Source organism: Capricornis sumatraensis, chromosome 4, assembly GCF_032405125.1.
Source record: "Capricornis sumatraensis isolate serow.1 chromosome 4, serow.2, whole genome shotgun sequence".
Classification (NCBI taxonomy): domain Eukaryota; kingdom Metazoa; phylum Chordata; class Mammalia; order Artiodactyla; family Bovidae; genus Capricornis; species Capricornis sumatraensis.
Window position 1 is genome coordinate 145,185,028 of NC_091072.1, and position 72,089 is coordinate 145,257,116.

A 72,089-nucleotide genomic window follows, 5' to 3' on the forward strand; every position below is an offset into this window, starting at 1 on the left:
ATTAAACACGAATGCACTCATTCCCATGGAGTCCCTGATCAATTTCTATCTCATTAAGTCAATAAAAAAGGTTTCCTTTATCTATTGAGACTACCCTGTATAGAGAAAAAGCCCTTGTGTAAATATCTGCTGTATCAGTCTTTGTCAGGATAAGAGAAAAATGACTATTATTCGTAACTCCATGGCTGGTTCTGTGCTGTGCCTTTCCTTATGCTGTTTGCAATTTCCAAAAGAATTGTGAAAAAATCAAGTTTCAACTTGGAAGAAAATACTTATAAATGTATTTCACACTTATGCTGGCTCATAGCACTATAATCCACCCTATTATCATAGCTAGAAGCCTGATCATTATCCTAGGATATTTTCTTTCACCTACCATATCCAAACAGCTACTCTTTTGGGAGGGTTTTTTAAATTAATTTTTAAAAATTGAAGTATACTTGATTTACAATGTTGTGTTAGTTTCAGGTGTACAGCAAAGTGACTCAATGATATATATATTCGTTTTCAGATTCTTTTCCCTTATAGGTTATTACAAAATATTGAGTAGAGTTCACTGTGCTATACAGCAGGTCTTTGTTGGTTATCTATTTCCTATATGAAAGTGAAAGTGAAGTCACTCAGCCGTGTCCAACTCTTTGGGACCCCATGGACTGTAGCCTACCAGGATCCTCCCTCCATGGGGTTCTCCAGGCAAGAGTACTGGAGTGGGTTGCAATTTTCCTTCTCCAGGGGATCTTCCCGACCCAGGTATCAAACCCCGACCCAGGTATCAAACCCCGGTCTCCCGCATTCCAGGCAGATGCTTTAACCTCTGAGCCACCAGGGAAGCCACCAGTTTTCTATATAGCAGTGTGCATATGTTAATCCCGGGCTTCCCAGGTGGCACTAGTGGTAAAGAATCCATCTGCCAATGCAGGAGACATAAGAGACACGAGTTCGATCCTTGGGTCAGGAAGATCCCCTGGAGGAGGACGTGGCAGTATTCTTGCCTGGAGAATCCCCATGAACAGAGAAGCCTGGCAGGCTACAGTCCATGGGGTTGAGAGTTGGACACAACTGAAGCGATTTAGCATGCATGCACGCATGCACATAGGTTAATCCCAAATTCCTAATTTATCCCTCCCCCTGACGTTCCCCTCCAATGGAATGCCGTTTGATCCTTATTTACTGTTTTGTAAATAAGTTAATTTGTATCATTTTTTTAGAGTTCACATATAAGTGCTATCATAATGGTATCTATCTTTCTGACTTACTTCTCTGAGTATGATAATCTCTAGGTCCATCCATTTTGCTGCACAAATAATCACTAGTTAAGTCTATCTCTTTAATATTTTTCAAACCAATTAACAGGTTTCCATATTAGCTGCTACTACTGAGGAACTAGTGGGTAATCAGGTTTTTCCACACTCCCCAAATATTCATACGAGGAAGAGTATTAAAAATCAAATTTTTGTATAAAAAAAGAAGCCAAGAATCTAAGCAACATATCAAAGATGGTACCCGGTAGGGATGGTCAAAATCTAGATTCAAACCCTTAATTACCTGACTCCAAAGCCCCAGATATTTCTTTGCTACATGATTTTCCAATGGACAGACATAAATATAATGTGGAAAGATATATACCAAAAAGCAATATTTAAGGAAGGAAAAATTTGAAGGAATTTTCATATGCTATTACTGGAATTTTTTTAGAGCATATATTATCAGACAAAAATAATAAATATCTCCATTTGGAAAGAACAGGAGTAGCATGTATGGGAATAAATAATTACCAGTAAAAATAACTTTTTTGAAACATGAAAATAGATCATGTATTTGTCTTATTACCTTTAGAGAGGCTAGAATCCTGGAACTCTGGGTTCTGAACCACAGATCAGACAAGGCCGCTTTGGGCAAAGCCACCAGATGCAGCGTTAAGCTCACTTGGAGGGTCACATCTCCCCCCAGGGGTCCACTACCTGTTCTGGGCTCACCAGCTGCCTGTTTTAGAACCTTGGGAAGTTTCTTTCTTATCATCAAATCTTCCAGGACAAGGAAATATTTTTCTAGACATGTCCCTCAATTGTGTGTGATCGATGTATGATGGTAAAGATGTACATAGATACGTCTGATGAACTGGGGGGAGGTCCTAAAAGGAGCTAACTGGAGACCATGAGAGGGTGTGGAAAAGGGAGAGCGTCCTCTGGTGGTCCAGTGGTTAAGACTTTGTACTTGCCATGTAAGGGATGTGGGTTCGATCCTTGGTCTGGGAACTAAGATTCTATGTGCTGTGTGATCAAAAAAAAAACTCTTCCTTTTTTGTTTTAATTAAGAAAAAATCAGAAAGCTTATCAGAGTAAAGGACACTCGTTTGCCAAGTGACTCATAGTGGTGAGCAGTGAAGGAAGCTCGCAAACATTCTTGGCCGAGTGTGATGAGGTATTGTAAGGGACGTACGAATTGCTGAGGACAAGGAGAAAAGAGATCTGCTGTTCAGAGTTTTAACTGAAAGCATTATCAATCTCCTTCATATTGTTTCAGCGTATCATCAGCAAGACTGGGGCGGGGGTCCAATAAGAAGTACTGGAGAAAACAGAAGCAAACCTTCTATTTTCAAATGTCCACGGAGGGAACTCCATTCAGTGTATCAGGTTTCTCCACTCTGATGTTGTTCTTTTCTCGCCTTTTCCATACTGTACTTTGGGGAAGGAGGTCAATGTCTACAGCTGTTGTAGCCACCCATCCGGGAAACAAACTCACTCACAAGCACAATGCAGAGAGTGGAGTGCAGTTTATTACACGGGGTCCAAGGCAGAGTCTCCTCTTAACCAAGGACCCTGACCAGTTTTTTTCTGAAAACCTTATATACCCTAAGTGTACAGTGCCCAAACCCACCTCCCCAAATTCCCTGAAACTAGTCTGAACAAAGGAAAAGAAAGATACAATCAAAGATAACTCGTGATTCATATGCCTTAGGCCTAGTTAATTAACAGTGGACAATTATCAGTAGGCCTGTGCTCATACCTGAATAAGCATAATAGAATTTATGGTTCTATTTGGTTACACAGACAATTAGGGTATTCTTTTTCGGCGACAGAGAGTCTAGGTACGAGCCCTAGGGCTCTTCCATCCGGGGGTCTGGTTTTCCAGTAACTCAAAGTCCACAGTCTGGCCCAAGATGGAGTCCTGCTTTCAAGATGGAGCCTGTTTTGTCTATTTCCTCCTTCACAGTCTCACTTAAGGAGTGGGGAATTATGCCTTCCCTCTGCACAAGGTTGAATATTCTCTCCTCTGAAGTGCACATTCACTGAGAACCTTAGTTTAGAATCTTTTTTGGAAACAGGGTCTTGGAAGACACAACTAGTATTAGGTAAGACCAGGCTTTTTTTTTTTTTTTTTCCCCCTCCCTATAGTGTTCATAGGGTGCTCGAGGCAAGAATACTGAAGTAGTTTGCCATTCCCTTCTCCAGTGGACTGCATTTTGTCAGAACTCTCCACCGTGAACCGTATGCCTTGGGGTGGCCCTTCTTCTACTTTCTGAAAGAGCTTGTGTGAGATTAGTATTATTTCTTCCTTAAATATCTGACAGAATTCATCATGGGAATCTTCTGGACCTGGAGATTTTTGTGGAGTAATTTTGCTAACTAATTTATTTGACACATGAAAGGTTAATCAGATTTTCTGTCACCTTACATCTGTTTTGATAATTTGTGCCTTTGAAGAACTTTTTTTTCCATTTCATCAAATGATTGAGTTTTGGTATAAAGGTATTCATACTAACTCTATATGTCCCTTCTGATGTCAGTAGGATAGCCCATTAAAAAATTTCCAATATTGGCAAATCGTGTTTCCTCTTTTTGTTTCTGTTCAGTCTTCTTATTGATTTATCAAGTTTATTACTCTTCAAAGAACTAATTTTGACTGAATTTGTTTCTCTAGCCTGTTTTCTATTCCAATGATTTCTGTTATTTTCTTACTTCTACTAACTTGGGGTTTGTTTGTCTCTGAGTTTTGTAAGGAAAAAGCAGCACTTCCCAGGTGGCCCAGTAGAAATATCAACAACCTCAGATATGCAGATGATACCATTCTAATGGAAGAAAGGGAAGAGGAACTAAAGAGCCTCTTGATGAGGGTGAAACAGGAGAGTGAAAAAGCTGGCTTGAAACTCAGACATTCAAAAAATTAAGATTCTGGCATCTGGTCCCATCACTTCAAGGCAAAGAGAAGGGGGTAAAGTGGAAGCAGTGATAGATTTTATTGTCTTGGGCTCCAAAATCACTGCAGCCATGAAATTAAAAGACGCTTGCTCCTTGGAGGAAAATCTATGACAAGCCTAGACAGAGTATTAAAAGCAGAGATATCACTTTGCCGACCAACGTCCGTGTAGTCAAAGCTGTGGTTTTTCCAGTGGTCATGTATGGATGTGAGAGTTGGACCATAAAGAGGGCAGAGCATCGAAGAATTGATGCTTTTGAATTGTGTTGCTGGAGAAGACTCTTGAGAGTCCTTTGCACTGCAAGGTGATCAAACCAGTCAATCCTAAAGGAAATCAACCCTGAATTTTCATTGGAAGAAGCTGAAGCTCCAACTGGCCACCTGGTGTGAAGACCTGACACACTGGAAAAGATCCTAATGCTGGGAAAGATTGAAGGCAAAAGGATAAGGGATGACAGAGGATGAGATGGCTAGATAGTATCACTGACTCAATGGACATAAATTTTATCAAATTCCCAGAGATAACAGAGGACAGAGGAGCCTGGCATGTTGCAGTTCATGGGGTCACAAAGAGTCAGACATGACTTCACCACTCAACAACAAAAAAGGAGAAAAAAGTATAATTGATTTAAGTCTTAAAAAAGAAAATTTCTATTTAAGTATTATTTAGAGCTATAAATTTCTCTCAAAGCACTGATTTAGCTGCATTTAACAATTTTTTATATATTGCATTCTTTAATCACCCATTTGGAAATACTTTCCAATTTTCTTTGTGATTTTTTCCTTTATTTTGATGTGAACCATTATTTAAAGTGTTTATTGAATTTATTAAAATATTGTTTCTGTTTTATGTTTTGGTTTTTTTGACCGCAAGGCATGTGGAACCTTAGCTCCTTCACCGGGAATCGAAGCTACACCCCTTGCATTGGAAGGCAAAGTATTAGCCAACAGCCCACCAGGGAAGCCCCATGACTTATTTTTTGACCAACAGATTACTTACTTATAAGTCTGTTCTAAGCACTTTGTGCTTTTTCAATCATAATGTCATTACTGATTTCTAATTCAATTCTATTGTGCTCAGAGAATATATTCTGTAAGAGCTGTGCTTTGAAATATCTCAAGACCTGTTTTACAGCCCAGTATATTGTTTATCTTGTTGACTACTCCATGTGCACTTGAAAATAATGTAATTCTTCAGTCATTGGGTGTAACAAAGTATAAATGCAGCCTGAGTGAAAGTGGCTGGTGATATTATTCAAATTGACTATATACTTGCTGGCTTTTTTGAATAGCTGCTCAATCTGTTACTGAGATGTGGTAGTTAAACTTGACATTTTTTTTTTTAACCAAACTGTGAGGTATATGGGATCTTAGTTCCCAAACCAGGGTTCTAACCTGTACACCTTGCATTGGGAGCATGGAGTCTTAACCACTGGACGTCTCAGGGAAGTCCCTAAACGTCTAATGTTCCACACTCATGTCATGAAGCCCCTTTTTTTTCTATCTGCCATTAAGCAAACCTTGGAGTATGTCTTCAGTGTATTCATGTATGTAAAGGTGCACCTATAATTTTATTTTCTATTTTTTTTTTTAACTGCTTCTTTTTTTTAATTTATGGCTGCACTGGGTCTTTGTTGCCGCACAGGCTTTTTCTAGTTGCAGGGAGTGGGGGTTGCTCTCTGGTTGGTGAATGGGCTTCTCACTGCGGTGGTTTCTCTTGTAGCGGAGCAGGGGTTCTAGGGCGCTCAGGCTTCAGTAGTTGCAGCAGATGAACTTATGTACCCCGTGGCATGTGGAATCTTCCTGAAACGGAGGTCAAACCTGTGTCCTATCCATTATCAGGCAGATTCTCAACCACTGGACCACCAGGGAAGTCCTATAATTTTAATCTAAAAGTTTTGAGTGCTGGTACCTAGGTCATTTCTGATAAGCATTTAATTTACATCCTATACTGTGTTGTTCTTAGTCACTCAGTCGTGTCCAACTCTTTTCAATCCCATGGACTGTAGCCTGCCAGGCTCCTCCATCCATGGAATTCTCCAGGCCAGAATACTGGAGTGGGTAACCGTTCCCTTCTCCAAGGGGTTGTCCCAACCCAGGGATCAAACTCAGGGTCTCCTGCCCTGCAAGCGGATTCTTTACCGGCTAAGTCACCAGGGAAGCACACCTCCTATATTGCAGTTCTCATAGGTGACAGTGTTTTATTTATACTTAGTTTCTGTGACTTTTGTACGAAGAAAACTGATGCATTCTTCGATGACTCTGGAGTCACACAGATGCTGAGATCAGTGGAGGTGTGGCTCCAGGGTTTGACCATGTGTGCATATGGTCAAACAGTACGGTGCCCTACATCCATCAGGTACCAGGGAAACTCCATAATTGATCCGTTTTCAGGCAGGGATCATACACTGACCCAGTCTGTCTGCTTACCTATCTTTATGTAGCTTCTTTGTTACTGTTGCTTATTTGGCCCCCAGAAAACTTTAGTCTACTCTTTTTGGATCTAGAATGGATCTACTTTGTATTAATATAATTAGCCCAAGGGTCAGGATGGGAGTCCACACCTACCTAGTTCATTGTAAACTATGTATTTTCCTTTCTGCCTAATTTGAAATTGGTATACCAGAAAAAAAATAATAAAATTGGTGAGTTTTTTTCTTGGTTTATTTTGGCAAGTTTTCCAACATGAGCTTTGATCAGGTAGAATGGAAACTATGCCGCTAAGCAAATACGTAGTATTTTAGGAAGAAAATGTACGTTAAGAGTAATTACAGGGACTTCTTTCATGGTCCAGTGGTTGAGAATCCACCTCCAGGGCAGGGGGCCTGGGTTCCATCCCTGGTCTGGGAAGATTCCACATGCCGTAGAGCAACTAAGCATGTTAGCCACAACTGAGTCTGCAAGTCTAAAACCTGTGCTCCAAAACAAGAGAAGCCACTGCAGTGAGAAACCCGTGCACCACAAGTAAAGAGGAGCCCCACCTGCCACAAATAGAGAAAGCTTGTGCTCAGCAACGATGACCTAGTGCAGCCAAAGATGAATTTTAAAAAAGTCTCCACCTCCATTCCAGGGAACATGGGTTCCATTCCTGACTGGGAATTAAGATCCTGAATGCCAGGCAGTGTGGGGGAAAAAAAAAAAAAAAAAGTCATTAGATGCTTCTTATTATCATGAGCATCCTGTGAACGGCAAGTTAATGAATTGTGGAGTGCAACCCACAGGAAATCCTCCTTGATCCCAGGAAGATTCCAGCAGCTCACCTTTAACACCTAGAGGGTTCGCTGCAGTCTTATTTTCAAGGACTCACTTCTATCCCAAGTTCTTCTTCAGAATAAGCACAGGCTGCAATAGGCTATTTTTCCTGTCTCTGTTCTCTAAAGGAAAAGGCCTAAATAATTGGCAAGCTCCTGCAGAGCAGGGCACCAAATAACAAAAAGATGAATGGACTGGACTTAAAAATTTAAAACTTTTATAGACTATCTTAACTGTTGTGGTCTAAATGTTTGTGTCCTTCCAACTCATATGTTGAAATCCTAATGACCAATGTGATGACATTAGTTTGTTGGGTCCTTTGGGAGCTGATTAGGACATGAGTGTTCACTAATGGGACTAGTGCATTTATTTAAAACAAACAAACAAACAAACCCACAGTACAACCTCTATGGAAAGCAATTTAGCCCAATTTACCAAAATTGTAAATATCCATATCCTTTGACCCATCAATCAACTCCATATTTAGCATATGTACTGGCATGTGTGTGACATGATACACTTACAGAGTTCTTTACTGCTGTACTTTTTGTTGAAATGGCAAAAAATGAGAAACATTTAAATGCCAATCCATGAGGGGGATGGTTGGATCCATTGTGGTATCCACACTATGATGGAGAACCTAAAAAGGAAGATTCTTCTTTAGTTATTAATATGGGGTAATGTCCAAGGCACATTGGGAAATGAGTAAAAGTAAGACATAGAAGAATGACTACCACATTAAAAGAAAACCCAAACAGGCAAGAAAGCTCTGAAAGCCATGAAAGAATACAAAAAGTTTGCAACCCCCAAGCCCCACCCCTACCCAAAAAAGAAGTCTGCAACATGGCCCTTGCCCTCACCGAACCAAACAGACCCCGGTTGGATTCCTGGGTCGGGAAGATCCCCTGGAGAAGGGATACTTAACCCACTCCAGTGTTCTGGCCTGGAGAATTCCATGGACACAGTCCATGGGGTCCCAAAGAGTCGGACATGACTCAGCGACTTTCATTTTCAATATGAAGCTGTATACCCATCAAACAACTCTAATTTCCCCCTACCCTCTTCCTGGTAACCAACACTCTGTTTCTGTGAATTTGACTGCTTTAGATACTTCATACAAATAGACTTACACAGTACTTGTCTCTTTGTGACTGGCTTATTTCACTTAATATCGTGGCCTCGAGGTTCATCCATGCATAAGGATATGCAGGATTTCTGCCCTTTTCCAGCCTGTATAATATTCCCTTGGGTGCATACTCTACATTGTGTTTATCCATTCACTCACTGCTGGACATTCGTGTCGCTTCCACTTCTTGGCTCAATCTCACAATAAAAACGAAGATTTAAAACATAGGACCCCTTTCTCACTTCAGGTTGATAAAGATTAAACTTTTCACAATAAAACGTTTTGGTGCTAAAAAAAAGAAAAAACCTGGCACCCTTACACCTTGTTGGGTATTTAACTTTAGTCCAGTTCTTAAGCACTTAACCGACAGGGTGCAATTCCTTTTAACAATTCATTCAATTTTTTAAAGGTGAGATCTGAATTTAATCTCTGAAAGCGATCCAATTTCGGTGACTCAGTCTATCAATTAAACCACAAAACCCTGAACAATCCAGAAAAGGTAGCTAAATTCTCTTCAGGATAAGAATGGCGGGAAGTACGGGCATTTGAAGGTCTGCTAGTTTCAGAGCATGGCCAGGACTTTAGCCAGAAAAGGCTGGAACTGAAGCGAACCGAATCCAACAGGTTTCCGAGCCGCCTGCGCCTGCGCAGTGAAGGCTCGCGGGAGGCCCCCAACCCCCCCACGGCGCGGCCAAAAGCCCCGCCTCCTGCAGGCTCCGCGCTTTGGTCCAGCGCAGCGCGGCCTTCGGTGACTGCGGCGCTGGGGAGGCGACGGACGCAGGCGTCGGGCAGCTCCTTGGGCTGGAGCGGAGGGAGCTGAGGGAGCAGGGCGGCCACTGCCGGAGGAGGAGAGACCCAGGACGGGACCCGCAGTTTCAGCGGTGCCGCCGCCACCGTGGCCTGGGATCATGGACACTGATGCTACTAGTGTCGTTGGTGCCGCCCTTTGGGAATCGGTATCCAAAAGGACGGCGCGGTAAAGACCCAGAGCGTAGAGCCAGAGCGAGTGGGCCGAGGCCTCACCTGCAGCCCCGCCCCGAACGTCATCCGGCGGCTCAGAGGCCCCGGGGCTCTGGGCGGCTCCCTCGATATCTCTCCTCTGTCTCACTTGCCCGGCTCTAGGGAAGACCATTCTGGCCCAGCCTCAGCCGGGACCACCCAGTTGAACCTTGGCCAAACTTCTGCAGTAAACACATTTGGGTCCCCCACCCCCACCCCCGAGTCCCCCACAAAGGCATGTTTCAACCTGAATTGCATCTGGAATCTGGTGGCTTTGGGAGCTGTGGAAGGAGGCGATTCTGTCCATCAAGGTACCGCTTCAGCCTGCCATCTAACATGAATCCTGCCAGTTACCAATCTACTGCCTCAGCTCCAAATTCATCCTTCAGGACCTGTCTTGTGATGCTCGGAATTCTCTATAAACCGTGGCGTGTTGAGCCAATGAAGTTTTTTCAGATGGTGCTAGGCGGATACTGTATAGGGAAGAGGGCTTCTGCCCGTGTCAGTGGCTATGCTGTCGCTTGAGTCGTGTCTGATTTTTCGCGACCCCATGGACTGTAGCCCGCCAGGCTCTTCTGTCCATGGAATTTCCTAGGCAAGAATACTAGAGTGGCTTGTCATATCCTCCTCCAGGGGATCTTCCTGACCCAGTGATTGAATCCAGGTCTCCTGGATCTCCTGCAGGGGGCTGCTGCTAAGCTGCTAAGTCACTTCAGTCGTGTCCGACTCTGTGCAACCCCATAGACAGCAGCCCACCAGGCTCCCCCGTCCCTGGGATTCTCCAGGCAAGAACACTGGAGTGGGTTGCCATTTCCTTCTCCAACGCGTGAAAGTGAAGTCGCTGAGTCGTGTCCGACCCTCAGCGACCCCATGGACTGCAGCCTTCCAGGCTCCTCCATCCATGGGGTTTTCCAGGCAAGAGTATTGGAGTAGGGTGCCACTGCCTTCTCTGCCTGCAGGGGGCAGGCAGGTTCTTTACCCGCTGAACCACCACAGATCAATAGGGTAGATGAGAGACCATCTGATGGTGTCCCAGTCCCAACCATGCAGGCAGGATGCAAGCTCCCTCAGCCATCTTACAGTAACCCCCACTCCACCCCAGCCCTACCCCCGGCCCTAAGCAATCAGTCTTCACCAGGCCCCAGTCCTCTCACCTGTTGTTGGCCTCAGGTCCTCTGAACACTCAGGTATCTAGCCACCAGCTGTGGAGAGTTTGTCTCCTACTTGCCTGGGGAATGCACACCAGCGCTGGCCTGGGCAATCCTCTGCTAGCAGGTAGATTGTGACTGCGCCTTTTCCAGTGAGCTCTGAACCTCAGCTTTGGGAGGTGGCCTCCCAAATGTGAACTTCCTTGGATACACTCCTTCAGCCCTGGGATACCATACTGAGTTCTCTTACATCCTTTTTTCATTTGTTGTCATAACTTTTTTTTTTTAATTCAACTTTCCCTGTTTAGGTCAATGTGTGGTTTCAGTCTTCATGTTTTTAAATTAACCAGTTTATTTATGGCTGTGTTGGGTCTTCATTGCTGCACAGGCTTTTGTCTAGTTGCAGCGAGTGGAGGCTATTCTCTAGTTGCAGTGCACAGGCTTCCCATTGAGGTGGCTTCCCTTGTTGCAGAGCACAGGCTCGGTAGTTGTGGCACTTGGGCTTTGTTGCTCCAAGGCATGTGGGATCTTCCCGGATCAGGGCTCGAACCCTGATCTCATCTCCTGTATTGGCAATTGGATTCTTTACCACTGAGCTGCCAGGAAGCCCTTCTTTATGTTTTTAGTTGTAAAACTTTTAATCTTGATAGAAGTCAGATTCATACACAATAAATAAAAATTCTATGTCAGGCAGTGTGCTAGGCGTAACAAGACATGGTACTTGTTTTTTGGAGCTTATTCTCTGTAGAGCGTCACTAAATCCTCATGCACAAATAGACTCAGCATTGCAAAATTCTGAGGCAGAATATTTCAAGCACAAGAGAAGTGACAAGAACCTAAGTGATCATGAACTTGATGTATAGGAGAGCTAGAAAACCACTGAGGCTAGACTTCAGTGACCAAAGAGAGTACAAGAAATGAAGCTGAAGAAGTCAACTTTTTAGGCAAGGGAAGCAGAACTTAAAGTGTCAGGACAGTTATAAGAATGAATGAAAAGAAAAGTTGCACCAGGGTAATAGGAATAAACTGGGATGTATGGTCACCCAGTTTATAGGCCATAGCAAAGGAGTCTGGATACTATTTTTTTCTTTTTTCTTTTTTTACTGCTCAAACGTTTCCATTTCACTTATTTATTTTGGCTGCACCCCTTAGCTTGTGGGATCTGTTCCCCAACCAGGGATCTAACCCAGACCTCTAGGAATCCTAACCACTAGACACCAGGGAATTCCACATCGCCACCACCACAAAACAACCCAAAAACCTCTGTTTTTACTTTTTGGGTGTATGGTATGTGAGGATCTTAGTTCCTCGACCAGGGATTAAATCCAAGAACATTGGAAGCTCCAAGTCTTAACCACCGGACCACCAGGAAAGTCCCTAGAAATCTTTTTAAATTTGGCTTTCTGACTTAAGTGTTGTCCTTTTGCTTTTGCCTTCAACCCTTTCATGATTTTCTGCTCAAGGAAATCCTGCTTGATCCTGTCAAGGACACATTTGGCTCCCATGGACCCACCATAGGTCCTGCTGACATGATTTTTCATTTCAGACCACCTCATTAGATCTTCAGATCTCACAGCATGAGCCCCCTACCATCTGTAGGCTTCGATGCTTCCCCAACCTTCTTGTAATTCTATCACCAGGAGTCCCAGACAGCCTAGTTTTGTTAGAGGTTGTGTTGTATACAGCCAACTATGTAGGTCGAACCCTGGTCCATTCTGAAATCCTCTAGATACCGTCCCCTGAAGGGCCTGGATACTATTTTAAGCATGACTGCTTTAAGTGCCTTTGAACAAGGAATTGACATGTTCTGATTTTTTAAATTATCTTTTGGCCATACCATGCAGCATATGGGATCTTCGTTTCCCAAGCTGGGATTGAACCTGTGCCCACACCTCCAGTGGAAGTGTGAATGCCTAACCACTGGACCACCAGTGAAGTCCCAACATGATCTGATTTTAAAAGAACACTCTAGTCATGTGGAGAATGAATCATAAGGAAGCAAAGGTGGAAAAAAGGAGCTAAAGCAACCAATTTTGGAGAATATGATGCACTCGCTGATGGCCAGGTATTCCATCCTTTCATTCCACCCCTAACACACAGAGAACCACAGTGCAAGGTTATGTTGGGAGCGAGGAAGTCTTTATGGAGCTCCTGCTTGGGCCTCGTAGAAATAAGAGAGTAGCCTTTCAGATATCTGTAGTAAATGAATGGAAACTGGGCAAGGGAGTTTCATAACTACATGAAGGAAAGCATCAAAATGTTGAGTGCCCATCATGGGTATGAGGTGTTTTCTTACGTAAATTAAGTGTTGGTTGAATCAGGATGAACCTAGAGATGATCATACTGAGTGAAATCAGACAGAGGAAGACAAATATGGCACTTCTATATGTGACCTCAAAAAAAAAAAAGATACAAATGAGCATATTTACAGAACTGAAACAGACTTACAGACTTCAAAAACAAATCTATGGTTAACCAAAGGGTAAACAACATGGGGAGGGAGGGATAAATTCGTTTGGGGTTAACATACATGCGCTACCATATATAAAGTATTAAGGAGCTACTGTGTAACACAGGCAACTCTACTCAAGATTCAGTAGTAACCTATATGGGGAAAGAATGAAAAAGAATGGATATATATGTAACTGAATCACTTTGCTGTACACCTGAAATTTAAAACATGTAAATTAGCTATTTTTGTTTAGTCCCTCTCATGTCCAACTCTTTGTGATCCCCTGGACTGTACCAGCCTTCACTTATCTTCACAAAATCAGCTGTAGCTGAATGTAAAATAAAAAATTAAAAAAAAAAAACAAACAACAGTGAATCAAACGGAGAGTTAGCAGGGACCCTGCCCCTGGAGGGGTTGTGTTAAGCCAGAGTAGTAATTGATTGGAAGCTATTGTACAGTGACATAAACATGTATGTGTTTCATGTGTATACATATATATAGATGTGATATAAATGTATATATGTGATATATATACAATGCTTGCTCAATTGTGTCCAACTCTGCAATTCCATGGACTGTAGCCTACCAGGATCCTCTGTCCATGGCATTCTCCAGGCAAAATAGGGGAGTATTTCCCTACTCCAGGGAGTATCTTCCCCTCCCAGGAACTGAAACTGCATCTCTCACATCTCCTGCACTGCAGGTGGGTTCTTTACTGCTGAGCCATTGGGAAAACATAATACACACATATATGTATATATATGAATACCCTGACATTAATGTAGGATGAATTTCAGAGATCAAAGACTGGAGGAGAAAGGAAATAGAAAAGAGCATAAGAGAAAAATCAGAAGAATTCTCACTGGTGAAAGCAAGCAACATAATTTATTACGTATGCAAGGCAATGCACTAAGGCTTTTCCATTTCATCTGCACATAATAAATGAATATGGCTATTTTCATTTGTACAAAACTCTTGTATAAGAAACTTATTTAGGTTATAACAAGTACTGAGCAGCCACACGGTGTTTAAAGCTGACTTGTTACAGAGGAAGGTCCCCCCCACCCCCACACACACAAAAAACCAAGCCTGTGATGTTATATTATGTACATTCAGAATTTTATTTCAAAACAAAAAGAACCGTAGTAACAATAATAGAAAAAATCCATTTGGAAATTATTCACAACCTGGTCACTGAGAACTGGGAAAAATTCCATGCTGCACCACTGCCAACCCAATGGTCTGAGCTGGAGCAGAGGTGCAGTTGGAGGACAGTCTCCTGTCACGGCAAAGCCCTGTCCCAAGGCTCTGCGAGTTTTGTACCCAAAGCCTCAGCAACCAGAGGGAATGGTGAGAACTTAGAACCAAAATACTGTCATAGGCAAGGGTTTGACTGAAGGGCTTGAAATATGTAAGCACCAAAGAGGGAAAGGGAGATCAAGTAACATATGAAGGAGGGATGAAGAGCCCAGTCTCCACTTCTAAAAATACTGGATGATCCTGGAGGTGGCTGTGGGCTGCGGCAAATGCAATCCCTCCATCTCAGCAAACCCTCTGGCCACCCCAGATCTATTGTCCCCTTAAGAATGCCTCCCTCTCCCCCATGACGCCCTTCCAGCGCACCCAGGAGGCATCATGTCCTGGTCTCACACTCTTTCCTGTCTTCTCCTGCTGTCTGAGTGGAGAGTGAGTCCTCCACTCTCAGTCTCAACATTTAGGGAGTTCTCTCTGTCCTCTCCAACAAGGAAAGGCAGCCAGATGAGATGGAACTCTGAAGTTTCAAAGAAAACCACTGATGCAGATTCCACCCAGCAGAGGCAGTGTTGTTTACATATACACAAGTCTGAACACTTTATACCCAATAGGGGCCTTAGGAACCTAACAAGATAACCAGCAACTGCTTCGTGACGGTGCACACACATTCACGCTCATGTGTGGGCCTTACCGCACATCCACACAGACTGTCACGTGTGGTCTACAGGAAAGTTCAAGTCCCTCAGGGGGCACCTGACATAACACTAATGGTAATGTGGTAACAAGGGTAACTTGACACGGTAAACAGACATAAACAAGCATGAGATGACTCTCATGTAATAACACACGTCAACTGGATAATAATCGTTCAGGAAAAAAAAAATTGTCTTCCAGCGCTGAGGTTACAAATTCCAAGTTAGCTATAAACATCTCTAACTTCTTTTAAAGCTATGGCTTAAAGCAACAATCTAAAATCCTCTAAACAACAAACTGAAGAAATAATGAACCTCTACCAAGAACCAAGATTTTTGGTTGCTCACTTGGGAGGCTCTCCCACCAGATGGGTGATGGGAATATTTTTTTTATAAAAGTGAGTTTACTACAGAGAAAGAAGCTGCTTGGTCCAGTGAGGGGAGAGAGGATTTGTAGAAATAACTGTCCCTTCTCTGGACTCCATCCAAAATTAGAACCCATAAACCCCTATTAACTAAAATGCCCACCTTAGCAATAATCCTAGATTTCAAGTAATACTACATATAATCTTAAACGAAGAAAAAAGTTCCAAAGGAAACCAATAGCTTCTTTATACAGGCACATGACTTTTCTGAGAAAGTTGAGAGTTTTTATCTGAAGGATAGGAATTGTTTTAAGAGGCAACGTGCAAACCTCACACACCACATCATGCATCCTTCAATCATGCATGACCTTTCTCCCTAAATCCTTCCCTTATTGCACCTTAACCTCTTCGGTATCAAATCTTCCACCCTATAACCTCTCTTGAAGCACCTCCCTCTAACCTCAATTTCCTTATGCTTTCATTATTTGGTAAAATTACTTTATATTTAAAAAAATAAATATTTATGCAATAAAACCAGAAGATAAAATAAATAAAACTCAAGTTAATTTGCTCAGCAGAGCTGTACGGAAGTGAAGAAGGAGCTCTTATGGAATCCCTCTCTGCCCTCCACTCTTAAGTGTACCTGCTTCCTGGTGAGTCTGAGGTTGGAGGAATGGCACCTTCTAGCCCATTCCCAAAAATGCCTTGAGGCAATTTTAGAACCTAAGGGAGCGAGAGCTGGCCAAGTTGTCACATACCAAGTGGCCAGTCCCTCCTGAAATGAAGGTAGGTTTACTTGGTCTCTCCTGAACTGAAGAGAATGTCCAAGAAATGAAAATTTTAAAAGCCATTGAACACAACGACTAACCCCAGCTTTGGGATCCTCTGAGCGCCCATCGAGTATGTGGATGAGAAAGGAATGGAGTAGCAGCATTCAGAAACAGTCCTGGGTTACAACCTGATGAGGTCTCCCCGCTTGCTCAGGGGGAGGTTGCTTTTCGTGACGGGAGGGAGGTGGGTAGGAGGCACGTCTTATGCATTGGTGTCCTTCGTGGGCTGGATGCTGTTCATCTCCATGATGGGGCCTTTCTCACCGCGGGTTCCTGTCTGCACCTGCCCTTCAAAGGCTCGTGTAATTTCCTCAAAAGTCCTGCCACGGGTCTCAGGAACTTTGAAGAAGGTGAAGACCCAGAAGATAACGAGGAAGACAGTGAAGACGATGAAAACGTAGGCACCTAAGTAGAACTGGTGAAGAGATACAGAACAGAAGAGTCAGTCAGTTCCCTCACAATCATATTTCCAATAGCCTTGAAGGCATAACCCCCCTAGACTTCATCAAAACAGTGCAGTCTCCTCAGAGACTTGCTCATGATTTCATTGGTAACTTCCTAGATTTCTCTGCAATTTTGTGTCATTCCTTTTCCTAGTCATTAAAGTTAGCCATTTCCAAATACCCATTGAGTTTTTAGGACTTTTGATTACCATCACTGTTTTTTATTTATTTCTGACCGCACCAGGTCTTTGCTGCTGTGGTTGGGCTTTCTCTAGTTGCCGTGAGCGAGGGCTACTCTTTAGTTTCCATGTGTGGGCTTCTCTTATCGTGAAGCATGTGGCAGGTGAAGTATTCCCAAACTAGGGATCGAACCCTTGTCTTCTGCTTTGGCAGGCGAATTCTTAACCAAAGGACCAGCAGAAAAGTCCTTTTGTTTACTTTTTTTAAAATCTGGGTTTCTGAAAGACTCACAAAAATTGGAAATGCATCCTAGATGTCCACTGCTAGTTCCTTTATTTAACAAATCAACTCTAGGCCATTTTACAATAGGACCTACCTCATCATCAACATCCTATCCTCAGTGAGCCTTTTAGATCAGGCCATCAATGCTGCATCAAATGATGGATTTTAAATATTGATTTGGAATCCTAAGGCCTAACATTGCTATTCTGTTCCTAAGCAGAACTATGTATTAATTGGTTTCAACAAGGGTTGGATGAGTTTTAAGTTACTTACCGTGGCCGAGGGGAACAGCAGTCCAACCAAAAAGTTGGAGGTCCAGTTGGAACAACCGGCCACTGCCATGGCAGCTGGGCGGGGTCCCTGGCCAAAGAGTTCAGCCACAATAAACCAGGGAATGGGGCCTGGGCCAATTTCAAAGAAGGCCACAAAGACCAGGATGGCCCCAATACAGATAAAGCTCATCCAGCTGTAATTATCCTATGAGAAAGGAACAGAGGAAAGTTAGCATTAAAGACAGCATGCCCAGGTAGGTGTCAGCTTCCCACAGATGAGGACTGATGGAATAATGAAAAGTTCCTTCTATCCCATGAGGTAAAGGAGTTACTGGACCTAGAAACCTTGGGCTTTGTTGTCCTTGTTTTTGTTTTGGCTGTGCCATGCAGAATGTGGGATCTTAGTTTCCTGACCAGGGATTGAACCCTCACTCCCTGTGCTGGAAGGTGGATTCTTAACCACTGGACTGTCAAGGAAGTCCTAGCAGCCTTAGGTCTTGGAATCTTAGCAGTATGATAACACGTGTCATTCTGCACATTCTGAGACCATTTCATCAGCTGTAAAACCAGATTAATGACCTTAACATCTCTTTGAGAATGAAATGAGACCATGTATTTTACAAGCTCTATGTCATATAGCTATAGGGATGACAGCAATTTAATTATCTATCTCTGAAAATCCACTTTTCTTAAACCTCTGCACCTACTGCTTCTCTCAAAGTTCACTTGTGTAATCGCCAAACCTCGACGACCCACCCCCTCACCTTTCCCCACTTCTCTCTTTCCTTTACAAAGAGTACTCACCTTTAGTAACAAAGAAATCGTCATGAGGATGGAACAAAAAGCCATCCCTCCAAGGCCAATCAGGTGTAGAGTCCTCCTCCCAGCCCTTTCCACCAAGAACACCTAAAAAAATGATTTAGAAAACAATGAAACAATGTGAAACAATGTCACTTTCTTTTTCATGAAGACACTGTACGAGCTACTGGAAGCTGCCTGATCAGCAGCAGGGTACCTGCGATAGTCACACTGCCTCTCTTCTAGCTCTGAGTTAAGAGCATCCTCCATGGTCCCCTCTGTGCTTCCCTTTGCCCATCTTTTCATTCACCCATCATTCAATACCTCTTTTCCCCCACAGGGAATTAGAACAAAAAAGGTTTAACTAAAAGGCAGCAGGGAGATGGAAGGACATGCCACCTATACTTGAATATGTGTACCAAGAATTCTCCACCCTGCTTGAAAATGATCAAAACATCTGACTTACAGACACCACGGTGAAGATGGTGTTGACCACACCTGCGCCGATAGTGGCGTAGACCGGCTCCTGGACACCCGCATCTTTGAAGATTCCTGTCGAGTAGTAGAACACCTAACGGAACAAAAGGTGCTGCTGTGAAATACAGTTGTGCGTAGCAGTTGCACTGAACCCTCAAAAAATCAACTCAAAAGTCGCCGAAGTTCAGGAGTACTTTCCAGCAATTTTTTGTTGCTGTTGTTCAATCACAGTATCTTTTCTGCAAACAAATGATCTTTTGTAACTTATTTTCTTCTTAGTCATCTTCAACTCTAGCTACTTAGTTCCATTTTTTTCCCTCTGAACTATGCTCATTCTTATTGCTCCATTTAGTCTCTTCCTGAAGTCTGCTTTTAGTAACTTAGAGAGAGCGGCTTAAGTCCTGTTAAGTTTTTCAATTCTGCTTTACTGATAGACTCTTACCCCAACTCCCACCCCCACCAACAATGACAGGCATTGATGGATCAACTTGATAGTGAAGAAACAGAAGAGAAACCTCAGCCTGCTTGTTTTTAGAACATGGGCTGGAATTCCAGGCACTGGATCTTTACAAGTGTTTTAGTAAATAACACCAGTGATTATTTTAATTGAATGCACACTATTAAATAAGCTACAATTTATACTATCATTATTATTTGGTCAACACTGTGCTAATGTAGGGCTGCCACAACTACCATAACTTAAGAGATGTGGAAACACTGGACTCAGACCTGAAGATAACAAGGCAACAGGATCTAGGTTGCTCAGGCTCTTAGGCTTGGTTTAGGAGTTTATGATTTCACCCAGAATATCTGCCTCCATGGTAGCCCCTATTCAGCAGACTTAAAAAAAAAGTTAGTGTGGTACATTCTGTTTTTTTCTTTTGTTCTTATTGTTATTTATCTTTAGTTTTTGGCTGTACCATGTGGCATGTGAGATCTTAGTTCCTAACCAGGGACTGAACTCGTGCCCCCTGCATAGGAAGTGCTGAGTCTTAACCACTGGACTGTCAGGGAAAAGTTCTTCATCAGAGTTTTGATCAACATACACTTCCACATTGGGAGTGACTGTGCAGAAACAAGTCTTCAAAGCCCTACAGCCTAAGATAGAAACCACGTATATTTTCCAAAATAAGATTCAGGCTGTGCTCTTGGAAACTGAGATAAGTAGTGTCATCCTCATTAAAAACTGCTGCTCTGGGAGAGAAGCAAGGGTGATCTAATTAAATTTTGTTTTTTAAAAAAATTCCAAGAATATTTAATAACATAAAGCTTGTAAGGAAAGACATTTGAACAGTTAAAACTAGAGATGAATAATTATGCCAATTCTCCTTCTTATATAAAAGCACACACATCAAAAACCTAACTCAGACATACACACCTCAAGCAAACTTCTTATAATAAAGTCATGCTGCCTGGAACCTTGGAGCCAGGTTAAGCTCACCCCTACATCATCCTACCGAAAGCCAGTTTTACTTTGCTGGGTAAACACTGTCCAGGCTCTTACCTTTAAGGGAGATTAGAAAACATAGTCTGTTCAAAGGTAGGTTGGAAAAGTGACTTTCACCTACCATTTACTGAAGTGGAGGTGGGAAGGGGGAAGGGTCCTGCCTGCAGAGTACTCATCCATCATTTAACTTTCCCAGGGTGGTCTTTCTCTGATCCTGTTCTGCAGGGATCAGACTTGAGGGAGGCAAGCAGGTGCCTTGGGTGTAGAATTGAAGACGGTGGCCTTCTCAGGACCCATTTTATACCTGGACACCTCCCTCTAGTCCCAGTTTCACTGTTCTGGAAAGTCCTGAGTGTACATTTTATTACAGTGGTTTTTCAAATGAGGAAATTTGAGACTGAGATCCATCGGAACCACCCAAGAGGACTTTTCAGACTATCTTCCCTCCCAGGTTCTAATATAACTGCCTCTAATCCCTCAGGGGAAGCACAAACAAGTTTTCTTGTGGTGCATTAGGGAGAGAGGCTAAGGACCAACTTACTGTTTTAAGTTATCATGTATTTTTTGTAAAACTGCTTTGTCATAAAATGGTTTGATCACACTGATCATATTAAGATGGCAAATCCTCAACTCATGAGTTGGTACTTAGAGAGAGGTCTGGAATGTTCCCCATATCCAAATATATCCAAATATTTTATCTGCAAAAGGACAGAGGTGTAGGAATGAATACCTTCTCTGCTCACACCCAGGACTCAAAAGAAGGAAGCAGACTTTTGCACAGAACACCATGGCTACCTGCCCAATGCTAGCTTCCATTTGGCCCCTCACTTTAAACAATCACAGTCACTATTCTAAGTTGTAAAAAATATACAGAATGGTAAGGCCAGCTCTGTCTGGGTACCCTCACACCTCCTAATTGCTCCCTAGGGCTTTACACTGATTTCAGTTTGTAAAGTCCTGGGAAAAAAACCCCAAGGTGTGTCAATTCTCATATCTGCTTGGATTACATGGCCTATGTTATCATTGACATCAGCCAAGACAGATCAGAGTTAAAGAGAACTGGATATTTTAAAAATGAATGGTTGGGAATTCCCTGGTGATCCAGTGACTAGGACTTAGCAGTTTCACTGTGGTGACCTGGTAACTCCTCACTTCCAATGCAGGGGGCACAGGTTTGATCCCCAGCTGGAGAAGTAAGATCCTGCAAGCTGAGAGGCACAGTCAAAAAGAAAATAAGCAGTCCAAAACAGAGGATGAATAAAAATTAGATAAATTATGATACTCCATAATGTTAAAAAAAATCTGGAAGAGGACAAATGTTCATAGAAGTTCTAAGACTAAGGGTGAGAAATTTTTCACTCTCTCATCTTGCCACACAAACGTGTATTATAGATATAACTTTAGAAGATAAATCCAAAGGCAAGTCTAAACCGGGATAATGTGCCTTTTCTGAGAAACCACTACCAGGCAAACATTGTGGGAGACCCTGGGTATGTCAGGTGAGCAGCGGCCAGTGCGGCTCCCCTCTGGTCAGGTGTGTTGTTGTTTAGTCACTAAGTCCTGTCTGAATCTTTGTGACGCCACGGATTGTAGCCCTCCTCTGTCCATGGGGTTTTCAAGGCAAGAATAGTGGAGTGGGGATCCCCTCCTCCAGGGGATCTTCCTGACCTAGGGATCCAACCCTCATTTTCCTGAATTGCCAGGTGATTCTTTACCACAGAGTCACCAGGGAAGCTGGTCAGGTGATTCCAGTGAAATGGGCTGGACACATCTGCCCCGAATGGACACTCACCGCGTTGATCCCAGAGAGCTGCTGGGAGAGCTGGAGCATGATGGAGATGATGATGGGCTGCCGGTAGTTGGGGGCACGGAAGAGCTCTAGCACTGTGACTTGCTTCTCCTGCGACATCCGCATACTCTCGTCCTTCATCTCCTGGATATCCTGAGCCACGTCCTCGGTGCCCCAGAGTCTCTGAAGGACTGCGGAAGAGGAGAGGTCACAGATAAGGTGCTGGCTAATGCCTTGCCCCCATGAGACAGCTGGGAAAATGCCACTCTGAGGAGCCCTGTGTCTGGCCTGAACTTGCCTTCTCACCCCTCACCCCATGTGACTTCAGAGAAATCAGACAATTCTCCGCTCAGGTTCTGAAGGGCAGGGAAAGGAGCTGACAAGAACCAGATCCAAAACCCTCATCTTAAAACAAACCACAGTCTCGAGGTTCCTACAAAGCATGAAGGATACTCACTCTCCTTTGCCTTCTCCTCCTCCTTTCTGTTAATGAGCAAGAATCTAGGACTTTCAGGGCAAAATGGAAGGGCAGCGCACTGGATGATGGCTGGTAAGATGGTGAAGCCCAGCAGCAGAGGCCACAGATCTTCAGTCCCCAAGATGACTTTTAGACCAAAGATCTAGAAACCAAAGACAGTACTATAAATTCCATACTTTAGAGGCCACATGCTTAGTTGCTCAGTCATGTCTGACTCGTTGCGACACTTTGGACTGTAGCCCCCCAGGCTCCTCTGTCCATGGGATTCTCCAGGCAAGAATACTGGAGTGGGTTGTCATTTCCTCCTCCAGGGGAACGTCCCAATCCAGGGATCAAACCAGAGTCTCCTGTGTCTCCTGCACTGGAGGTAGATTCTTTATCCAGTGAGCCACTGGGAAAGCCACAAATTGATTAAAAAAAAAAAAAAAGTTCAGAAAATCATCTGGCCTATCACAGGGAAAGATAGCTTTTTCTTTTTCTACCCTACTTGTTTCCTTAGCCATCTATGAGTGCTAATAATATTAATATCTGAAACATATGCAGTTGAATAAGTGCCAGACATTTTTTGTTTGTAAAAATTGAAGCATGGTTGATTTAAGTACTAATGTACAGCAAAGTGATTCAGTTATATATATACACAAAAAAAAAACCCCTTTTTTTAATATTCTTTTCCATTGTGTTTATCATAGAATACTGAATATAGTTCCCTGTGCCACACATTATTTTTGGTGACTTTATCTGTGCAAATTCATTTAACGAGCCATGAATGAACACTCAATAAGTTCTAGAGTACCTGGGCCACCAGAATTCCGATAACGATGCCCAGCTGGTTGAGAGTACCAAAGGCACCCCGCAGGGCAGTAGGGGAGATCTCTCCAATGTACATGGGCACAAATCCTGTGCAGAGTCCGCAGAAGAGGCCGATAATCAGTCGGCCCAAAATCAGCATTTCAACTGACTCTGCTATTTTGCAGAATCCCATAAGGCAGCCGCCAGCTATGGCCAACAGGTTGACAATAAGCATTGAGTTGCGCCTGGAAGATTAAACAAAGATAAGGGAAATTTGCAAATCAGAGTCCACCTCTCCCCTTCTTTCCTGGTCACTCTACCATTCTCCAGGCTCATACATCTTTTGGTCAAACTTTTCCACTTTCTAGTATCAGAACATATCTGATTGGGATAATCAGGACTAATGGTTCCTACGCCTCGGCCTACATAAGACTCACCTACAGAACTTGTCGCAGATTTTCTCCTCTACGTCTTAGCTATCAGGTAGGATTTTAGGAAGCACTTCAAGGCCATTTGTTCTCAAAGTTATCCACAAACTACAGCATCCATCAGCTAGAAATTTGCTAGAAATTAAAACTGTCCCACTCCACCCCAGATTCATCATTACGCCTTAATGTGGCTGGGGGGTGGGGGAGGAGGATGGAGACGAGTCTTCGGGATTGGTTTTCCCTTGATGGGAATGTCACAGGCTTTCTATTCAAATGCACCATCACTTCCCTGCTCTAAGCCTCAATGCTTGTCTTCAATGCAAAAGGTATAGCCCCCTTCCTTGCAGTTTCTGGTCAATACCTGCCAAATCGGTTGACAAAGAGTCCGACGGAGAAGGAACCAATCATACCACCCACGGAGAAGATGGCCACAGACAAGGACCACAGGGATGTGAGGAGCACGCTGGACGGGGGGGTTTCTGATCGTTCTTCCAAAGTGTAATTGAGAAAGTCTTTTATGATCTGCCAATTAAAATGGGTGGTGGGAGAAAAGACCATTACAGTTGGATGAGAAAAGATACAAACACTCAGGATCTTCCCCTCCCTAAGAGAACAGTGTTCCAGTTACTTTCTAGGTAGAGAGTCGAGGGAATAAATAGATGGCAATAGAAAAGACAGGTAACACTGGAGTTCATGTTACTAAATCTGAATAACTTAGTTGTCCTGAAAATGCCAGTAGGTAGTAGTACTGATGTACTTCTGTTCAGGGATGATTTCACACCGCACCCCTGCACCCTGACTTTATAACTAACCTCTAGGGGACAATAAAGGAAGTGTGTCACCAGAGGGTGAGAGGATGAACGGGCCCAGTCCAGGGTGCAGGGAGCCCCTGCCCTGAGCCTCTTGCTTTGATCAATGATTCAATTAGATCCCCACCAATATCATGCCCCATCTCAGTCTTAGCCAAGTGAGCTACCAAGTCTGTCTAAGCATGATAATTCTGGAAACCCTACCTAAAGGAATACTTTCCCTATTCCAAACTCAAAACTCTTGTTGCCTGGCACTCACCGCCTCAGGAGCATTGATGACTCCAGTGTTGTAGCCAAACTGGAAAGAGCCTATGGTAGCAACCGAGATGGCGAAGATCAGAGGTGTGGTGACCTGGGGGGAGGGTAGAGAAGAACATTCCTTAAAATTCTTGATCCATGACTGGCTCTTATTAAGGAGAACGCACCATGAGATTTTTGCACCTTGTTTTATGCCCCGGATACGTTCCAGTGCCTCCCCAGTTTACAGTCTCTGGGAACTTGAATTTGTATTCTGCTGTTATCTGATTGTATAAATCTTCATTAGGTTGAACTGGTTCATAGTGCTTTTCAGGTCTACCACATTCTTTTAATTTTCTGTATATTCATTCTATTAATTTTTGAGTTTGATATTGAAAATTCCAACTAAAAATCTTGATATATCTACTTTAAAAAATTTTAATATATAGTGGAACTATATGTAACTTTGTTCTGTATTTTCCAAGTCTCCTGTAAATGTGTTATTATACTTTCATAATTTAAAAAAGAGAGAAATATCATGAAGATAAAATTTAAAAAAACAAAATTAAAAAACAAGAGATTTATGTACTAGAACTCAGCTGGTTAGTATGAAAACAACAACTTAACCGTTTAGGTAGTGAATAAGGAACACAAAAGAACTGAAGAGCTTATCTGGTGATATAGATGATCATGAAGAGTAAACCTGGGGAAATTCTGGAATGAAAATTTTGGAAGGGACAAGTTAGGAGAACTGGGTTAGTCCATTTGTAAGTATTCAAACAGCAGCCCCAGGTAAATAAATCCCCAGGCAAGCACAGAATTGTGCTCAGGGATAGAAAAAACTGAGGGCAGACAGTAAAGCCTTAGGATTGTCGAGAACAGATTATTCTGCGACCAGCTAGAGCCAGTGTAGGCTCACCCGTACCCCAAATTCCACAAAAGCACGAGTGATACTGATGTGTCGTCATCACCAGGCTGCTCGCAACTCTGGGTCACAGAATCTGCAGGATCCGCCCGCCGTACCACCGTACCCTTCCTTGGTCCCATCTGAAATTCTTCCCGTTCACTTAAAGAGGTACTGCTATCCCCCACCCACCCACCAGGGGGCGAGAACAAGCTGACTCCCAATCCAAAATGGAGACATTTTGTGAGCGGGCTGTGCTGAAATCAACCCAGTCATCACTCACCTTGTCGGGGATAATTCTAGTAGGTGTGATCTTAATTTCCACCCCAAGAGAGCTCAGTTTTTATGCCTGAGAGCTCCCCGCCCCCGCCAACACTTTCTCATCTTAAACTCCTTCCCTATCAAGTCAGGCAGTGGCAGGCCTCGAGTTAACAGTTCCCCAAATTGACCTTGCCTCCACCGGCATCTAAGTACCCCCGAGGCCAGCGGGAGCAGCGCTTTCTACTTCATTCACTCCTTTTAGTAGAAACCTCTTATTTTCTCTCATCATTTAACTCCTGAGGGCCTTCCTACTTTTTCATCCCTTCTCCCATCTTTTATTTTCAGATAAATTACCTTAGTGAAAATGCCCTTCTCCCAGCGAATACCGCATCCACAACACTCAATAATATATTAATATACTGTGCGGTTACAATCATGGAATTCTCTCTCCTTAGGTAATTCAGGGAATCCCACAAGTCATAGAACAGATGATGGCTGGACACCGACCCGGCACCCCCAAAACAAACCTCAGGTCTTTTCAAGGTCTAAAGCATCAACACCACCATACGCCCCCGATCCCCTGAACGTTCAACTTCACATCCTCAAAAGCATGTAATTGTATTAAAGAAAACACAAACACACACACCCATGTGTGTAATACAAACAACTTCTCCAGGTGATTTTTCCCACACCAAGAAGGTGAATGGAACTGGGATAAATCCTTTATAGGACATGACATCCGAAAAGAACTGTGGAAGTGCGGCACTGCAGGCTGGGAGAGCAATGGGAAAGGCTTCCAGATTGCTAGGTGACTTCGCGTAACAGAGCTCAGCCAACGCCGGTATAGCTTGCCTTTCCGAGTGCAACCCAAGCCGGCAAAAATAACCGGTACGCTCTTACCTTCGTGGTCCCCATGGCCCTAATTTAATTCTTTTCAAATCTTCGATAAAGATCTAGGAGTGGGACTCCAGAGACCCCGCTTCCAGGCAGCAAAACCTCCAAAATGTCCTCTATCGGCGGCAAGTTTTCCTCCAGGTCCTCAGTAGCGGAGCCTATATCTCATGCGCCTATATAAGCTTCGGAGAGGGCGGAGCCCGGGAGACAAGCCCCCAGCCCCACCCTACCCGCCTCCAATCTTTGGAGCTCCTCGTAAGTGTAGACCTCAAACACTGCCCCCTCCCTAGGCAACACCCCCCAACCCACCCCTCAAGCCTGCTTTTGAAAACCACATCCTGCCCCCACCCTACTCAATTTTTTTTTTTAAAGCTTCTCCTCCTTCCCCGTTTTAAGAGCACGTTTCACAGACAAAATGCTACCAGAAAAAGCCTGGAGGGAGGGCAGATACACTTTATTTTTTGCTCTCGCAAGTGCTCAGAATTGAATCAATCCGTAAAAAGGTGAGAATAAAGGCTATCCATATTCGGCAAAGGTCGCTGGATGTGAACAGAAAACATTCATAATCCTATGACTTTATCAGCTGCTCTTTGATTGCAGGCTGTGTCTACAATCTTGGAGGGGAGGGAAGGACAGTCTGGAGAAGGAAAGCCAAAGAAGGAAGAATTGGAAGAGCTTTTGGCTCCACTTGTCCTCTGACTTAGCATAGTCTCTCCTGGGAGAAAACCTGAATATCCAGGAGCCAAACCAACTCTTCCTGGGTTCCAGGAAGCAGAGAATCAGCTGGCCTGGGACACAATCCACACTCCTGAAAATGTTGTTCACCAGCTTCCCACCCAGCTGAATCCCACCCACTCTGCAGTGTTTTGCCCCTAGTCCCATGTTGACAGCATCTAGAGAGAGAACAGCTGTAAGGTTCCATTAAACGGGTGTTTTATTTGCAGAGCACAAACTGTGTATCAGAAAGAAGTTGGGGATTCATCAGTAGAGAAGATCAAAAAGTCCAGGCCCTCAGGAATCGACGGTGCTCCCCTTCTTCCACTTAAAACATTCAAGAGGGACCAGGGCAACTGCTTCTTACACAACTGGAGAGAACTGCCAACATCCTATTCCTTCTAGGCTGTGAGAGAAAAGCATGAGATACACATCTGATTTCCAAGCCATACAAGAGAAGTGAGCAAGATGAGGGGGAAAAAGATAGAAGGAAAATGAGAGCAGAGGAAGATGAAGGAAAATAAGAGGCCAGTGAAGTGACTCCCATGTGAGAGTAAAGGAAGGGGGACAGTTTAGCTGTAGTTAAAGAGTTGGGTGAGCAATTGTATCAGGCCTTTATGGTGGGAAATTATCAATAGTCAAGTTCCCAATGCCTATTAATCTGTAGCCTAGCAACCCCAGCAGGGGAAGAGGGGGCGGGGTGGCAGAAACAGGTGAAGAGGCAGAATTTGGCTGGAGGAGTCACTGCTGATAGTGTGTCTTCCTTTGGGGTTTTGGTTGGGCACCTGGAATCCAAACTGGCACTACTGGGCCTGAAACAAACCACCTCATGTGGTCTGTCCTTAAATGAGGATAAAAAAAAAACCAACTGAAGTATAATTGACTGACATTATTATATTAGTTTTAGGTGTACAACATACTGATTCGGTATTTTTTATTATTTGGGGGGGGTAAAAGGTTTTTGTTTTTATTTTTTTAAACTTTTTCTTCTATATTGGAGTATAGCCGATTAACAATGTTGTGAGAGTTTCAGGTGGACAGAGAAGAGAACTCAGTCACACCTGGTTTGATATTTATATACGTTACAAAATTATCACCACTAAATGAAGGTATTATTCAGTCTGGCTGTTAGCGGAGAAAACTGGCGATGAGTGAAACGTGACTTCCAAAAAAACCTTCCCATGAGTCCTGCCTCCCCTCCCCCGCGTCACCCCCCTGTATTCCAGGAAACCCTGAGCCAGGAGGCCCCTTTAGTTACCACAGCAACTGAGTTTAGCAGCCTAAGGACAAAGAATATCCTGTATGGCAGCGCTGCCAGCAGAAATTCAATCTAAGCCATTTATATAAGTTTTCTAAGTGACCACATTAAAATTTTTAAAAGAAAAACATTAGAAAGAAGAATTGATTTTCATAATTATTTTATTTGACCTGATAGCCAAAATAATACTATTTGAACAAATAATGTAAGTATATATATTAATATATATTAAGATAGTTTACTTTTTTTCCCCTAGTAAGTCTTTGAAATCCAGTGTATACATTTCGTTTACGACACATCTCCATCATAGACTCTGTTTTCTACAGCTACAGTAATAAGTCGTTCTAATCAAAACAACAAAGCTGTGTTTGATGGGAAAATATTTTCAGCTGCTTCAATTTTAAATGTACTAAAATGAGCAGTTCAGATGCTCGGTCCCTCCTCAGTCCCGCCAGTCTTGTACGTGCTCATCGGCACCAGGAGGCTGGAGGCTGGACCCTGAAGGTTCACACAGAGATGCGTGTCTTTTTCTTCATTCTTTTTTAATCTTTGATTTTTATTTATTATTTGTGTCAGAATATCATTCTTTTTTTTTTGTCCGCACAGCTTGTGGGATCCTAGTTCCTTGTCCAGCGATTAAACCCCTACCTTCAGCAGTGAAAGCGCAGAGTCCTAACCACGGCACCACCAGGGAATTTCCTCACCATGTCATTCTTAGCTGTAAATCACTTTGTCTTTATTTCTTCTTTTCATTTGCTTTAGAATGATGTTTTTTTTTTTTACTGTTTTGCAAGACCAAACGGCACCAGCGAAAGAAAAAATAGGTCTTTCGGACCCCTTCATCCACTCAGAGCAGGCTCCAATGTGATTCCAGGAGAATTATTTTCCCTGTATTTATTGAAAGGACAGATGAAATCATTGTGAAGGCCTAGAATTATATCTGTCTCAAATGATTTTGACAAAATCAGAGTAGTGAAACAATTCCCAGGGTCAAGTTTTAGATGTCTGAAACCTGTAGGTTTTTCCCTTCTTGCCAGAAGAGGGTGAAAGGGAGGGAGCTCTGAAACCTGCTTGCGGTGGCTAAACTCAAACTGCCTTTAAGAAAGTGGCTAAGTGGCTGAGAGGGATAGAGCAAACTCTTTTTTTTTTTTAATGGTATTTTTAAACGGTAAAAACTGAAATTCAACGGGATCTCAAGAATTTAAGAGTAGGCTGAGCATATTGAGACAATGCTCCTTGAGCAGGTGGGTTTCTCAGAAACCTGATCAGGAACCTGACTTGTCCCCAAGGTGACAGGGACCTCTCAGTTAAGCAATCCTCATCCTGGGCCACAGATAACAGTTGCTCAAGACGACTGTTTGCTAGTAAAGTGTTGGGGGATTGGATGCGGGGGCTGGGGTCTTGGGGGCACTTTGGAAGCAGGCAGCACTAGCTTCCAAGCTCCATGCAGTCAGGAGCCACAGCTCAGACAACCAGCCTCTAGGAAGTAAGCCAGGGAGGCCAGCAAACTGTCCTACAGTGGGTCTCCTGTGTCATTTAATTCCTGTGCGGTGTTTTTCCATCTTTACTGAAAACAGGAGGAGGCAATGGGGTGGGTAAATTTCAAAATGGAATCTGTTGGGGAGGAATTGGCATGAAATCCCTGCTTAATAGTTTAAGGGAGGTCAGCTTAGAAGAATAGGGATCATGACCTGAAATCTCTTAGATCCAGATGCAGGTATTTGCCACCGAGAATCTCAACCCCAGTTTCGGTTCCTTTGTGGGAAGATGTTTGGAAATGCGATAACTAAGCAGGAAAACAAATAGATCCCAAATCCTAAAGCCTGGAAACAAAGGGCTGTAAACACGTTTACCTTGTCAAGATAAAGACAGGGAAAACTACCTCTTCAAGAGAACAATGTAAATGGTATTTCAAGGCCCAACAAAAAAGCTAGTGACTGCTTTGAAGATATCCAAAGTTAATTCTACTCTTTGCTAGTATTTGTAATATTCCTCCTAAAGAACAACTTTTGCCCTGGATGTTATTTATTAATCTTCTTTTATTAGGCTAGGTGTAAATGGAGTTGATTGTGAATCTGAAAACACTACTTATTTTCAGAGTAGAAAATAAAACTCTCAGGGTGAAGAAAGAAAAAATTTGAGAAATGTTGATTTTCCTGTCTAAACAGGGTTTCAACCATTCATCATTCCAATTGATCCTGAAGGACCTAATCCCATTTCCCAGATCCTTATGGTTTTCTTCTGCTCCTCCAACATCTTCAAACGTTAATCTCTCACACACCAGTGCTAGATGAATTACCTTAAATCAAAAATATCTGACACGACTGAAGTGACTTAGCTTCACACAAAGAGACTCGCATGCACACAAACCAAAATATAATCACATCTTCTCCTAATCAAGTCACTTCAACAAGTTATTGAATAATCTAGATCAGTGCTGACTATTAGGAATATAATGTGAGTCACATATGAAATTAAAAATTTTCCAGTAGCCACATATAAAAAAATGAAAAAAATTAGTGGCCACTTTTAATATTATATTTTATTTAACTTAATATGCCCTCAGTTCAGTTCAGTTCAGTTGCTCAGTTGTGTCTGACTCTTTGCGACAAGAGTCAGTGAATGAATCAGTTTGAGTTTAGCCACTGCAAACAGTTTTCAGATCTCCCTCCCTTTCACCTTCCCTCCTCTTCCCTCCCACGGACTCCTGCACACCAGGCCTCCCTATCCATTACCAACTCTCGGAGTTTACTCAAACTCATGTTCAGTGAGTCAGTGATGCCATCCAACCATCTCATCCTCTGTTGTCCCCTTCTCCTCCTGCCTTCGTCAGTCTTTTCCAGCATCAGGGTCTTTTCAAATGAGTTAGTTCTTTGTATCAGGATGCCCAAGTATTGGAGTTTCAGCTTCAACATCAGTCCTTCCAACGAACATTCACGACTGGTTTCCTTTAGGATGGGCTGGTTGGATCTCCTTGCAGTCCAAGGGACTCTCAAGAGTCTTCTCCAACACCACAGTTCCAAAGCATCAATTCTGTGCTCAGCTTTCTTTATAGTCCAACTCTCATATCCATACATGATTACTGGAAAAACCATAGCCTTGACTAGACATTTGTTGGCAAAGAAATGTCTCTGCTTTTTAATATGCTATCTAGGTTGGTCACAGTTTTTCTTCCAAGGAGTAAGCGTCTTTTAATTTCATGGCTTCAATCACCATCTGCAGTATTTTGGAGCCCTCCAAAATTAATTGTCACTGTTTCCACTATTTTCCCATCTATTTCCCATGAAGTGATGGGACCAGATGCCATGATCTTCGTTTTCTGAATGTTGAATTTTAAGCCAACTTTTTCATTCTCCTCTTTCGCTTTCATCAAGAGGCTCTTTAGTTCTTCTCCACTTTCTGCCATAAGGGTGGTTTCATTCACATATCTGAGGTTATTGGTATTTCTCCCGGCAGTCTTGATTCCAGCTTGTGCTTCTTCCAGCCCAGTGTTTCTCATGATGTACTCTGCATACAAGTTAAATAAGCAGGTTGACAATATACAGCCTTGACGTACTCCTTTTTCCATTTAGAACCAGTCTACGCTGTTCCACGTCGAGTAATAACTGTTGCTTCCTGACCTGCATATAGATTTCTCAAGAGGCAGTTCAGGTCACCTGGTATTCCCATCTCTTGCACAATTTTCCACAGTTTGCAGTGATTCACACAGTCAAAGGGTTTGGCGTAGTCAGTAGAGCAGAAATAGATGTTTTTCTGGAACTCTCTTGCTTTTTCAATAATCTAATGGATTTTGGCAATTTGATCTCTGGTTTCTCTGCCTTTTCTAAATCCAGCTTGATCATCTGGAAGTTCATGATTCATGCATGTACTGTTGAAGCCTGGCTTGGAGAATTTTGAGTATTACTAGCTTGTGAGATGAGTGCAATTGTGTGGTAGTTTGAGCATTCTTTGGCATTGCCTTTCTTTGGGATTGGAATGAAAACTGACCTTTTCCAGTCCTGTGGCTACTGCTGAATTTTCCAAACTTGCTGGCATATTGAGTGCCACACTTTCACAGCATCATCTTCCAGGATTTGAAAGAGCTCAACTGGAATTCCATCACCTCCACTAGCTTTATTCATAGTGATGCTTCCTAAGGCCCACTTGACTTCTCATTCCAGGATGTCTGGCTCTAGGTGAGTGATTACACCATCGTTTATCTGGGTTATGATCTTTTTTGTATAGTTCTGTGTATTCTTGCCATCTCTTCTTAATATCTTCTGCTTCTGTTAGGTCCATACCATTTCTGTCCTTTATTGTGTCCATCTTTGCACGAAATGTTCCCTTGGTATCTCTAATTTTCTTGAAGAGATGTCCAGTCTTTCCCATTCTAGTGTTTTCCTCTACTTCTTCGCACTGATCACTGAGGAAGGCTTTCTTATCTCCCCTTGCTATTCTTTGGAACTCTGCATTCAGATGGGTATATCTTCCCTTTTCTCCTTTACCTTTAGCTTCTCTTCTTTTCTCAGCTATTTTAAGGCCTCTTCAGACAACTATTTTGCCTTTTTGCATCTCTTTTTCTTGGGGATGGTCTTGATCACTGCCTTCTGTACAATGTCACGAACCTCTGTCCATGGTTCTTCAGGCACTCTGTCTATCAGGTCTAATCCCTTGAATTTATTTGTCACTTCCACTGTATAATCATAAGGGATTTGATTTAGGTCATACCTGAATGGTCTAGTGGTTTTTCCTACTTTCTTCAATTTAAGTCTGAATTTGGCAATAAGGAGTTCATGATCTGAGCCACAGTCAGCTCCCAGTCTTGTTTTTGCTGACTGTATACAGCGTCTCCATCTTTGGCTGCAAAGAATATAATCAATCTGATTTCAGTATTGACCATCTGGTGATGTCCATGTGTAGAGTCATCTCTTGTGTTGTTGGAAGAGGGTGTTTACTATGACCAGTGCGTTCACTTGGAAAAACTGTTAGCCTTTGCCCTGCTTCTTTCTGTACTCCAAGACCAAACTTGCCTGTTATTCCAGGTATCTCTTGACTTTCTACTTTTGCATTCCAGTCCCCTATGATGAAAAGGACATCTTTTTTGGGTGTTAGTTCTAGAAGGTCTTGTAGGTCTTCATAGAAGCGTTCAACTTCAGCTTCTTCAGCATTACTGGTCGGGGCATAGACTTGGATTACTGTGATATTGAATGGTTTGCCTTGGAGACGAACAGAGATCATTCTGTTGCTTTTGAGATTGCATCCAAGTACTGCATTTAGGACTCTTTTGGAAAACAATTACCATATCAGTTAATATGCATTATCTACTAATGACTCTGATGGGACACAAATAATTCATAAATGAGAAAATAACTTGCCTAGGCTGACATACATAGTTGGCACATGTTATTGACCAGATTTGAACCTAGACAGTCAGACTCCAAAGTCTTTGCTTTTCAAAATCACATATATTCCCTCTCCTTACAGTCACTCAGTCTTATTTCTACTATTCTTCCACATATACCTTTATGTTTCAACTATACCTAACAAGTATTTAAATAAACCATCTGTGTTTGTTTGCTAGGGCTGGGTGATTTAATGAGAAATATTTGTGGTCTTCGTCTCCATGTCTGGCATAAAAATTTCCTAAAACCCTTGGAATTTCCCGAGTGGTAGGAATGTCTGTTATTCATAAGGAGCCCTTTGGGCCACACCTAAATTTATGCACATGAAGTGATTCAAATGTGTGGCTCTCAGATAGCCTAAGGATGGAGCTGGTCACCAGAGAGATCAAATGGTTATGGGACTAACACTTTTAGCACTACTCACTGACCTCTTGGGCTGCAAGGAGATTAAACCAGTCAATTCTAAAAGAAATCAACCCTAAATATACATTAGAGGGAATGTTGCTGAAGCTGAAGCTCCAATACTTTGGCCACCTGATGAGAAGAGCTGTCTCACTGGAAAAGACTCTGATGCTGGGACAGACTGAAGGCAAAAGGAGCAGGGGGCAGCAGAGGATGAGATGGTTTGAAAGCAATTACCAACTCAACGGACATGAATTTGAGCAAACTCCAGGAGATCCTGGAGGACAGAGGAGACTGGAACTGAAGTCCATGGAATCATCAAAGAATCAGAAATGACTTAGTGACTGAATAACAACAACACTGACCTCTAGGAAGGGGAAAGGAAGAGCTACAGATTAAACTCTATAAAAACGCTGGAACAAGGGATTTGATGAGTTCCCAGGTAGGTGAGCCTATCCATATTTGGAGAAGGTGGTGCAACCCAGTTCCATGGAGACATCTTTCTAGACCTTACCCTACCTATGTACCTTTTTCCAACTAAAAAAAAAAAACAAAACACCACCTCACAGCAAGAGAGTTGTAAGTTAAGTTTTATTTGGGGCAAAATGAAGACTTTAGCCTGGGAGACAGCATTTCAAATAGCTCTGAGAAGCTGCTCCAGAGAAGCAGGGGAGAAGGTCATTATAGATGTGATTTTGGTGAAGGGGAGTACATGCAATTAAGCACATATTCTTTTTTTTTTTTTTTTTTTTTCTAGCCTCAATGAGCAGACATCACCATGAAGGACTTTAGTGCTTTTCTAGATTTGAGAAGATGGAAGAACTGGGCTCATAAAGTCTCCTGAAAATATCTTTCTATCTGAAGACTTGTTCTGCCAGTTTCTCCCAGAGCACAGAATGCCTCCTTCCTGATTTCCACCCTGAACTCCTTTCAGGGGATGTTAAAGGTCAGCACCCACAGCCACTCATAATTTGATCCTTGTAGAGATAGATGTCAAGTGCGAATTTGTAGGTGACACTCTTCATTACGTACTTATCTTTTGTAATAAACTGGTAAATGTAAGTAAGTGTTCTCTGAGTTCTGTGAGCTGCTCTGGCACATTGATTGAACCCAAGGAGGGGTTCATAGGAATCTCTCTGATTTATAGCCAGTCCATCAGAAGCACAAGTGACAACTCAGACTTTCAACTGGAGCTGAAGTAGGGGCAGTCTTGTGAGACTGAGACTTGAATCTGTGGGACTGAAACCGAGCAGAACCCTGTGGGGCTCTTGGCCATGAATGTCTTTCTGTGTTCCCCATTTCTGGACCTTCCTTGAGTTCCAAAGGGCAGGTTCAAACATGGAAGAGAAGAGATGAAGAGACAAGGGAGGAGCAATCAAGCAGCAAAAGTTCAGCCCTGAGATAGGATCCTGGTTCCCTCAAGAGATACACAAAACAGTATCTCTGAGTTCTTCTGAAAATTCCAACAAACAGAAGATGTTAACTACTTGAGACATTCTTTATTCCAGAGAGAAGTCCACAGTTTAATAACCTCAAGAACCACTGATCATCAAGAGATCATCTGAGGCCACACAAAGAAATGCAGGGGACTTCCCTGGTGGTACAGTGCATAAGAATCTGCTTCCTAATGCAGGGGACAGGGGTTCGATACCTCATCCAGGAAGATTCCCACATGCCTTAGGGCAACAAAGCCCATATGCCACAAGCCTGTGTGCTCTAGGGCTGATAAGCTGCAACTACTGAAGCCTGCATGGCTAGACCCTGTGCTCTGTAACAAGAGAAGCAGTTACAATGAGAAACCTGAGCACTGCAATGAAGAGTAGCCCCCGCATTGCCACTAGAGAAAGTCTACTCACAGCAACAAGGATTCAGCACAGCCACAGATTTTAAAAAATTAAAAGTAAGTGAATAAAGGGATGCAGACCCTGTGCACACCCTGATCCTTCTCAGCAACTCCATCCTTGAGCCATTGCTAAAAACTCCTCACCAAATCTCCCTGGGTTGAGACACACATTTTTGAGGCACGAGCCTACTGTGTCCCTCCCTTCGCCTGGCAAAGCAGTAAAGCCACTACTTTAAAAAAGTTATTTATTTATTTTTACTCTTTTCTACTTCACCCAAAACTCTGTTTTCGAGATTCAACTCGGCAGTGGTACACAGAGGCCAAACTTTTGGCATCAGGGTCTGATGTTATGATCAAGTAGATAGCATCAGAATTCAGTTAAATAGGCAGAATACCCAGTTAGTGTCAGCTGAGAACTGGAGAATTTCCTGGTGGTGTGGAAAAACACACATCAGGCTGCTATAATGTTACACCACAGAATGGGTGGCTCAAACAACAGAAATTTATTCCCTTGCAGTTCTGCAGGCTGGAAGTTCAAGATCAGGGTGTTGACAGTTCTGGTTTCTCTTGAGGCTTCTCCTGAGATGCCAGCTTCTAGCTGGGTCCTCATACAGCCTTCTCCCCACATGCGTGCATTATTGCTAACTATTTGGGGGCCCAAATTTCTTCTTATAAGACCATCGGTCAGGACTTCCCTGGTACTGCAGTGGATAGGAATCCACCTCTCAATGCAGGGGAGGAAGATTTCACATATGACAGAGCAGTTAAGCCCATGTGCCAAAACTACTGAAGCCTGCATGCTCTAGGGCCTGAGACCCACAACTAGTGAGCCCATGTGTTGAAATTTTGAAACCCACGAACCCTAAAGCTCTTAAGTTGCAACTACTGAAGCCCACACACCGAGAGCCTGTGCTCTGCAACAAGGGAAGCCACCATGATGACAAACTCGCACCCCTCAGAGAGGTCAGAGAGTAACCCCCACTCTCCACAGCTAGAGGAAGCCCACGAGCAGCCATGGAGACCCGGCACAGCCAAAAATAATATATACTTTTTTAAAAAGAACATCCGTGAAACTGTTGCAGGGAAGAGCCAATTCTAACTCCATGGTAGATCTTTGACTTTACTCTCTGTTTTTATTACTTTTGTTATTACAGTCATACATAAATGCCTGCCTCAGGGAACCCTGGGGCTTCCCAAGTGGTGCTAGTCATAAAGAACTTGCCTGTCAATGCAGGAGACGCAAGAGACATGGGTTGGATCCCTGGGTTGGGAAGATCCCCTGGAGGAGGGCGTGGCAACCCAATCCAGTATTCTTGCCTGGGAAATCCCATGGACAGAGGAGCTTGGCACACTACAGACTACAGGGTCACAAAGAGACATGACAGAAGCAACTTTCACTTAATTATGTTGAGTTGGTTCATAGTGCTTTTCAGTCTATTATATTCTACTTTTCTGTATATTCAAAAACATGGTTCAGTTCAGTTCAGTTGCACAGTTGTGTCTGACTCCTTGCGACCCCATGGGCTGTAACACACCAGGCCTCCCTGTCCATCACCAACTCCCAGAGTTTACTCAAACTCATGTTGACTGAGTTGGTGGTGCCATCCAACCATCTCATCCTTTGTCATCCCCTTCTCCTCCTGCCCTCAATCTTTTCCAGCATCAGGGTCTTTTCAAATGTCAGTTCTTGCCATCAGGTGACCAAAGTATTGGAGTTTCAGCTTCAACATCAGTCCTTCCAATGAACACTCAGGACTGATCTCCTTTAGGAGGGACTGATTGTGTCTCCTTGCAGTCGAAAGACTCTCAAGAGTCTTCACCAACACCACAGTTCAAAAGCATCAATTCTTCTGTGCTCAGTGTTCTTTATAGTCCAACTCTCACATCCATACATGACTACTGGAAAAACCATAGCCTTGACTAGATGACCAACTTTTGTTGGCAAAGTAATGTCTCTGCCTTTTAATATGCTGTCTAGGTTGGTCATAGCTTCCCTTCCAAGGAGTAAGCATCTTTTAATTTCATGGCTGCAGTCATCATCTATAGTGATCTTGGAGCCCAGAAAATAAAGTCAGTCACTGTTTCCATTGTTTCCCCATCTATTTCCCATGAAGTGATGGGACCAGTTGCCATGATCTTAGTTTTCTGAATGTTGAATTTTAAGCCAACTTTTTCACTCTCTTCTTTGACTTTCATCAAGAGGCTCTAGTTCTTCTTCACTTTCTGCTATAAGGGTGGTGTCATCTGCATATCTGAGGTTATTGATATTTCTCCTGGCAATCTTGATTCCAGCTTGTGCTTCCTCCAGCCCAGTGTTTCTCATGATGTACTCTGCAAATAAGTTAAATAAGCAGGGTGACACTATACAGCCTTGATGTACTCCTTTTCCTATTTAGAACCAGTCTGTTGTTCCATGTCCAGTTCTAACTGTTGCTTCCTGACCTGCATACAGATATCTCAAGAGGCAGGTCAAGTGGTCTGGAATTCCCATTTCTTTCAGAATTTTTCACAGTTTATTGTGATTCAGACAGTCAGAGGCTTTGGGATAGTTAATAAAACAGAAAACCATCCTCTTAGTCAGTTGGATCTCTGAATAAAGTTATATTCCTTGTCACTCAGGTTAATTGGCTTGTCATGAAGAAAGAAGACTGAGCTTCAACTCCATAACACAACGGGATTGGGGCCCACCCTGGGGACTGCATTTTAATGCAATCACCTCTTTAAAGGCTGTCTCTCCTAATACATTCATAACTGAGGTGCTGGAAATTAAGACTCCAGCATGAATTTTAGAGAGATACAATTAAGTTCATTACATCATGTTTCTATTGGAGTCTCATTCTTTTGTACTCTCTTCCATCTTGAATATCATTTCCAACTGGCTAACTCTTGGTCATACTAAAATGACTAGTGTCTGTTCTCCTTTGAAAACATTTCCAAAAAAATATTGAAGTAGATATAAGCTTCTTTGTGCCATAATCTATTGTTGTTCAGTTGCTAAGTCAGTCCGACTCTTTGTGACCCCATGGACTACATTATGCCAGGCTTCCCTTCCTTTACTAGCTCCCAGAATTTGCTCAAATTCATATCCATTGAGTCGGTGATGCCATCCCTGTCATCCCTGTCTGCCTGTCATGTCAACCTCATCCTCTGGCATCCCCTTCTCTTCCTGTTGTCAACCTTTCCAGCATCAGGGTCTTTCCTAATGAGTCAGCCCTTTGCACCAGGTAGCCAAAGTATTGGAGCTTCAGCTTCATCATCAGTCCTTCCAGTGAATATTTAGGGTTGATTTCCTTTAGGCTTGACTGGTTTGATCTCCTTGCTGTCCAAGGGACTCTCAAGAGTCTTCTCCAGCACCACAATTTGAAACACCAGTTCTTTGGCACTCAGCCTTCTTTGGACTTCCCTGGTGGCTCAGATGGTAAAGAATCTGCCTGCAATCTGTGAGACGTGGGTTCGATCCCTGGGTTGGGAAGATCCCCTGGAAAAGGGAGTGGCAACCCACTCCAGTATTCTTGCTTGGAGAATTCCATGGACAGAGGAGCCTGGCTGGCTACAGTCCATGGGGTCACAAAGAGTTGGACACGACTGAGTGACTTTTACTCACTCAGCCTTCTTTATGGTCCAGCTCTCACATCCATACATGTCTACTGGAAAAACCACAGCTTTTACTATACGGACCTTTGTCAGCAAAGTGATGTCTCTGCTTTTTAATACACTGTCTGGGTTTCTCATAGCTTTTCTTTCTAGGAGCAAGCGCCTTTTAATTTCATATCTGCAGTCACCATATGTAGTGAGTTTAGAGGCCAAGAAAATAAAATCTGCCACTGTTTCCATTTTTTCCCTATTTATTTTCCATGAAGTGATGGGACCAGATGCAATTATCGTTGTTTTTTCTAATGTTAAGTTTTAGGCCAGCTTTTTCACTCCTCTTTCATCCTCATCAAGAGGCTCTTTAGCTCCTCTTCACTTTCTGCCGTTAGAGTGGTATTGACTGCATATCTGAGGTTGTTGATTTCTCCTGGCAATCTGATTTCAGCTTGTGATTCATACAGCCCTGTATTTCTCATGGCGTACTCTGTATATGGGTTAAATGAGCAGGGTGACAATATACAGCGTACTCCTTTCCCAATTCAGAACCAGTTCATTGCTTCCTGTCCGGATCTAATTGCTGCTTCTTCACTTGTGTACAGGTTTCACAGGAGGCAGTTAAGGTGGCCTGGCATTCCCATCTCTTTAAGAATTTTCCAGTTTGTTATGATCTACACATTCAAAGGCTTTAGTGTAGTCAATGATGCAGAAGAAGATGTTTTTCTGGAATTTTGTAGCTTTTTCTATGATCCAAAATGTTGGCAATTTGATCTCTGGTTCTTGTGCCTTTCCTAAGTCCGGCTTGAACATCTGAAGTTCTCGGTTCATGTACTGCTAAAGTCTAGCTTGAAGGATTTTGAGCATTAATTTGTTCGCGTGTGAAAATGAGCAAAATTGTCCGGTAATTTGAATATTCTTTGGCACTGTCCTTCTTTGGGATTGGAATGAAAACTGACCTTTTCCAGTCCTGTGGCCATTGCTGAGTTTTCCAAATTTGCTGACATAATTTATTAGTTGATGAAAAAGTAATTGTGGTTTTGGACCATGAATTTAAAATCATTATAACTAGGCTCAAGCTTTGCATAGTGGCAGTATCGTATTCAACGAGGTTTATCCAAGGCACGGTTACTGTCAAAAAAAAAAAAAAAAAAACACTGAGAACAAAAACATTTATTAATTCAAAATAGGAACCATTTTAATCAACACATTTTTGCCAGTGAGAAATAAGTTGGTTTCATCCTGTAGTGTAAAATCCATGCTTTTGGACCTTGACGAACTCTTGGAAAGTTTTTCTGCCTCCTGCTGACTGCGGAACTGTTTTCTCTGCAAAAAGTTGTCAAGATGCTTGAAGAAGTGTAGTCAGTTTGCAAGAGGTCAGTTGAATGTGGTGGATGAGGCAAAACTTCGTGGTCCAACTCGCTCAACTTTTGAAGCATTGGTTCTGTGACATGAGGTCGGCAGTTGTCATGGAGGAGAATCGGACCCTTTTGTTGGCCAATGCTGGCTGCAGGTGTTGCAATTTTTGGTGCCTGTCATCAGTTTGCTGAGCATACTTCTCGGATGTAATGGTTTCACCAAAGCTATAGTGGATCAGACCAGCAGCAGACCACCAAACAGTGACCATGTCCTTTTTTTTGCGTGCAAGTTTGGCTTTGGAGCCTTTTCTCAGTCCAGGGACTGAGCTGGTCATTGCTGGTTACTGTATACAATCCACTTTTCGTCCCATGTCACAGTCCGTTCGAGAAATGGCTTGTTGTTTCTGTGTAGAATAAGAGAAGACAACACTTCAAAATGACAATATTTTTTTTGTGCGGTCTGCTCGTGACATGCTGCTGCTGCTGCTGCTAAGTCGCTTCAGTCGTGTCCGACTCTGCGACCCCATAGACGGCAGCCCACTAGGCTCCTCTGTCTCTGGGATTCTCCAGGCAAGAATACTGGAGTGGGTTGCCATTTCCCTCTCCAATGCATGAAAGTGAAAAGCAAACGTGAAGTCGCTCAGTCATGCCTGACTCTTAGTGACCCCATGCATGGACTGCAGCCTACCAGGCTCCTCTGTCCATGGGATTTTCCAGGCAAGAGTACTGGAGTGGGGTGCCATTGCCTTCTCTGGCTCATGACATGAGGCACTCCCTTATCAAGGTTTTTCACCTTTCCAGTTTGCTTCAAATGTTGATGACTAGAATGGTCGACGTTGGTTCTTCAGCAACTTCTCATGCAGTTTAAGAGGATTAGCTTCAAGATTGCTCTGAATTGGTTCTTGTCAACTTCTGATGGCCAGCCATTGTACTCCTCATCTTCAATGCTCTCATCTCCCTTTCAAAACTTTTTGAACCACTGTTGCACTGACATTCATTAGTAGTTCCTGGTCCAAATGTGTTGTTCATGTTGTGAATTGTCTCTCCTAGTTTACAACCCATTTTGCATTCAAAAAAAAAATTTATTGAATTTGATTTTTGTTTAAGATCATTTCTGTAGTCTAAAATAAATATAAATAGCAAGTAGTAAGTCATTAGCAAAAAAACATAACGTGCATTAAAATGATGTATTATAACGTTCAGGTCAGTTCGGTTTAGTTCAGTCGCGCAGTCGTGTCCGACTCTTTGCGACCCCATGAATCACAGCACGCCAGGCCTCCCTGTCCATCACCAACTCCCGGAGTTTACTCAGACTCATGTCCATCAAGTCGGTGATGCCATCCAGCCATCTCATCCTCTGTCGTCCCCTTCTCCTCCTGCCCCAATCCCTCCCAGCATCAGGGTCTTTTCCAGTGATTCAACCCTTATAACATTACCACATTTATTTTAAAATGTGTTCCAGTGTCAGACAGCAAGTTCAATAATGCAAAACAGCAATTACTTTTGCACCAATCTAATATGTTAAAAATACCTATGGGACTTCCCTGGTGGTCCAGTGGTTAAGAACTCACTTATTAATGTAGACCACATGGGTCTAGTCTCTGGTCTGGGAAGGTTCTGCATGCCACAGAGCAACTAAGCCCAGGTGCCACAACTACTGAAGCCCGAGCGCCGCAGAGCCTGTGCTTCACAGCAAGAGAAACCACAGCAATGAGAAGGCCAAGCATCAGAAAGAAGAGTAGCCTCCACTCACCGCAGCTAGAGAAAGCCTGTGCAAGACAAGGAAGACCCACCCCAGTCAAAAAATAGATAAATAAAATTTTAAAGGAAAAAAAACCACTTACTGTAAAGGCTCAAAAATCAAGACACTGTGGTACTGATAAAAGAACAGACAAACAGATCAGTGGAATGGAATAGAGAGCCCAGAAAGAGACCCAAATAAATATATACAGTCAAGTGATTTTTGACAAAGAAACAAAGGCAACAAATGGAGCAGAGACAGCCTCCTCAACAAATGGTGCTAGAACAGCAGGATACACACGCATACACATTAATGCAGACCCAGACCTTACACCTTTCACAAAAATTAACTCAAAGTGGATCATAGGTCTAAATATAAAACACAAAACTATAAAACTGTTAGAAGATAACAGAGGAGAAAACCCAGATGACCCTGGTTATCTCTATGACTTTTCAGATACAAAACCAAAGGCATAATCCATGAATGTGGTAACTGATAAGTTTGGCTTTATTAAATTAAAAATTTCTGCTTTATTAAATTAAAAATTTATGACTGTAAAAACACTGTCAAGAGAAGGAGTACATAAGTCACAGATTGAGAGAAAGTATTTTCAAAAGCACATCTGATAAAGGACCATTGCCCAAAATATACAAAGAACTCTTAAAGCTCAACAATAAGAACCTAATAAATGTTCTTTAATCATAAAAAGTCCTCAACAATAATAAAACAAACAATCTGATTAAAAATAGGCCAAAGACCTGAACAGACACCCCATCGAAGAAGATGTATTGATGGCAAATAAGCATTTGAAAAGATGCTCCAATTTATATGGCATAAGGGAAATGCAAATTAAAGCAACAATGAGATACCACTACACACCCATTAGAATGGTCAAAATCTGAAACACTGAAAACAAGTTGCTGGCAAGGATATGGTGCAACAGGAACGTTCATTCACTGCTGCCAAGAATGTAAAGGGGTACAGCCACTTTGGAAGACAGTTTGGTGGTTTTTTACAAAATTAAACATACTCTTATGATCTAATCCAGCAATCTCACTCTTTGGTGTTTGCCCAAAGAAGTTGAAAATTATGTCCACAAAAAAACCTTCACACAAATGTTTAGAGTAGCTTTACTCATAAGTGCCAAACCTCAGAAGCAACCAAGATATCCTTCAATAAGTGAAGGAATAACCAAACGGTGGTATATCCAGACAATGGAATGTTATTCAGCACTGAAAAGAAATGAGCTATCAAACCAGGAAAAGACAGAATTCTTACATGCATGACAGTGAAACAAAGAAGCCAATCTGAAAAGGCTACATATTGTGTAATTCCAGCTCCATGACGTTCGACGAAAGGCAAAACCATGGAAACAGTGAAAAGATCACTGGTTGTCAGTGGCTGGGGGCGGATGATGAGAAGAGGGATGAATAGTTGGAGCACAGAGGTTTTTAAGTGAAGCCAAAATATTCTATATGATACTGCAGTGATGATGTCCATAGAAGGCCAAGTCCTTAGCATGTCCAAGTCCATATAAGACCAAGAATGAACCCTAATGTAAAGTCTGGACCTTGGGTGACTGTGATGTGGCAATGTACTCTCATCAATTGTAACAAGTTCTGGTGGGAGATGCTTATAGTGGGAGAGGTTATGCATTTGTGGAGGAAGAGAGTGTATGGAAAACAATCTCTGTGCCTTCCTTTAAATTTTGCTTTAAACCTAAAACTGCTCTAAAAGAATAAAATCTTAATTTTTTTTAAACCAATTCCTTATACAAGCAATTTCCCCCAATCTTGAAAGCAGAAACTGTGTTCATTTCATTTCTGCATCTCTTTCTCCAATACCATTTCCATCACCCTCTCAGTACTTGGCACAGTTCAGTATTTACAGTTTTTTGGAGGAATTAAATAATTTCATTTTAGAGGCAGGAAGTTCTATATGAAAGCAAATGTACTCATTGGGCATAAACTCTTCATTCTTACTGGTAAACCACCATGCCAACTAAAAATTTTTAATTTGTCTCCTGTCAACTTTACCAACACAGCTCACCTTTTTAGTCTTACCTAATCATTCAGCATGGCTTGCTCCTTGTCAATATCTATTGAATAATTAATTTGCAAGAATGTCTTATGAAGAGAACAGTGAACTTTGCTGTTTAATACCATACCCCAAGTTTCTTTGAACAAATTGCCTTTATTTAATACTGTCTTTTCAGAAATGTCATGTTTTTAAGTCTGTTGCCAACGTCAAGTCATTTTTATTTTGTATCAAGTATCCTTTTCCCCCCTTTTTTGGCTGCACCACAAAGCTTACAGGATCCTAGTTTCCCCATGAAGGATTGAATTTACACCCTCCGCCGTGAAAGCATGAGTCCTAACCACTGAACCACCAAGGAACTCTATGGATAAAGTACTTTTTAATAGGTGGCAGAAATTAAATTGGCTCTAGCATCGCATAGCATCATGTTTATTATACTTATTGATAATAATCAATAATGATATGTCAGAATATGTTCTAAACAATAGCTGGGAAGTTAAAACATCATTATGGTTGACAAAGGCAGAGCTTAAGAAAAAGGAAGAACCAGGTCACTAAGAGGGGAAAGTGAGTGTCTATATTACAATTCAAACCAAAAAACAAACAAACAAACAAACCACACCACCTTATACAACACCTGCATATAATTCAGCCCCAAACTCTTCCCAATGCCACCAGCATCCCACCAAAGATATTAAATGGAAAATTCCAGAAATAAACCATTCACAAGCTTAAAACTGCATGCAGTTCTGAGTAGCAGGATGGAATCTCATGTCAAGCCACTCCACCCCAGCTGAGGAGTGACATGCCAGATTAATTCTGCAAGAGAAGCAGCACAGAGAAAAGCCTCCGGGATTGTGTTATATCTACAGAGACCCTCTCCAGTGTTTTCATAGCTGGTCTTCTTCCAGGGTTAGAGACAAAAGAGGCGCTCTCTCCTGGCTGAGCATCTCAGCGCTCCCCTGAAATGACCACTCATCACTGAAGCAGAAGGTCCTTCTCTGACACCTCTCCGTACTGTATGGCCTTGAGCAGGAATGCAAATATCCTCTCACCCACCGTGTGCCCTTTTAATAGCCAGCGGAGCCTTGGCACTATTAAGTTACCAGTTTCCACTTGTTACCTAATAATAAGTGGACGAATAGGTAAGGCGAGAGAATAATGACAGTGGCATGTAGCTGATTAAGCAGAGGGTTAGGAATCAAAAGAGTGAAATCTGAGTCCAGGTCTGAAACACGAGCTAGAGGTTAGACACCTCAACTGGTCACTTAACTTTCTCTATTTCCCAGTTTCAGTATTTAACTGGAGGCCATGAAACCCAGATCAAAGGACTGTTGGGATAGTTAAATCAGATAATGCAAGTGAGGAAAAAAAAACCAAATCTGATAAACTCTAAAGCCCTAGCAGATATTCATCTAGTCAGTCATTTATGCAGTTTTCATCAACTGTACATTGAATACCTACTGTATGCTAGCTGCAGTTCCAGGCATAAGCAGTACACATGTCGTTAAGACAAAGTCCCAGTCCTCATAGAGCTTCAAATGTAATATAGAAGGTATTTGAAAAGTTAATTTTATGTGTTGGCCTGGCTTGGCCGACTATACCAAGATATCTGGCCAAACATAATGGATGTTTCAGTGAGGGTGTTTTTGGATGAGGTTTACATTTAAGTGACAGATTTTGAGTAAAACTTGTCCTCCATAATGGGTGGGCCTTGTCTAATCAGTTGAAGACTTAAAAAAAGAACCAAAAACTGACCCCTTTCTCCCCATCTCAACCCTGCCCCCAGCGAGGAGACAGCCTCTGACTTCAACCACAACACCAGCTTTCTTGGGGTTTCAGCTTGGTGGTCTTTGTACTTCAACCACAGCACTGGCTTCTCCTCGGTCTCCAGCCTGCCAGCCCACCCTACAAATTCTGGACTTTCCAGCTTCTATAATCACGTGAATAAATCTCTCAAAAGTAATTTTTTTGTATATACAACTATCCCCTGCTTTTCGAAGGTCTACTTTACGCCACTTCACTTGCACGAAAGATCTACATTAGTACCTGTTTCACTAACCAACAGAAGTCAGAAGCGGCTTTTCACTTTTAGGGGAAAAGGTGAAAAGTGAAAGTGGTGTTAAGCAAGCATTTGTTTTGCAACCAGTCGTTAAAGAGACAGCGCACAGCCCCAGCTTTGACAGCGCCACAGCCAAGCCAGTTCCCCAGGACCTACACTCAGTATTTCAGCATCAAGCTGCCACAGCTTTGAACTATGTCTCTGAGCATCCCCACTTTATCTTGATTTATTCTGTGCGCCTGTTAGCAAGATGCATCCTAAGGTAATTACCTCTTTGTTTTAAGCCATTTCCGCTTATGAAAGGTTTCATAGGAAGGCTCTAGTCCTGGATGACTGGGAAAAACCTGTATTTACACATTTTATTGGTTCTGTTTCTTTGCAGAACCCTGACTAATACACATTGTGGTACCAAGAGGTGGGGTGCTGCTATAACAAATACCTAAAAATGCAGGTAGAGGCTGGAGGAGTTTTGAGATACACACGAGAGAAAGCCTAGATCACCTGGAAGAAACTGTTGGCAGGAATATGAATGGTAAAAGGGATTCTGATGAAGTCTCAGACAGAAATGAGGAACATGCTATCGGAAATTGGAGGAAAGCTGGTCCTTGTTACAAAGTATCAAGGAACTTGCTGTGATTGTGTTTTACTGTTTTGTGAAAAGTAGAATTTGTGACAAAATAAGTTATTTAGCTAAGGAGATTTTGCTTGCTCTTTTGTTTTTAAAGTCTTTATTGAATTTGTTACAATATTGTTTCTGTGTTATGTTTTGGGTTTGGGGGGATCTTAGCACTTTTGTTTCTGTGTTATGTTTTGGGTTTGGGGGGGATCTTAGCACCCGACCAGGGGTTGAATCCCCATCCCGTGCATTGGAAGGGGGAGTCTTAACTACTAGATCACCAGGGAAGTCCCGCTGAGGGGATTTCTAAGCAAACTGTTAAAGATATGATTTTCCCTTGTTGCTTATAGTGATGTGAGAGGAGGGAGATACAATGAAGGAGGAATTATTAGGCAAAAGGGAAACAGAAATTGAAGAGTTGTAAAAATTCTTAGCCTATCCAAATTGCAAAAAACAAACAAACTCCCCACCCCCACCCCCGTCAGCTTGCTCTGGAGGGAATACCAAAGGGATGGCTGGAACATCATTTGATGAAGAGACTACGGCTGAAATTCCTGGGTTTCATCATCCATCTCGGCAGAACCTAGCAAGAGAGATGGTGTTACAGAGAGACAGCCGGCAGAAACACTGCCAGACGAGGCTAAAAGGTAAAGGGTTAAGACAAACTGAAGGAAGGGTTTGAGACTTCCAAGATTCTACCAGGTAAGATTCTACCAGGTTCTACTGATAGATTCTACCAGTAGCTCTAGCGACACGTGTTATCCTTGCAGGGAAGAATGAGCCCGATGCGTGATGATACCGTGGGAAAGACACCAGAGAACTGCCGCTGCCCCACAGACCCAGAGCACATGTGCCGTCAAGGCAAGGCTAACTCCTCTTCAGTGTCAGTGGGTCGAGCCTGTGTCTGGGGCCAAGGGGGCAACAGGGCCACCTCGGTGGGCCTGGAGGTCAGAGCACTGAGCCAGTGAGAATTATTTATTCCTGAGACTTAAAATTGACTGGAGTATTGGTTTCGTGGCTATGATACCAAAAGTACAGACAACAAAACCAAAAATAAACAAAGGGGACCACATCAAACTTAAAAAGTCTTGCTTATCAAAGGACACAGTAACCAAATGAAAAGGCAACCTCTGGAACGGGAGGAAATATTTGCAAATCATGTATCTGATAAGGGATTAATATCCAGAATAGATTACTATCAAAATACTAAAATAGAATATGGGCAAAGGACATGAACAGACATATCTTCAAAGATGATATTAAAATGGCCAACAAATGTATGAAAAGATGCTAAACACTTAATTATCAGAGAAATGCAAATTGAAAACATAATGAGGTGTCTCTTCACAATCACTAAGATGGCTACATAAAAAAATAAATAAATAAATAACAAGTGGTGGTGAGGATGTGGAACTGTTCTGCACTGTTGGTGGGAATTAAAAAACACTGCAACTGCTATGGAAAATAGTATGGCAATTCCTCAAAAAATTAAAAACAGAACTACCATACGATCTAGTAATCTCACTTCTAGGTACTGAAAGTACTGAAAGCAAAAGCTCCAAGAAGTATATTCATACCCATGTTCACAGCAGTATTATTCACAGGGGCCAAAGGTGAGGCAACCCAAGTGTCCATCGATGGATGCATGGATAAAGGAACTGTGGTGTATGCATACAGTGGATTAGTGCTGTGCTGTGCTTAGTTGCTCAGTCATGTCCGACTCTTTGAGACCCCATGGACTATAGCCCGCCAGGCTCCTCTGTCCATGGGGATTCCCTAGGCAAGAATACTGGAGTGGGTTGTCATGTCCTCCTTCAGGGGATCTTGCCAATGCAGGGATCGAACCCAAATCTCCCACATTGCAGGTGAATTCTTTACTGTCTGAGCTACCAGGGAAGCCCACAATGGAATAGTACACAGTCTTAAAAAAGAAGGAAATGCTGGCACATCCTAAACAAGGATGAACCTTGAGGATACTATGCTAAGTGAAATAGATCAGTCAAAAAAGACAAATACTCTATGACTGCACTTTAATGAATTATCTAAAGTTCCAAGCTCACAGAAACAGAAAGTTGCATGGTGGTTACCTATAGTTGGTGAGGGGGAAGAAAGGGGACCTGTGGTTTAATGGGTACAGAGTTTCAGGGTTTTGTTTTTAAATTTTATTGGACTTGAGCTTCCTCGGTAGATCAGCTAGTAAAGAATCCACCAGCAACGCAGGAGACCCTGGTTTGATTCCCTAGTTGGAAAGATCCACTGGAGAAGGGAATAGGCTACCCACTCTAGTATTCTTGGGCTTCCCTGGTGGTTCAGCTGGTAAAGAATCCACCTGCAATGTGGGTGACTTGGGTTTGATCCCTGGGTTGGGAAGATCCCCTGGAGAAGGGAAAGGTTACCCACTCCCGTATTCTGGCCTGGAGAATTCCACAGACTGAATAGTCCATGGGTTTGGAAAGAGTCGGACACGACTGAGCAACTTTCACTTTCAATTTTTAGTTGACAATGTTGTATTCGTTTGAGGTGTAGAGTTTCAGTTTTGCAACATGAGAACGTTTGGAGACATCTTTCCCAACAACATGAATACACTTCACACTACTCATATGTACACCTAAAAGTGGTTGGGATGGTGACTTTTATGTTAGGTGTTTGTTACTACAATAAGAAACAAAGAGAAAAAATATCTAATGGAATTTACCTGGCCAGGTTTTGTACTTGTCTGGGACTCTTCACCTCGTCTTTCTTCCCAATTTCTCCCTCACGCATGTATTTTGGAAGCACGTGCCGTGTCTGGTTTCATAGGTTCACAGCTGAAGAGGAATCCACTTCAGGTTGAATCACACCTCGAGTCTCACTCACACCTGATTTAGATGATTTCAGATGGGACTTTGGATTGGGTTGGTCAAAAATGTTGTGCGGGTTTATTTGCAAGATGTTCACTTGAAAAAGCCGTGTGAACTTTTTGGCCAACCCAATACTTGGAATTGATGCTGGAATGGGTTAAGACTTTGAGGGGGCTACTGGGTTGGAGGTACCTGTATTTTACATATGAGAAGGACATGAATTTTGGTGGGCCACAGGGTAGCGTTGTACAGACTGAACTGTGTCCTCCTAAAATTCATATGTTGAACCCCTAACCTCCAGGACCTTCGAACGTGTCTGTCTTTGGAGATAGGGCTTTATTGAGGTTATTTAAGTGAAGTCATAAGAAGGGATGTAGGGACTTCCCTGCTGGTCCAGTGGATGAGACTTAGTACTCCCAAAGTGAGGGGCCTGGGTTAGATTCCCAATCAGGGAAATACATCCTGCAAGCCACAACTAAAGATCCCTCATTCTTCAATTAAGACCCAGTGCAATCAAATAAATAAACATTAATTAAAAAGGTGATGTAATCCAATATGACCAACCTCCTTATAAGAAGAGAAAGAGACACCAGGGATGTGATACAGAGCACAGGCCTTGGGAGGACACAGCAAGGAGGCAGCCACCTGTGGGGAGGGAGGTCTCAGGAGAAGCCAGTCCTAATCTTGGAATTGCAGGTTCCAGAACTGTGAGATAAGAGATTTCTGTTATTTAAGCAAGCCAGGGACTTCCCTGGTGGTGCAGTGGTTAAGACTCCATGTTCCCAAAGTGGGGGGCGGGGCAGAGGTTCGATCCTGAAGTGGGGAATCAAGATCCCTCACGCATGCTGCAGACGTAGACTGTGGTATTTCGTTAGGCAGCCCTAGCAGACCACTACAACAAACCAACACATGATGTCAGGTCATGATAAGGGAGCCCTTAGAAGAATACATAGTCAAGGTGAGGTAATAAAGAAGAGGAGGGTTATTTAAGACAAGATGGGGAGGAAAGACTTCAGCAGAGATGACATTTGAACAGAAACCTGTATGACAAGAGGGATTCATCCTTGGGAGCATTTGTGAGAACAGTGTTCCAAAAGGAAGGAATTTCAAATACAGAGATACCAAGTGAAGGATGTTTGCTTGGCATGGTGCTAAACATGGACCTGTAGCAGTGAGTGGTGTGAACCAGGGCCAGGGCGGACAGAAAAATGCTGCTGGAGAGATAAGCAGGGGTCTGAAGACAAAGGGTGCTGTGAGCGATGGCGAGGATCCTGGATTGTATCACAAAGTGACAAGAGCCAGGAATCTACAAAGCCATTTTAGGTTTCTGGGTGAAGCCATAACAACAGTTGATTAGTGTTTTTAAAAAATGTATTTGCTATGGGATGGAGAAGATGAGAGAGGCAGGCAAGCATGGAAACAAAGACCAACGAGGAGGCTACTGGTCCAGGTGAGAAATGATGAGAGTTTGGACGACGGTGGTCATAGTGGAGGCACTGAGTCATTGCATTTGAAGTATATTTTCAAGGTACAACCAGCAGGATTAACTAACAGCCTAGTTGCTGGGCATGAGGAAAAAAAAAAAAAGAGTCAAGAATGGGTTTTGGCCAGGATTACTGGAGAACTGGAGCTGCCATTTCTTCCAGTCAGGGAAACAGGGAGAGCAGAGGTCAACTTAAGAGCTTTGTTTTAAACATGTGAAGTCTGAGATATGGCATTAACAGCAGTGCTCTAACAATAAAACACTCTCCTTGCCTTTCCCAGATTTTGGCAACACAAAAATTAAAAGATACACTTCCTGCCTTTATGGTCTCATGGGCTGGGGGGTGGGGAGGGGGGAAGGGGGGAGGGGTGCTAAGTGAAGAGACATAAAAAAACAAATTTTTAACTGAATAGGCTTTATTTGGGGGGAGCAGAGTAATGTTTATAGAAAAATTGGTTAGAAAGGATCATATACTTTCTCAACTTCCTCTTATTAGCCTCTTGTGTTACTGTGTACATTTGTTACAACAGATAAACTACACTGACACACCTTAGTCACCCTAAGTCCATAGTTTACACTAGGGTTCACTCTTGCTTTTGTACATTTTACAAATTTGGACAAATGTACCCATAATTTCCTGAGAAATCTATATGCAGGTCAAGAAGCAACAGTTCTAACTGGACATGGGACAACAGACTGGTTCCAAACTGGGAGAGGAGTACATCAAGGCTGTATATTGTCACCCTGATTTAACTTATGTGCAACACACATCATGTGAAATGTTAGGCTGAATGAAGAATACGCTTGAATCAACACTATCAGGAGAAATATCAATAACCTCAGATACGCAGATTGCACCACCTTTATGGCAGAACTAAAGTGCCTCTTGGACGTGGGGTTGCTCCTCTCGGCTGACGCCCCTGACCTTGGTCGACGGTAGATTCTCTCGGCCACACTTCTGCGCAGTCCGTCGCAGCCGGTCCGTCCTGCTTCCTGCTCTCCTCCCACTTGGCAACCACAAGTCTGATCTCTACGTCTGTGAGTCTGTTTCTGTTTTGAGGGTAGGTTCATCGGTGCTACAGTTTAGATTCCACATAGAAGTGATATTCATATGGTGTTTGTCTTTCTCTTTCTGACTTAGAATCAAGTATACTTTAAATAGTTACCCATTTTCCAAGCAGAGGTCTTCTTTCTTCAAATACCTGGTCATTCAAAAGCTGATGGTTTAAGGGTGTCCAGGTACTCATCTTTGTCTGCATTTTGGGACCATCTGTGTCTTTTGGAGGTGCAAATGCCATGAAATCACTGGATATTCTTCTGTAAGAAAAACTACACCTCATTAAGTCTTTCTCTTCAAGTCTTTCTCCTCAAGCCTCTAGCGCTGGTGTTGCCATAGCTCCTGAAAAAGCAAAATGGCTGTCTGAGGAGGCCTTACAATTACCTGTGAAAAGAAGAGAAGTGACAAGCAAAGGAGAAAAAGAAAGATGTAAGCATCTGAATGCAGAGTTCCAAAGAATAGCAAGGAGAGATAAGAAAACCTTCCTGAACGATGAATGCAAAGAAATAGAGGAAAACAACAGAATGGGAAAGACTAGAGATCTCTTCAAGAAAATTAGAGATACCAAGGGAACATTTCATGCAAAGGGGAATACAATAAAGGACAGAAATGGTATGGACCTAAGAGAAGCAGAAGATATTAAGAAGAGGTGGCAAGAACACAGAAGAAATACAAAAAAGATCTTTGCGACCCAGATAATCATGATGCTGTGATCACTCACCTAGAGCCAGACATCCTGGAATGTGAAGTCAAGTGAGCCTTAGAAAGCATCACTACGACAAAGCTAGTGGAGGTGATGGAATTCCAGTTGAGCTCTTTTAAATCCTGAAAGATGATGCTGTGAAAGTGCTGCACTCAATATGCCAATAAATTTGGAAAACTCAGCAGTGGCCACAGGACTGCAAAAGGTCAGTTTTCATTCCAATGCCAAAGAAAGGCAATGCCAAAGAATGCTCAAACTACTGCACAGATGCACTCATCTCACACGCTAGTAAAGTAATGCTTAAAATTCTCCAAGCAAGGCTTCAGCAATACGTGAACTGTGAACTTCCAGATGTTCAAGCTGGTTTTAGAAAAGGCAGAGGAACCAGAGATCAAATTGCCAACATCCGCTGGATCATGGAAAAAGCAAGAGAGTTCCAGAAAAACATCTATTTCTGCTTTATTGACTATGCCAAAGCCTTTGACTGTGTGGATCACAATAAACTGTGGAAAATTCTGAAAGAGATGGGAATACCAGACCACCTGACCTGCCTCTTGAGAAACCTATATGCAGGTCAGGAAGCAACAGTTAGAACTGGACATGGAACAACAGACTGGTTCCAAATAGGAAAAGGAGTACGTCAAGGCTGTATATTGTCACCCTGCTTATTTAACTTCTATGCAGAGTACATCACGAGAAATGCTGGGCTGGAAGAAGCACAAGCTGGAATCAAGATTGCTGGGAGAAATATCAATAACCTCAGATATGCAGATGACACCACCCTTATGGCAGAAAGTGAAGAGGAACTAAAAAGCCTCTTGATAAAGGTGAAAGAGAAGAGTGAAAAAGTTGGCTTAAAGCTCAACATTCAGAAAACTAAGATCATGGCATCTGGTCCCATCACTTCATGGCAAATAGATGGGGAAACAGTGGAAACAGTGCCAGACTTTATTTTTCTGGGCTCCAAAATCACTGCAGATGGTGATTGCAGCCATAAAATTAAAAGACGCTTACTCCTTGGAAGGAAAGTTATGACCAACCTAGACAGCATATTAAAAAGCAGAGATATTACTTTGCCAACTAAGGTCCATCTAGTCAAGGTTATGGTTTTACCAGCGGTCATATATGGATGTGAGAGTTGGACTGTGAGGAAAGCTGAGCGCTGAAGAATTGTTGATTTTGAACTATGGTGTTGGAGAAGGCTCTCGAGAGTCCCTTGGACTGCAAGGAGATCCAACCAGTCCATTCTAAAGGAGATCAGTCCTGGGTGTTCATTGGAAGGACTGATGCTAAAGCTGAAACTCCAATCCTTTGGCCACCTCATGAGAAGAGCTGACTCACTGGAAAAGACCCTGATGCTGGGAGGGATTGGGGGCAGAAGGAGAAGGGGACCACAGAGGATAAGATGGCTGGATGCCATCACTGACTCGATGGACATGAGTTTGGGTAAACTTCGGGAATTGGTGATGGACAGGGAGGCCTGGCGTGATGCGATTCATGGGGTCAAAAAGAGTTGGACACAACTAAGCGACTGAACTGAACTGAAAAGTGCCTCTTGATGAGGGTGAAAGAGGAGAGTGAAAAAGCTGGCTTAAAACTCAACATTCAAAAAACTAAGATCATGGTATCTGGTCCCATCACTTCATGGCACATAGATGTGGAAACAATGGAAAAACTGACTTTATCTTCTTGGGCTCCAAAATCACTGCAAATGGTGATTGCAGCCATGAAATTAAGACACTTGCTCCTTGAAAGAAAAGCTATGACCAACCTAGACAGCGTATTAAAAAGCTGAGACATTACTTTGCCGACAAAGGTGCTTCTAGTCAAAGCTATGGTTTTTCCAGTAGTCATGTATAGATGTGAGAATTGGACCATAAAGAAAGCTGAGCACCGAAGAATTGACGTTTTTGAACTGTGGTGCTGGAGAAGACTCTTGAGAGTCCCTTGTACTGCAAGAAGATTAAACAAGTCAATCCTAAAGGAAATCAGTCTTCAATACTCATTGGAAGGACTGATGCTGAAGCTGAAACTCCAATACTTTGGCCACCTGATGTGAAGAACTGATTCATTGGAAAAGACCCTGATGCTGGGAAAGACTGAAGGTAGGAGAAGGGGATGACAGAGAATGAGATAGTTGAATGGCATCACCAACTCGAAGGACATGAGTTTGAGCAAGCTCTGGGAATTGGTAATGGACAGGGAAGCCTGGCATGCTGCAGTCCATGGGATCACAAAGAGTTGGATATGACTGAGAGACTGAACTGAACTGAACACTGAAGGACATCTTGGTGGCTTCCAAGTTTTAGCAGTTAAGAACAAAGCTGTTATAAATACTTGTGTGCAAGTTTTTGTATAGATGCAGCTTTTCAACTCATTTGGATAAATACCAAGGAATGTGATTGTTGGATTATAAACAAGTACTTCAAATGTCAATTTCTATACAAGTGCCAACAGGGAACCCAGACTATCACTTGCAGGAAGCAAAGAGCTTTTTTTGAGTTCCTTAAGTTATTCTAGCAATGCTCTAAAACTATAAACATCCTTCCTTTTCTGTATGACTATTAGTCTGACACTATATCATCAGGATACCCCTGCCTGGCTCACTTACAGGAAGGCAGCCACTAAACACAGATAACTAAAGTGCTCGCGCTGACTCACATCCACCCTTTCAAAGAACCATACGCAAATGGCAACCTATTGATGAGGGCGGAAGTCAAGTCACTTTCAGTACAATATTTCATAATTAAAGGTCTGTGTTCTTTGAGCAGAACTCTTCCCTAACTCTGGTAAGCCTAATTTCTCAAATAAATTCCATTAAGTCCCAGACGAAGAAAAAGGCTATTGAAGCTCTTTGTTGTTGGTTTTCAGTAGTTCAGTTGTGTTCAACTCTTTATGACCCCATGGACTGCAGCGCGCCGGGCTTCCCTCTCCTTCACCATCTCCCAGAGTTTGCTCAAACTCAATGTCCATCGAGTCCGTGATGCCATCCACTGACTTTCAAGAATGTTGAAGTGGCAAACCACTTCAGCATTCTTCCCTTGAGAACTCTATGAACAGGATTGAAGCTCTTGGGTGGTATTTATTCACAGGGAGTTCTAAGGCAGACCAGGCAGATACATAAGCCCCCTAAAAGTGAATAAAAATATTGTATTTTGGTACACTTTTCTGAGGGGAAGGGGGCCACCAGCTCTTATCACAGTCTCAAAAAAGGTGCAAAACTGAAAAGCAGCCAAAAAGGGCTGCCAAACCCTGGGTGTGGAGGAAGAGGGAGGAGAGCTCTGACCTCCTTGACCGTATATGGAGTAAAGGCCTCAGGCATTGTCTGCTTTCTCAGGGCTTCACCGCCCACTCCTAGGAAGGTCTGGGCTCTAATCCCCCTCCCAGCAGTGGGGGAGGGGAAGAGTCTGAAGTCCCCCAGGGAATAGTGCTCCCTATTTCCAGCATACTTTAGCAAGGAGCAAAATCAATCCTCTGAACAGGGCGTAGCTGGACAAAAAAATCTTCGTCTTTGCTCATCCAAGTGCTTGCTGTAATATTTTAGCATTGCCTTTAACGACTCCAAGAGGAAGAGTTCTTCCTCTGCCTTTAGGAGCTCTGAAACAATAAAGGCAGAGCTCTTTTGAGATAAACTGAGAACTGTGAGTTTGCCTCATCAAAGCTGTTCACACTCCATGCAGTCAACAGACGTTGTCCAGGGCCGAGCACGTGCGACGGGGTTCCAGACACTGCTGTTCTATGTCCCCCACGGATGCTTGCTTTACCAGCACCACGTGATCTTCCTGAGCTGTGAAAAACCAGCTTCCCCAATTTACACAACTTTCTTATGATAACTGAGGCCATTCCGACTTCTTGTTTTCAGCCACAAACTGAGTCAGGCAGTCACAGAAATATTTGGATGAGGCGGGCTCAGAAACCCAAGAATCTCTTCTGGTCTGTGCCCACCCCACAGGGGAGCCCCGCCTGCCCGCGTTTTTTTCTGTTTTTTTTCTTTAGGTGGCTGCTACGTCAGAGAGTGTAGACGTGCTTTGTAGACCGTAGACCGTCAGCCCCATCTCCGTGGCGACCACTTCCATCACTCAAGTCTCATGACTCTTTATTCTTCCGTTTCTCCCCTCCTCCAACGGCATTTATTTTGTGCAAATGCTACCCAGGGATGCAGGCAGTATTTTATCTTCCTTATTGTCCTGTTTCCCTCGTCCTCTTTGGTTCTTCTCCCTTGGACATGAATCTGCACAATCCCATGGTGTAAAACCCTGAGTCCTTCTTGCATGGTGGGATGCAAATTTGTGGAATGAAAATGTACTTGTTTCAAAAATGTGTGCAAGCAGTGTTGCCTTTGATGGCCTGATGCTATAATCCTATAACTGTTTAAGTGTTCAAATGGGGGAAGGGGAAGGAGTTACTTTGATTATAATCACAGTCTAAATTCTTTAAATATTAAGTTCCAGGTGGACTTTTTAATCCAACTTAATTCCAATTACATGTAAATGGTTGTTTTAAGCTACTTGGGAATAAACAAGTTTATACATGTTTTTACAAAATTAAGAGGAACAAGATAATCCCTTAAATCTCATACTCAGACAAGTGGACTTTTAGGAGCTTTGAGCCTCAGCTTTATACTCTCTGGCCAGCTCCTTCTCCATACTATCAGGACAAAAAGATCCAGGTACTGAGAGCAAGGGTGAAGAAGACACACAAATAGCCTTAAAACCCCACAATGGGATATAGATCTGGGTTAATTCATCTGTGTCTTCATTTGGATCTACTATGTTGCCAGGCCCAATTTTAGAAACTGGGGAAATTGTGGTGGTAAGAGAACTCATTTCCTGCTTTCATGGCGCTTAAATTCAAGTGGATTTGGGTTATGCACATGTTTTTACCTTTTATTTCTATTTTTTTTAACTCTTTGTTAAGTATATTACAATATTGTTTCTGGTTTATGTTTTGGTTTTTTGGCCAAGAGACATGTGGCCAAAAAAAGGGACGACAGCTCCTCGAGGAGGGATCGAACCCGTACCCCCTGTGCTGGAAGGCAAAGTCCTAACCACTGGATCAGTGGGAAAGTTCCCTATTTCTATTTTATGAGTATTTTGGAGAATTCCCTGGCACTCTAGTGGTTAGGATTCGGCACTTTTACCACTATGACCTGGATTTGGTCCTTGGTGAGAAAACCAAAATCCCACAAGCTGCGCAGCACAGCCAAAAACAACAACGACAAAATTATTTTCAAGCAAGTGTAGCCAAGAACATGAAGCCTGGAGCCAGGCATCCTGGGTTTGAATCCTAGCTCTTGCATTATCGTGGTTTGGGGACGATCATTTGGCCTCACTGTGCTTCTGTTTCCTCACCTGCAAAATGAAGGCAATAATAGAGTCTACTTCAAAAGACCCATCATAAAGATTAAATTAAATCATTTAATATGAGTAAAGTACTTAGAACAGTGCCATTGTATATTATCATGTAAGTGTAAAATTAAAAAAAAAAAGAAACACATATATCTATTTAATTTCATAGTGGAATAACATGCTCAGAGATAAAGAAGCTCATGCAGGTCATGAATTAAAGAATCCATGCAGGTCATGGATTAAAGTCTAAAACCCCATTTTTTAAAAGAACCTAAAGACTTTCCACAGATTTTCCAATGACACAGGATAAAAGCTCAAACAAATAATCTCAGAACTATTCTATAGTAATAGTTAGTGGTTCTTCATAAACTGAGGGCTTCCCTGGTGGCTCAGATGGTAAAGAATCTGTCTGCAATGCGGGAAACCTGGGTTCAATCCCTGGGTCAGGAAGATCCCCTGGAGGAGGGAATGGGAACCCAGTCCGGTATTCTTGCCTGGAGAATCTCCTTGGACAGAGGAGCCTGCTGAGCTACAGTCCATTATTAAGTGCCTAGTTCTTATCATGTGACATCATTCACAATAGTTTAAATTTCATATTATCATTTTTTTTTTAATTATTTATTTGGCTGCTCTGGGTCTTGGTTGTGGCATGCAGGATCTTTAGTTGCAGCATGTGGAGTCTAGTTCCCTGATCAGAGATTGAACCCAGGCCCCCTGCACTGGAAATGTGGAGTCTTAACCACTGGACCACCAGGGAACTCCCTTGATCATCCTGATTTGCCACGAAAAATCTATAAATAATTTGCTCAAGGACCCAGGGTTGAGGGAAGAACTAGCTGTCTGACTACAGCATATTCCTGTAGATTAAGAGAAAGGTATGGCCAATATAGGTTCAGAGAAAAGTATGTAGAATATAGCTAGTGTTTCCTTATTTTTACCCCCTACCCCTTTCTTCTTAGGAAATGGGGCCTATTCTTCCTCCCTTCTTAAAACAGCTGATCATAAACAGGAAGCCCAGCTGGTGTAGTAAGTCTAGGGCTGAGGCTAAGTGGCTTTAGGCAGACTTCCTCCTAGGTGGAGCCCACCTGAGGGTAGAAAAGCTCCTGCTACCTATCAGGGTTGTCTCTGTCAACAAGAAACACCAGAAGGAGAAAAAAGAGGAGTATTCTTCGGGAATGATGGATTTGGAGATCTAATGTCTGCTTTTGTACCACCCACAAACTAAGAATCATATATACATTTTTAAGTGGCTGGGAAAAAAGAAAAACTTTCATGGCTTGTACAGACTGTATAAAATCCAAATCTGAATGCCCATAGGTAAGGTTTTACTGGTACCCAGCCACGCTCATTCATTTATATACTGTCAACAGCTGCTTTTATTCTACAAGAGTAGAGCTGAGTAGTTATGACAAAGACTCTATGGCCCACAATGTCCAAGATAATTAGTATCTGATCCTCCAAGTAGTTTGCCAGCTTCCAAGTTACACATCTAGCTGATGAATAACATGGAATAGAGCCATAAAGTTGTGAGAACCCACAGATTGGTATATACTAGGCCCAAGTCAGAGGGGGGCTTCCCAGGTGGCGCTAGAGGTAAAGAACCCACCTGCCAATGCAGGGCAACTTAGGAGACACAGGTTCCATCTCTCGGTTGGGAAGATCCTCTTGAGGAGGGCATGACAACCCACTCCAGTATTCTTGCCTGGACAATCCCATGGACAGAGGAGCCTGGAGGGCTACAGTCCTTGGGGTTGCAAAGAATCAGACACAGACACGACTAAAGCGACTTCGCATGCACCCAAGTCAGGGGAAAGAACAGGCAGTGCAGCAGAAGACAGTGAAGAGAGAGGGAATGCATCTGAAAGGGACACAGACACCTCAAGGGAGTGAAAATCCTCTGAGAAGAGAATGCAGCAAAGTGGGCCCCCCAAGATGGAGATGCCAAAGGCTGGAGACCAGGCAAGAGGAAATTATTCTCCAAATTTCTCACATACTACATAACAGGGACTGGGAAAGACACTTCCCAAGGTTGAGCATGACCTCCCAAACCTGTTCCCTAGGTTCACTCCCAGATCACACGTCCACCTGTTCTTTTCACTTATTTAGACATGCAGTGCGAGCTTCCCTGGTAACTCAGTTGGTAAAGAATCCACCTGCAATGCAGGAGACTCTGGTACAATTCCAGGACTGGGACGATCCCCTGGAGAAGGGATAGGCTACCCACTCCAGTATTCTGGCCTGGAGAATTCCATGGATTGTACAGTCCATGGGGTCGCAAAGAGTCAGACAAGACTGAGCAACTTTCACTTTCAGACACACAGTACAGATATTGTCACACACCTAAATCCCTAGGCGGTTGCTCTGACCATAGTGCTACCATTTTTTTCCATTTGACTGAGATGTAACTGACAGACAGCACTGCATGAGTTTCAGGTGTACAGCATAATGATGTAACTTACGTACACGATGAAATGATTATCACAGTAAGCTTTGTGAACATTGATCACCTCATATGGACCCAAAATTTTTAAAAATTGAAAAAAACTTTAGTGATGAGAACCCTTAAGATTTACTCTCAACAACTTTCATTTAAAACATTTTCTTGTTCAGTTGCTAAGTCGTGTCCAACTCTGCAACCCCATGAACTGCAGCCTGCTAGGCTTCCCTGTCCTTCACTATCTCCTGGTGTTGGCTCAAACTCACGTCCACTGAGTCAAATACACCATCCAAACATCTCATTCTCTGTCGCCCCCTTCTCCTCTTGCCCTCGATCAGGGTCTTTTTCCAACATGCAGCAGTGTTAATTATATTTACTTACTTATCTTGTGACTGGGAGTTTCCTTTGAACACCTTCATCCTGTTCCTCCTCCTGTCAACCCTTCCCTCTGGCAATCACAACTCTGATCTCTCTCTCTCTTTTTAAAGAATTTGCCTGTTTTTGAAGTATAATTGACATATAACTGCCTTCCAGTTACTAAGGAGAGGAAAACTCAGAACTGGTTTAGAGAAGTGGCTAATCTAGTGGCTAACTTAGTGGGCTCATGCCTAATCTTCAAGTTCAGTCTCCCTAGCTTCCTTAACTACATGGTCATTTTCTGTGACTCCCCCCAAAAGGTAGCAGTTGTTCGGCATTTTCTATCAGTGTCAAAGATGGTTCGGGCAAGTGAGTTGTAGGGACGGCTGGAGTGTACAGTGATGCGCTGTTAGACTGTCGCCAGGAATTTGTGTCTTCTAATATTTCTTTTTCTAGCTGGAAAGTAGAAGTCATAAAAGTTAGGGCTGGTAACTGGAGCCAAAATGTTACCATCTGCACCCAGTTACCTAATGAAATCACGGGTGAGGAAATAGGACGTGGAGACTAGCAGAGGAACAAGGACATTAGTGAAATCAAGTTCCTCAATAAATAATTATACACAGAATATATTATTAAACCTAGATCACTGATCTGCTAATTCGAACACTTACTGATTTCTATCACTCCTTGCTGCTGAGTCCTATTTTAAAAAACACACCATGGGCACCTGTTTTTTAAAATAAAGCCAATCTCAAAACAAAAACAACAACAACAACAACAAAAGTCAACCTCTGTATAATTTTTAAAAATCCTGTATAATTCTATAATATAAATGATTGTTCTAATTAACTTTTTCAAAAATTCAGATTTTAATGTGGCACAATAGGTGGGGTTTAGTGTAGAACATGCTTGAACTTTCTAATAACTCTCCACAGTTATGTCAGATGCTGTTTTGAAGATGTATGCATTACATGTTGATTATGTTTACCAGAAGTTCTAAAAAGTTTACATGACGTGGTGTGAAAGGGCACCACCAAGTCCATGACTAAACTATAATGCACAAAAACAATGTCCTGATTCTCACTTGCATAAATCGCCTCATTTTAAAAACACGTGGCGCTCGCTTGCTTTTCTCCAGGGAAATACCAACAGAGGAATTTATTTAGATCTCACCTGAAGGGAAAGTGAGGGAGGTAAAGAAGAGTCCTTGATTTAGAGATTTTTTCCCCCCTTCCTCAGATTCCACAGATTCCTCTCAGGCCCCTCTTCGGCCATGGCCTGCAACCTGTTTTTTCTCCATTTCCCTACACATATTTACGCTCTTCTTTGATGCCGCCGTTAATTCTTAACGGCTCTTGCTCTGCCGATCTCGACCCATCTTTCTCCGTCCTGATTCGTTCTAAACCACCTTTTTTCTGGGTACCAGCTGTTTCCCTTCCCCTGAGCGCTCCCTCCCTCTTCTCCACCCACGTCTCTCCGCGCGGTTTCCAAGCCCCCTCCCCGCTCCCTCGCGCTCTACTCTTCTTCTACCCACCCCACCCTCGGCCCCCTCCCACTGGCATCTCTCCCGCCTTGGCCAAAATTGGCACGACACAGACTGAGAGCCGACGCGCACGGGAAAAACGTGCGCAGGGACCGTCTGGGCGGGGGCGCGGGGCCGGGGGCGGGGCAGGATGCTGCGCCGGGGGCGCCGTGTCTCCCCGCACGTCCGCGCCCGCGCCCCGCCCCCGGCCAGATGCTGAGGGGGCCCGGCGGGGCGCCGCCCGGGTCGGCGGGGGGAGCTCTAATTTCCTGGAATCTGAAGCATCTCTAGGGAGAAGCAAAAGGTCGCACAAGGGTTCTGCCTTTAGGGCAGGTTTTTGTTTCAGGCAACGAATCCCAAACCGCCTTTCCTACCGCTCAGCAGTGTCCGCCTGCATCCCCCTTGTTCCTCCTTCTCGCCCTGATTGTTTAGCCAGGGGTCTGCCTGGTCTGGTCTTATTTTCTGTTCTTTTCTCTGCCCTTCTCCCTCCCTTCTCCCCTCTTTTCTCTTCTGTGTATATTTCACATTTCCACACGGCCTCGGATCTTTACAAAATCGTCCCCTTCTTTAAGAACCTGCAGTATCCTAGTCTGTTATTATTATTTTTTTAAGTTAATTTCGTTTACAAATTGGGTGTTCAGATCAATGACTTCTGACAGATAAACACACCCATGCACCCACCGCCCCACTGATTTGCATTTTAGGAAGTTCCCTCAGCACCCGGATTCCTGCTACAGCTCCTCTGTCATTTTTCAGCCATACTGTATACTTTTAGTCTTATGCGTTCATTCACCTTTTTCATATATTGGCAAATACTTATTAAGTACCTTCTGTGAAACAAGCACTGATGTTACAGAAATTAAAAACTAGAACTAGTCGGTTTAAAAGAAAAGACCGAGTGGAACGGCTGTCCTTCCACCTACTTATTTCTGATAATACTATCCACCCCCCCCCACTCCCCCATCCACCCCCCCCCATCCCCTTTTAGACCCTTGGACAACTTGGTCAGCTGACCAGTCCTTCCTGAGAAATAAATTGACTTTTTTCCTGTTTTCTTTTTTCCTCAGGAAGGCTGAAGGTGAACGAAACACACTAAACGCGGAATAGCTGCTGAGGGGAAGGCACTAAAATGCGTCGAATTCCCTGAAGGGCGGGCGGGAGTCCTGCTGAGAGAGTGGGAACTGTCACAGGCACTGTTCCCAAACCAATGAAGTCTGAGAATGCAGCTGTAAAGTCTTCTGAGCAGGGGGCAGGATGTGAGTGCCTGGAACAGACTCATAAAGAAGTTGCAGCATATGACATTGAGTTTACTGAGACGTTTAGAAAAGATGGGGAAGTAGTCTACTGACCAGAGATGAAGATTTGAAGACTGCACCCCTTCACCCCACCAGCTCTCACAAAGAGTATGCTGTTTGGTGGGAAGGGTGAAAAGTCAATCTAAGAAAAGTAAGCATGGGAATTCCCTAGTGGCCCAGTGATTAGGACTCAGCAGTCTCACTGCAGAGGGCCGGGGTTCAATCCCTGGTTGGGGAACTAAGATATAAGCTGCACAGTCAAGAAAAGAAATGAAAGCAAGAGACAGAGAGAGGCAGAGAAAGAAAGAAATAGAAAGAAAGTAGATATAAGGACACAAAATGAAAAATAAGGAAGGAAAAATGATAACAAAGATTTGTTGCGATATTGCTGCAAACCTAGCTCTCTTCCTGAGCCAGTGACACCGGGTTTCCACTTCCCTTTACTGTCACATGTTGCTCAAGTGTAGAAACTGAGATGTCTGAACACTAACTCCTACCAAGGGGATAACCTCTAGACCCACACAGTACATGTTCTGATAACAAAACCGAGCCTCTTAAACAATGCTGAGCTGCTTAGAGTTGAAACATTTCAACATAAAGAATTTGTCTTCTAGTGGTATTAGAAGTGAAGTGTGAGTTCTTTCTTCCTTTTACGTCTTGTTCTCCGTTCTATTTTACCGAAGTATAAATATGCATACAGTAAAGCAGGTAAAACTGCATTAATGTTAAGTTTACAGCTGGGTGAATATTTTACTACCCAGATTAAGATCTAGATTCTAGAATACTTCTGCTGCCCAACAGGTTTCCGTGGGCCGGTTCCAGTCTATAGCCTCCCTCCCCAGAGGTACCCACTATACTGACTTCTGTCATCATCAATTAATTTTGTTGTTCCTCATCTCTACAAAAATGGAATCATATATATGCTTTCTTTTGTGCCAGGATTTTTTTTTTTCACTCAGCATAGTGTCTGTGAGTGTTGCATGGTATGAATCAGCAGTTCATTCCTTGTTACTGCCAAATACTAACCATTTATGGATATGTCAGAATTTATGTGGCCAGTCTCCTGTGGATGTATACATTCACGCTCCCCATTACTGTCTTTAGTTTTCAGCTATTATAAAACATCCCTGTCATTTGCCACACTTATGAATTCTTTTCTCTTGGGTATATATTTAGGAATTGCATTGCTGTGTTGCTATTTTTTTGGCAATAAATAATACATTTTAAATACAAACAAGTGAGCTACTTCTCTGTCTTAATACGTGTACAATATTGTAATATAAATATTTTATATACATTGTTTCAAGTGATCTTCAATACATTTTTGTGAAGTAAGAAGAGTAGGTAATTCACTGAATGAGTTTTCCTAGCAGGAGCAGTATCTGGGCCCCTAGTGTGTGTTCCCTTACGATTTTGTGTAATTTGGCTGGCATCTATCTACATAGTTTGTCTGTACTGTTTCACGACTCAGTCAAAAGGTCACCCAATCCAGCTTCTCACTGTCCCTCTAATTTTAGGCTCTCTCTTCCTTCCTGTTCCCCTCATTTTTTCCCCAGAGTGGGGATGCTATGGGGATGGAATCACAGTAGCCAACTGATAAAGAAAGCCATGACAGAAGTAGAATGGGAGAATGCAGAGGGAAAAATAAAAGACTAAGGCAAAAGGAAAAGGCACACAGAGGGGACCTGAGGCAGTCAAAGAGGAACTGCACAAGTGATAAGATACCACGAGCAACTTACAGAAATGGACAGAGACATCTTGCCCACAGTTCGAGGAACAGAGCAGAGACACCAAGGCAATGGGCATCAGCAAACCCAGGAAGTTGAAACCCAGGGAGTCACAGGAGGGGAAAGACATAGTTACGTCTTTAAGTAGGTCATGCAGGATTCTGGAGAAAACAGTTGCAGCTGCAGATGGAGCCTTGCTAAGAACAGAGACAGTCCCAAGGAAGTATTTATTTATTCTCATATGCCTCTGTGAGTCATTTCGATTTCCACGGAAGGGACCAGCAGGAGGTTATAAAGAGGATACTCTTACTTCTGTATTGTTTTCCATTTCCTTTTCTAATGTGTAAAAAGGAACCTCCCAAAGACAAGCAAAAGCTAAGATCTTTCTCTTAGATGTAACCCTTTCAGTCTCTTGACTGTTCTTCGTCCGTCTCAATATTTGTATCTTAAAATTTCTACAATTCCTCTTGTTTCTTTTCTTTCCATTTCTCCAGATATAAGCCACTATCTTCAGCCTCCTTCGGTCTCTCCTATTCTCTTTTCCAATATTCCTTGTATCTACAGTCAAACTTATCCTCACATCTTAGCCAGAAACTTTGCTTCTTCCAAATCCATTCTCTATTCTTGCCTCTAAGCTGCATTCGTGGACCTTTTGATCTTTGGATAAGACAACATCTGATAAAAATAAGAAATAGCAGTTTTCTAAAGCTAGGATTTTTTTTTTTTTTTTTTTGGCTCTGCTGAGTCTTCATTGTGGCATGCGGGTTTCTCTAGCTGTGGCGCCCAGGCTCTTTATTTAAGAGTTCCTGGGCTTAGTTGCCCCTTGGCATGTGAATCTTAGTTTCCCAACTAGGGATTGAACCCGTGGCCCCTGCATTGGAAGGCGGATCCTTTCATTTATTTATTTTCGGCTGTGCTGGGTCTTCACTGCAGGCTGCTTTCTCTAATTGTAGCGAGTGGGAGCTTCTCTTGTTGCAAAGCACAGGCTCCAGACACTTGGGCTTCAGTAGTTACGGCTCCCGGGCTCTAGAGCACAGGCTCAGTAGCTGCAACACACAGGTTTAGCTGCTCCACAGCAGGTGGAATCTTCCCAGATCAGGGAGGGAACCAATATCCTTTGCATTGCTAGGCAGATTCTTAACCAATGAGCCACCAGGGAAGTTCCCTTAAAACTAAGATTTACTTTTTTAAAGGCAATTTTTAGAAAAAATATATACATACATAGATACTGAGAGAGCCTATAAAATTGTGCAGTGCTTTGCTGAACAATGCAAAGGCCCCCAAGTTCCTGCCCTTGGGTTGATCAGTCTGGTCCATGGAGGGAACCAGAAAAGAAAGTCAAAGAATCCAGAGATTTTATTCATGTGGGAACAATCCAGAAAGGCTTCTGAAATTAGAATCTTCCAGAAGTCAGAATCTGAACTAGTTCTTAAAAGATGGGTAAGAAAAGAGATAGGCAGAGGGACTTTCCTGGTGGTCCAGTGGTTAAGACTTCACTTTCCAGTGTAGGGTTTGCAGGTTTAATCCCTGGTTGGAAAGCTAAGATCCCACATGCCCTGCGTTCAGTTCCGTTCAGTTCAGTCGCTCAGTCGTGTTCGACTCTGCGACCCCATGAGCTGCAGCACGCCAGGTCTCCCTGTCCAACACCAACTCCCGGAGCCTACCCAAACTCATGTCCATTGAGTCGGTGATGCCATCCAACCATCTCATCCTCTGTTGTCCCCTTCTCCTCCTGCCCTCAATCTTTCCCAGCATCAGGGTCTTTTCAAATGAGAAAACATGCCCTGACACCAATAATCAAACATCATTGGTAAGGAATATTGTAACAAATTCAATAAAGCTTTTAAAATGGTCAACACATTAAAAAAAAAAATCTTTAAAAAAGGAAAGAGAGAGAGAGATTAGAGAAGGGCATCTCAGGAAGATGCGATAGCCTGGGCAAAGTAATGGTGTTAGGAGGTTTGTGCAGAAGTTCAGAGAAGACTGCTATTTTGGATCTTGCTCAAGAGTAGAGCCCTTATAGGAATCCAATAAGAGATTGCTGCTGCTGCTGCTGCTGCTAAGTCACGTCAGTCGTGTCCGACTCTGTGTGACCCCATAGACGACAGCCCATCAGGCTCCCCCGTCTCTGGGATTCTCCAGGCAAGAACATTGGAGTGGGTTGCCATTTCCTTCTCCAGTGCAGGAAAGTGAAAAGTAAAAGTGAAGTTGCTCAGTCGTGTCCGACTCTTTGCAACCCCATGGACTGTAGCCTACCAGGCTCCTCCATCCATGAGATCTCCCAGGCAAGAGTACTGGAGTGGGTTGCCATTGCCTATATGTTTCTCTAAAACCAAGCTCAGGCTCTGCTATAGCAGTCTTTGAATACCAGACATGCTACTTTGGCATGAGCCCTTGGGTGACGCAAAATCTTACTGCATATTTTTCTTTTTTACAATATCAACATACCGCTTGCACTCCAGAGACACCACAACTAAAATGCAGTCTCCTCGCTCTGTGCTTTTTCTAATCTCTCTTCTCCATTGCTTCCCTCCTCCCAGCTAGGAACCCCAAACTCTGCTGCTTCATTTCATTATCCTATCCATTGTGTCAGTCAGATGGCTTTCTGGATGGAAACCAACTTGGTACAGTAGTGGAAAGTGTTTCCTGCAAACAATCTTCTCTCATGTCTATTTTTAGAACAAAGACAAGGCTGAGAGTTAGAAGACCCAGGTAGCAGCTCAGCCTATGGCACTATCTTGCTGTGCTACGGACTATGCTAACATTTACATTGTTAAACCCCTGTCTCAGTTCTCTAATTCTAAAGTGGTCTTGGACTTCCCTGCAGGTCCAGTGGTTAAGACTCCGTTTGATCCATGATAGGGGAACTAAGATCCCATATGCTGAGAGGTATGGCCAAAATAAAAAGAGGCGGTCTTAGGGCTGAAGGGGAAGGACTCCAACTGATTCATTCTCTGCCACCTCCAACACATCACCTACACAAATACCTGGGGGTTCATGCATGTAGAGCAATCTCCCCATGGGAGAAAGGGGATAAATTATGTAAATATTTTGACTACTAATTAAGTATGCACTTATCATACCTCTTTCAAACACACACTCGAAATTCCCAAATCTTTAGAAGTTTCCCTGGTTCATTTTTGTGCCTGGTACATATAGACACATTCAGCAAATATCTGAATGAATGAATGACTCTCCAGCTCTAAAACATAAAGGTACTGGGGAAGTCACTAGATTCTGAATGATATCACAGTTGTAGTTTGAAATATCAGAAGCACCTGAAAGGAGCTACCTAGTTGCTGTTTCTGGGTCTGGCTAAAGAAAGAATTTATTTTTCTCCTTGCATTTCAAAATTTCCACCAACTTTTGCTCCCTTCCGGTACCCTGAGAATGAAGCTATTTACCACTATCTCACTAGTTCTTCTTTGATCTTGACAGCTGCCACCAATATCAAGAAATGAAACAACCCCAGGGAAAAACTGGACCTGTTCCCACCATGGTGCACGGGCAGTAAGGAGCATTCTTCTTGGTTCCAACACCCCTGCCTCAAAGTACAGCCAGTGACAGGACAGCGGCTCTGCTTTCCCCTCGCTCACGACCAGCCAAATAGTGAGCCTGTCAGCACTGCCTCGTCCCAGAATAGCTGCATGCCTCACTGGGGCACCTGAGCGATAAGGAGAACAGAGCTTCTGGTTTCAGTTCGGTTGCATTTATCTGAGTATTGAGATATGAAAAAGAAAAGCAGGATTATTCCTCTTTTCAAGAAACATGACTTTTCTGCTGGAAAGCATGAGCAGAATATGGGGAAGAGAAAGTAAAAGTCCAGAAAGGGCAATGAAAATGATTTTGCTTTATTTATTAATTTTTTTTGGGGGGGTCTGTACCTCAAGGCTATCAGGATCTCAGATCCCCCACCAGGGATTGAACATGGTCCACGGCAGTGAAAGCTCTTAATCCTAACCACTAGACCACCAAGGAACTCCCTGATTTTGCTTTCAATAAGAGCATATGAAAATATAAAGTCCAGCGACTTCCCTGGTGGTCCGGTGGTTGAGAATCTGCCTTCCGATGCAGGGGATGCAGGTTAGATCCCTGGTCGGGGAACTAAGATCACACAAGTCCCTGGGCAACTAAGTCCTTGAGATGCGACTGTGGAGCATTTACCCTTCAGAGCCTGTGCTTGGAAACAAGAGAAGCCCATGAGCCATACTGAAGACCCAGCACAGTCAACATTTTTTTTAATTGAAAGAAAAAGTCCTAATGTGATTACTGAACATTGTTAACATTTCTAAAAGGATGAGATTGGGAGGGGTGACAGAAAATTGGGACTATGAAAATATCTTCTCGGATGACAAAAAGTGCTTCAGTATTGTCTGGTTCAGGATAGGGAACGTGTGTATACCTGTGGCGGATTCATGTTGATGTATGACAAAACCAATACAATACTGTAAAGTAATTAATCTCCAATTAAAATAAATTTATATTAAAAAATAAATTTTAGGAAGATTATCAACAGATGGTTGGCACATGATAAAAGGAAAGAGCAGTAATTAGTTGGAAGCAGAATTAATTTATTGAGTTTAAATTGTGTCCATTTTTTCACACAGGTTTTACTAACCTTATTTCAATGAGGTTAGTAAACAAGATTGGGGGAATACCTGACCAGAATCCCTCCTCAATAGAGGAACTATTGACATTAGGGGCCAGATAACTCCTTGTTACTGGGGCTTGCCCTGTGCACTATGGGATGTTTCACAGCACTCCTGGGCCCTCCCCTCCTCGATGCAGGTTGTGTTCTCTTTGCTACAAGCCACAGCCACCAAACAAGTCTGCAGAAATTGCCAAATGTCCCTGGAGAGCAAAATCACTGCTGGTTCAGAACCAGTGCCCTAGACTGAGAAAAATCTCTAACGAGATCCTTTTGTAAAGGGCTGAAATACCTTACCCATCTTGAAATCAACTATTTAGAAAACTCACTTATTTTAAATGTTGATTAGAAAAGCAAAGTAAGGGAAAAAATTTTTCTCACTAGAGTTCAAAATTTTACTCATAGAAAGGCTCAGGCGGCCCCTCATAGAAAGCACATTCTCTCCCTTTTAAGTTACTAGAAAATATCCCAAGCATACAAAGCAAAATGTTAATATTTGATACAGAGTATAAGTTGGTTATTTGAACTTCAAATCAACGACAGATTAGAAGAAAATTAGAAGAAATGTGTGTGCCTCAGGCAGGGACCCTAACATACTAATGACAAGACAGAACACAGACAAGTTATTAAAAGTGAACATATTTCCGAAAGAATAACAAATCAGAGGGAAATTTGGGGGCATGTTATTCAGGTAATTTTAGTCCTTGGCATCCCACTTTAAAAAAGATATGACCAGGATGTTGAAGAATATGGAAACAAGGTCGTGCAGAGCAGCTGGGGAACTAGGGTTATTTAGAGAATAGAAGACATTAGGGGAGAACATGATAATTTTCTTAAAATATTTGCTATGTTTCCTAAAACACAGATAGTAA

General features: G+C 42.8%; 1 protein-coding gene across 1 annotated transcript; it reads right to left on the reverse strand.

Annotated features, from left to right (window-relative positions):
- Positions 1–14,205: 14,205 nt before the first annotated feature.
- On the reverse strand, positions 14,206–26,936 carry SLC2A3 (solute carrier family 2 member 3). The gene is made up of 10 exons (XM_068971357.1): positions 26,810–26,936; positions 24,767–24,859; positions 24,060–24,220; positions 23,275–23,515; positions 22,461–22,623; positions 22,007–22,194; positions 18,757–18,861; positions 18,297–18,398; positions 17,494–17,697; positions 14,206–16,730 (listed from the first exon to the last, which is right to left on the reverse strand). Exons 1-10 carry the CDS (start codon positions 26,822–26,824, stop codon positions 16,518–16,520), a joined length of 1,485 nt encoding a protein of 494 aa, XP_068827458.1. The 5' UTR covers positions 26,825–26,936; the 3' UTR covers positions 14,206–16,517.
- Positions 26,937–72,089: the final 45,153 nt, after the last annotated feature.

Excerpts from the sequence above, each read along its gene's own strand:
- SLC2A3 (XM_068971357.1), bottom strand. Across the intron at positions 22,624-23,274 it reads TCGGAATTCTGGTGGCCCAG|ATCTTTGGTCTAAAAGTCAT; the intron begins GTACTCTAGAAC and ends TTTGGTTTCTAG. Across the intron at positions 18,862-22,006 it reads AGCTCTCTGGGATCAACGCG|GTGTTCTACTACTCGACAGG; the intron begins GTGAGTGTCCAT and ends TTGTTCCGTTAG.